Source organism: Myodes glareolus, chromosome 2, assembly GCF_982192425.1.
Source record: "Myodes glareolus chromosome 2, mMyoGla1.1, whole genome shotgun sequence".
NCBI classification, from domain to species: Eukaryota; Metazoa; Chordata; class Mammalia; order Rodentia; family Cricetidae; genus Myodes; species Myodes glareolus.
Genome location: NC_142027.1, coordinates 83587303 through 83659391, shown reverse-complemented (window position 1 = coordinate 83659391; position 72089 = coordinate 83587303). Strand labels below are relative to the sequence as shown.

The 72089-nt window shown below is 39.3% G+C and overlaps 1 protein-coding gene across 5 annotated transcripts; it reads right to left on the bottom strand.

Annotated features, from left to right (window-relative positions):
* Positions 1-18581: 18581 nt before the first annotated feature.
* LOC125399853 (cytochrome P450 3A11-like) lies at positions 18582-67361 on the bottom strand. 5 transcript variants are annotated; one of them, XR_015000516.2, is made up of 14 exons: positions 67180-67361; positions 65605-65698; positions 59520-59572; positions 55123-55222; positions 52459-52572; positions 52282-52370; positions 51832-51980; positions 44704-44831; positions 43742-43811; positions 41609-41769; positions 40567-40793; positions 38978-39140; positions 31648-31779; positions 18582-20217 (listed from the first exon to the last, which is right to left on the bottom strand). XR_015000516.2 is itself a non-coding variant. In XM_048433453.3 (13 exons), the coding sequence occupies exons 1-13, from the start codon at positions 67248-67250 to the stop codon at positions 31711-31713; spliced, it is 1488 nt and encodes a 495-aa protein (XP_048289410.3). In that variant the 5' UTR covers positions 67251-67361; the 3' UTR covers positions 31585-31710. The 5 variants fall into 5 exon arrangements, 3 of the variants coding, with proteins under 3 accessions (XP_048289410.3, XP_048289409.3, XP_048289411.3); XR_015000517.2 differs by lacking the exon at positions 18582-20217 and adding an exon at positions 25111-25299; XM_048433453.3 differs by lacking the exon at positions 18582-20217 and having other exon boundaries at positions 31585-31779.
* Positions 67362-72089: the final 4728 nt, after the last annotated feature.

Sequence of the window (72089 nt, the reverse complement as noted above, 5' to 3'; positions counted from 1 at the left end):
CTACCATGAGGAACATGCACACATGTGGTACATACCTTTGTATATAGATACAACCTCATATTCATTGAAAGCATTCAAAACAAAAAAATATTAGAAGCAGGTAGAAAGTCAGCTACTAGCAGTGCAATGATTCAGAATACAGAGGTATTAATGTCATGGATACTATTCTCCTGGGAAAAAGAATGAGATCCCCCACCAAGCTTCAAATTTCAAGATGTAGGTGAAGTTCAGCATAGAAACTTATCCTTGAAATGTACAAAAACCCTACATTCCAGGTTCATCAGACAATAAAAGAATGCATAAACACACACACATACACACACAAAACAAAGTATGTTGCTTTGCAGTTAATCCCTCTGTGCAGAAGCCAGGATTATTTGTATTTCTGAGTTGAGGACAGCATGGTCTAAGAAGCTAAATTCAGGACCCAGAACTACATAGAAAAATCTCGTCTTTTGAAAACAAAAGTAAAAACAAAAAAATTAAAATAGAAATCAGGATAGCAAAAGGCTGAAGAGTGAATAGCAATTGCTTCAACTACATGCTATGTCATTTAGCAATACCGTCTATAATGGTGGTAAAGTCACGACAGCAGGACACACATAACCAGAAATGGGTTGAGACTATAAACATGTAAATCCAATCCCTAGTATAAGAGTTTTATCCAAAAGCTTCCTCCTACTAAATGTTCCACAAATATAACAAAGAAGAGCACCCCAGAGAACAAGTGTTCAACCACTTCTTCTAAACTTGGAACTTTTCCTTCGATCAACTACATTCTGATTTTGATCCATACATATTCATAGTCATTCCATGATAAAAAAAAAAGTATTTAGTCTAACTTCCATGATGGTCATAGGCTGGAACAGTTCCTAAAATGTTTCAATGTGAAGTCTCTTATAACAATCATGGTATTGACCTGATTGGACATAACCCAGCCCAATGAAAACCACACCTAATAGTGCCATGCCCTAGGAGATTACTGGGTCTAACTACATTCAAACTACCAGAGTGGTTTATGTGAGTCTTAAGGTAGATAGATTCTCAATTATCTGAGGAACTGCCATATTGGTTCCCATAGTGACTATACAGGTTTGCATTCCCAACAGCAATGGAGGAATGTTCTACATACTCAACATCCTTGCCAGCATGAGTTGTGCCTTGTGTTATTTAACATAGCTATTCTGACAGGTATAAGGTGAATTCTAAAAGCCTTTTTGATATACATTTGATTGATGGCTAAGTATATTGAACATTGAGTTAAGTGTTTCTAAGACAGTTTAGATTCATCTATTTAGAACTCCTTGTTTAAATCTCTACCATATTTTTATTCAATTAATTTATTTCTTGATGTGTTGCTTCTTGAGGTCTTTTGCTTCTGAACAAGTAAACCCAAACTACATGGACAAACAAGATGTGTACTCATTGTAAGTGGATATTATCTGTTGAGTAAAGACTAATCACAGTACAATCCACAGACCCAGATAGGGTAAGTGAGAAAGATGACTGTAACAGGGGGTGCATGGATCCCAAACAGGAAGATTAAATGAGTAGATTTTGTAGTTTTATCCAAAGCAAGAACAGGAAGGATAATGGGAGTAAATGGAGTTGTAATTATCCATTACTTCAACTTCATAGGTTCTGAGGCCTCTTGAGACTACCATGAGTAACAGGCACACATGTAGTAATGCCTTTGTATATAGATATAAACTCATATTCATTAAAAACATTCAAAACAAAAAAATAGTGGCAGGTAGAAAGTCAGCCACCAGCAGTGCAATGATTCAGAAGGCAGAGATATATGAAGGGGGAAACACAGCAAGAAATTAGTAGAATAGGAAAGCGTTCAAGGGTTGATGTTGAAACAGAGCAGTAACAACTTTCTGCAATTTTAAGGGTGATTATAGTGAGGACTTCCTATAACTCAGAAATATGGAACCTGTACTGGCCATCTTCTGTAATCACATATGGCTCCCAGTGGTGGGACTAGGAAACCAAGTCATCCACAAAATCCAACTTGAGGCCCCAGGTGGCTAGGAAGAGCACCGAGATGAGCAGGACCCAAAAGTTGGATGGCTTAGAAAGCTAGGGTAGAACCAAATACAAGTAACAATAAATTAAAAAAGAAAGTCAGTGTAATGATACCTAACTCCATGACCAACAGCTCTCCAGATCTCCAATCCTGTTCAGCTTTGTTGAGAACAGCACACTTCTTTTTCTTGGGCTGGTTCCATTCTCCATGAGTTAATTTCCTTGGCAGGTTAACATCTTGGGTAATTAAAAGAATTCCAACCTTCCAATATTAAGATACACTCAAGATCTTCTGTACTCTTCCATAGGCTTTGAGTAAATACACTGACTCTGCCCTCTGCAGTGCACACACCTGGTCTTCTAGACTCCGGCTGGCTCAGTTCCACTGTCACTGCTGTTTTGGTGGTCATCTCACAGGGCTGGCCTCTCCAAAACACTGGGATCTTCTATTGCAACTGGGTTTCACTTTCACCAGTAGTTTCTCATAGAATCTCCTCAGGGTGCCACACCTCTTGGCATGACCCTTACAGTCCTGGGTATTCAACTGCCAATGACACTGTACGTTCAGTGATGTCTTTTCCTGGCCTCTTACAGTGTAAAGCCTGACGTCCATCAATACCTTCAAAACCAATACCGCCTGGGTGCGACACATTACAAACTCATACCAGCATGAGGTACCACCTTGGCTACCTCTGGAAGACAGCTTCTCTGTGCTCTTAGCAAACACTTCCCAGACATTTTCTATCACTGATACTGGTCTCTTAATCATCACTAAATTTTTAGCTCTAGCCATTCAGCATTAAGTATCAAGCAGTGCAATATTTCACTTAAATACGTCTGATAACTTGCTCATCACAGCTGATTCTTCAGCCCCAGCTAACCAGAAAAAGAGGATTCAATTCCTTTATTTTATCCTTAACTCTTAAGCCAGAACCATGTGGCCCAACCTGTCAGGCTTTGCTGCTTACTGGGGTTGGAACATGATACCCTGTTTAGTTATATCTTTACCAGCTTTCTGTCTTTCACTGTATAAGCATGGACATCTGGAAACATGATCTGTATACTAAACTGTGCTTGAAGTAACAGAAGTATGGATGCCTCTGTGTTCTGAGTGCTAGGATTAAAGTCAATGTGCCACTACTCCCTCAGGCAACCAATCCCTTTATTCCATTTTTAAAACCGTTGATGTCCTTGAACAGAGGAGTTAGATATATTCGACTTTTAGAGGCCCTTATCTCCTCAAGTATGTTTCCTTGCTCAGCAGATCTTTTATTGAGTATCTTCAGTAGAGTTACCAATAATATCACCTAGGCAGAGTCTATCTTAAGCTGTGTTGAGATTTCTTCTGCCATTGAAATTAATCAAAATCTCCTTACTTTAGCCTCAGGCAGATTCTTTGAACCAAGGTATTTTATTCACCAAAATATCACAATAATAATTTTGAAAGAACATAGTAAAATTCTTCTCTGAAACCTCTTGAGCTGGATCCTGATATTTCATATCATTATCAAGGTCAATCTCTCCCATGCTCCTCCTAGTATGATACTTTCTGTAGGCAGGGCTAATTGCATTCTGTCCTTTTCTTAAGGCAAAGAATCAAAGACCTTATTATTCTAAACAAAAGCATGGTTAGGATTAGAACAGCAATGCTCAAGTCCCTGGGACCAACTTCTGTTTTAGATTTTTTTTGTAAGGAGACACCATGACCAGAGAAACTCTTAAAACAAAAACATTTAATTGAGGTGGTTCACGTACAATTTCAGAGGTTGAGTTAATTATCGTCATGGCTGGGAGCATGTAAACTGTCAGCCAGATGTGATACTGGAGCTGAGAGTCCTTTGTTCTTGACTCAGAGGAAACAGGACATAGTCTGACACACTGGGGAAGTATCCTGAGAATAAGAGACCTAGAAAACCCACAGTGACATACTTCCTCCAACAAGACCATGCCAACTCCAGAACTGTCACAATTCCTACTACTTCCACTCCCTAGGAGATTATCGGGGCCAACTATATTCAAACTACCACAGTGGTATAGCTGAGTCTTGAGGTAGACAGATTCCCAATTATCTGAGAAATTGCCATATTGATTTCTATGCCGGCTATACAGGTTTGCATTTCTAGCAACAATGGGGGGTGTTCCCTTTTCTCCATATTGTTGCCAGCATGAGGTGTCACTTGTATTATTGATCTTAGCCAATCTGACAAGGATAAGATGAATCATTAAAGTACTTTTGATTTGTATTTCTTTGATAGTTAAGGATGTTGAACACTTATTTATGTGTTTTTAAGCCAGTTAAATTCATCTATTTCAAATTCTTTATTTTGATGTGTATTACATTTTTATTTTATTATTTATTTTGGTGATGTCTCATTTCCTCAGGTCTATTTTATTCTGAACAAGTAAATCTGGAACCACATAGACAAACATGATATGCACTTGCATATATGTGGGTATTTGCAGTTGAGTAAAGAATAATCACAGTACAATCCAGACTCAGAGAGGGTAAGTAACAAGAATGACTACAGCAGGGGATGCATGGAGCCTACATGAAAAGAGGAAGTAGACTAGATTTTACGGGTGAAAAGGGAATGGCAACAGTAACAATCATGGGATAAATGGAGGGATGGAGGGAGAATATACAGGGAGAGATGACTGGAATAGGAAAACTTTTAAGGTTGATGCGGAAACCTAATACAATAGAAACTTCTTGCAAGCTAAGATGGCAACCCTAATGAGAACTCCCAGTAACTAAGAATTTGAAGCATGAAGCTGTCATCTCCTCTAATGACATGTAGTTCCCTGTGGTGGGAAAATAAAGCCAGCCACAAAATATTTGACACAGAGTTGTGTGGTCTGGAAGATATACCAGGAAATTGGTGGTTTAAATTGGTGTAGTGGCAAGCCAATGACTGAACTAACTTAAAACCTAAGTGAAAAGAGGCAACCCATGTCCAGCACTGCCTGGATGGCAAGGAATTAAAGTTCAATGATTCAGAATTTAGAGTAGAACAAAATAAAAGTAACAAAAATGAAAATAAGAGTCAATATAAGGATTTCTATATCTATTCTGATAAAGTCATAGGTTGTTTCCTAGACCAACTGTAAACAAAGTCCTTCTTTTGAAAATTGATTATGGCAGATGCAAAGAACTTCAAACACTAGACGAAACACTTGGAAACAAGCAGAAATTTGGGTGAGGACTTTTTAGAAGCCAGAGGTGTGAAAGACAGTAAAAATTCCACAATTTACAGAATCAACTAAGCAGGATCATAAGGGCTCAGAGAGCCTGACAGAGCAACAATGGAGCTTGCAGTGTCTGAATTCTGTCCTCTCAATGTTTACTGCCGTTGCTTTGCTTGGTGCTTCTGTGAGGCTGCTAACTGTAAGAGTGTTTCTGACTCATTTGCTTGCTCTTGGTACTATTTTCCTTCTTCTGGGTTGTGTAATCATTCATGGATATGAAGGTTTGTGTCTAGTCTTATTGGATCTTGTCATGTTTGTTGCCATTGCTATGAGGCCTGCTCTTTCTGAAGGGAAACAAAGGAACAGCGGATCTGGGACAGAGGGAATGTTGGGGACTAGGGAGTTTAGACAGGGTTGAGGCTGTGATCAGATGTACTGTATGAGAGAAGAATAAATAAAGAGAATAAACAAAAAGCAATGAAAATGCTTTAAATCTAACTTCATAATTTTCACAATCTTTAACAGCCAAAATGTTCAAATATCCCTTCTCTTCTGATACTCAAGACATAACATTGTCTTGTGATATCTATTAAAATAAATAAACAAAGTAAACTTTTCAGAAATAAAGTGACACAGGATATATTCCATTTATAAAGAGAGGAATAGGTCTGTCTGTGTTTCAGTTTCCAGTTTGTGAAGACATCTCAAAATCATATACAGACCACACCAGGCAAAGAACAGGTAGGCCACCAGTTCATAAAACTTCTTAATTCCTTTAGTTTCCACAGTCACATTCCCCAAACGATTCTCCAGCCATCACCTCTGAGACATATCCCCACCCCTCAAGAGCAGGCCAGGGCAACAAGAAGAACAGGTAGTTGAACTCAGGCAAAGACTCCCTGATAAAGCAGAGTCCACACTAAACATTTGAAATCCAGGCAGCCTATCCATCCATTGATCACCTCCACTCTTTGAGTACTGCCCCCAAACATTATCCCCATCCTACCTGCCTTCTTGTTACTGTGTCCTAGCCCCCAAAAGAGGTGGAGATGTTCTGTATGAACAAGACACAGCAGCTGTGAGAAGTCCATGTAGGCCACTTTCACACTGACATGTCCACTCACAAAGTCCCTCACACCACGCAGTCCCTAATCCACCTCCCTTCTTCATGTTTTCTCAGCCACCAACTTGCACAAAGATTTCCTGAAAGAACAGAAACAAAATCTGTCAGTTGATTTCTAGCCCCGAACATGGTTATGAAGGACCTCTGTTGAACCATAGGCCACACAGACCAGAAGAACAGACAGCAAATAGGAACCACTGGAGAAAACACTTTCAAAAGAGACAAAATGAGAAATGGGAACCTAGACTCATAATTACCACAAACCCAAATACATATACAGTTTAAGAACACAAAGAACAGCCATGGCAATATGTCCCCACCTGATCCCAGCTATTCTACTACAACAAGCCCTCAATATTCTAATATAGCTGCAACACAAATAATACTGTCTGAGAGGTGTGCCTATTACTCTTTTGCTTGGTCTTGAGACCCTTTTTCTCCTATTACGTTACCTCTTAAAGCCTTGATATGAGAGCTTATGCCTAGTCTTATTTAAATTCATGTGTTGTAATGTAATGCCTGCACTATGAGAAGGTTCGTGAGTCAGAAAAAAGACTGGAGATGGAAAAACACACGGAGATATGGGTTACTCTTAAAACAAGAATGGTGGTTTTAGTGTGTTCCAGGGCAGCTTATATATGGTTTTCCTTAACTAATGGCCCAAGCTCCTGGGAGTTTTAGCTGCAAACCCACCAGAAACCACTCCCTTGTCATCAGGAACTCATGGAAGTCTCATGCTCAGAGCAACTGCAAGCACAGGAAAACAAGCTGTTCACTCAAGCAGGCAAAGGGTCATAGAAAATTCAAGGTCTGAGGGTCTTCAGTCCAAAACAATGTCACATTTGGTTGATATCCCTGGGAGATCTTCTCTTTTAAGAAGGAAAATGGAGGAGTAGGTATGGAGGAGAGGTGGTCGGGGGGTAGAAAAGAAGAGAAAATAGGGGAAATTGTAGTTGAGATATATTGTATGAGAGAAAAAGTTCAAAAAGAAAAGAAAAGAAAGAGGAATGTGAATGTTGGGGGGGAAGATTGGACCAAAGCAACATTAAAACTCAGCAGGATGAAAACAAAATCCTTCAGTTCCATCTCAGATTCAAGGGACTTCATTCTAAAACAACTTTGATAGCTCCATCACTGTAACTGTTCATTCTCATCACTCATTTGCTATTCCCACTCTCTGTATGCAGCTGTCTATGGCAAATGCCTCCTATCTTGGGTATGTCACTATCCTGTGTTCTCAAAAGAACAGATACTTCTTCTTCAGAGATTCATGCAATAAACTCTCAAAGGCTCCTCACTAGCTTTCTGACCCTGCCAAATGCAGGTAGGTACAGCAGTACTGAGCTGAACCCACAGAGGGAGAATCCATGACCTTTACATTTGACATCTTTACTGTTCCCAGAATCAGTACATGGGGTATCATGACAAGTTTGGCTTCTAAGTTGTGATGGAACCCAACAGAGTTGCATGGACCAGAGTCACAGTAGGTTTTGTATGAAGTTGATTTCTGGACCTAGGAATCACTTTGATTATTCCTTCCATCAATAGAAGGTTTAGCTAGATGGCATCTTACCCTTAGAGCACCTTACTAGGCTGCTTCTCTAGACCATGGGATTTTCTTTAATGGTGACAATCTACTTGAAAGTTTCTGCCACCTGAAACTACCCAGAGTTTTCTCATTACCAAAAAGAAATTTTCATTTCTTCCTGAACGACTTGTTTAGTTTCTTTATAGTAGACTGAATCAGTCAATTGTAAAAACTATCCAACAGAATCAATACTTTTAGAATTCAGCCTCGGGCTGGAGAGATGGCTCAGAGGTTAAGAGCACTGACTGCTTTTCCAGAGGTCCTGAGTTCAATTCCCAGCAACCACATGGTGGCTCAAAACCATTTGTAATGAGATCTGGTGCCCTCTTCTGGACTGCAGGCATATATGGAGGCTGAATACTGTGTTCATAATAAATAAATAAATCTTAAAAAAAGAAATCAGCCTCTACTTTTTAATTTTGGCTTACTCAATTTTCAGTTAGTGGAGAAAGTAAGAATTTTGGGGGAGAAAAATATAATCTAATTACCTATAGCTTAATTTTTCATGGAGTCTATTTCCAACTGAACTCCTATGAAGTCCACCTTCACTGCCTGCATTACTCTCAACATTCCCATCTTTTCAATCCCATAGGAATGACTAGTGAAGCTCTGTGTATACATTTCTCTTTTTTTTTTAAAGTAATTTTATTAAATTATAAAAGTTTCCATTTACACCCCTCTTCCCAACATCCTCCCACTCCCCTCCCCTCCCTCTCCTCCTCCCTCTTTGTCCCTAAGGGCAGTCAGGGTTTCCAGCCCTGTGGGAAGTTCAAGTTCCTCCCCCCTCCCTCCAGGTCCAGGAAGGTGAGTATCCAAACAGACTGGATCCCAAAAATCCAGTATATGCAGAGGAAACTAGTCCCAGTGTCATTGTCAATGGCTTCTCAGAAAGACTCCAGGCCAGCCACATTCAGAGAATCCGGCCACATTCAGAGAATCGGGTTGGATCACGTGCTCGTTCAGTCGCAATCCAACTGCCCTTGGTAAACTCTCATTAGATCCGACCCCTTGTATTAGTGGGTGATAGCATCCCCCGCAGTCCTTCGTCATTTTCTTAGTCCTTCTGCTCCTCATTTGGACCTTGGGGGGCTCAGTCCGGTGCTCCAATGTGGGTCTCCATCTGTATCGCCATCCATCGCCAGATGAAGGATCTATGGTGGTAAGCAAAATATTCATCAGTATGGTTATGGGCCAAGGCCGGTTCAGGCACCCTCTCCTCTGTCCAGAGAACAATCTGGGGATCTCTCCTTGGACCTGGGATCCCATATATAATCAAGTTTTCTGTAAACCCTAAAATGACTCCCTTAGTTGAAATATATTCTTTCCTGATCCCATATTCATCCTTCCTCCCTTCCCCCCATCCCGGTCAACCGAGCTTTCTCCATTCCTCCCCTATTCCCTTCTCTCTAACCCTCTCCCCTTCCAACAACCCTCCCACCCACCCTCCATGTATCCAAGGTTACCTGGGCCTCTTGTCTATTTCCTAACTCCTGGCGGATAGCTAAATAATCTTCATCAGGTTCACCTTCTTATTTAGCTTCTCTAGGATCACGAATAATAGGCTCAAAGACCTTTAATTATGGTTAGAATCCACTTATGAGTGAATACATACCGTGTTCCTCTTTTTGGGTCTGACTTACCTCACTCAGTAAAGCGTTTTCTATGTCCATCCATTTGCATGCAAAATTCAAGATGTCATTGTTTTTTACCGCTGAGTAAAACTCTAATGTGTATATGTTCCACACCTTTTTTAACCATTCTTCTATTCAGGGGCACCTAGGCTGCTTCCAGGTTCTGGCTATTACAAATAGTGCTGCTATGAACATAGTTGAACAAATGCTTTTGTAGTATGTTAGGGAATCTCTAGGGTATATTCGCAAGAGTGGAATGGCTGGGTCCTGAGGGAGGTTGACTCCCAATTTCCTGAGAAACCGCCACACTGATTTCCACAGTGGCTGCACAAGTTTGCATTAACACCAACAATGGATGAGTGTTCCCCTCACCCCACATCCTCTCCAGCATAGGCTATCATTGGTGTTTTTGACTTTAGCTATTCTGACAGGTGTAAGATGGTATCTCAAAGTTGTTTTGATTTGCATTTCCCTGATTGCTAAGGAGGTTGAGCATGACCTTAAGTGTCTTCTGGCCATTCGAAGTTCATCTGTTGTGAATTCTCTGTTCAGTTCAGTACCCCATTTTTTAATTGGGTTAATTAGAGTTTTAGTGCCTAGTTTCTTGAGTTCTTTGTATATTTTGGAGAACAGACCTTTGTCTGATGAGGGGTTGGTGAAGATCTTCTCCCAGTCAGAAGGCAGCCTTTTTGTCTTACTGACAGTGTCCTTTGCTTTACAGAAGCTTCTCAGTTTCAGTAGATACCATTTATTCATTGTTTCTCTTATTGTCTGTGCTGCTGGGGTCCTACTTAGGAAGAGGCCTCCTGTGCCTATATCTTGTAGACTACTTCCCACTTTCTCTTCTATCAGGTTCAAAGTGGACGGATTAATGTTGATGTCTTTAATCCATTTGGACCTGAGTTTTGTGCATGGTGATAGATATGGATCTACTTTCATCCTTCTACAGGTTGACATCCAGTTATGCCAGCACCATTTGTTAAAGATGCTTTCCTTCTTCCATTGTATACCTTTAACTCCCTTGTCAAAAATTAGGTGCTCATAGGTTTGTGGGTTAATATCCGGGTCTTCTATTCGATTCCAAAGGTCAATTTCTCTGTTCTTATGCCAATACCAAGCTGTTTTCAATACTGTAGCTCTGTAATAGAGTTTGAAGTCAGGGATGGTAATGCCTCCAGAAGTTCCTTTATTGTATAAGATTGTTTTGACTATCCTGGGTTTTTTGTTTTTACATATAAAATTGATTATTGTTGTCTCAAGGTCTGTGAAGAAGTTTGATGGGATTTTGATGGGGATTGCATTGAATCTATAGATTGCTTTTGGTAGAATTGCCATTTTTACTATGTTGATCCTCCCAATCCAAGAACAAGGGAGATCTTCCCATTTTCTGGTATCCTCCTCAGTTTCTTTCTTCAAAGACTTAAAGTTCTTGTCAAATAGGTCTTTCACTTCCTTGGTTAGAGTAACCCCAAGATATTTTATGCTATTTGTGGCTATCGTGAAAGGTGATGTTTCTCTGATTTCCCTCTCTGCTTCTTTATCCTTTGTTTATAGGAGGGTCACTGATTTTTTGGAGTTGATCTTGTATCCTGCCACGTTACTAAAGGTGTTTATCTGCTGTAGGAGTTCTTTGGTAGAGTTTTTGGGGTCACTTATGTACTCTATCATATCGTCAGCAAATAACGAAAGTTTAACTTCATCCTTTCCAATTAGAATCCCCTTGATCTCCTTATGTTGTCTTATTGCTATTGCTAGAACTTCAAGCACTATATTGAAGAGGTATGGAGAGAGTGGAAAGTCTTGTCGTGTTCCTGATTTTAGGGGAAAGGCTTTGAGTTTCTTTCCATTCAATTTGATGTTAGCTGTCGGCTTGCTGTATATTGCTTTTATTATATTTAGGTATGATCCTTGTATCCCCAGTCTCTCCAACACCTTTATCATAAATGGGTGTTGAATTTTGTCAAATGCTTTTTCAGCATCCAATGAAATGATCATATGGTTTTTTTCTTTCAGTTTATTTATATGATGGATTACATTGATAGATTTGCGTATGTTGAACCAGCCCTGCATCTCTTGGATGAAGCCTACTTGATCATAATGGATAATTTTTCTAATGTGTTCCTGGATTCGGTTTGCCAGGATTTTATGGAGAATTTTCGCATCTATGTTCATGAGTGAGATTGGCCTGTAATTCTCTTTCTTGGTTGTGTCTTTGTGTGGTTTTGGTATTAAGGTAACTGTAGCTTCATAAAAGGAGTTTGATAATGTCTCTTCTGTTTCTATATTATGGAATACATTAAGGAGTATAGGTATTAGTTCTTCCTGGAAGTACTGGGAGAATTCGGCATTGAAACCATCTGGTCCTAGGCTTTTTTTGGTAGGGAGATTTCTGATAACAGCTTCTAATTCTTCACAACTAACAGGTCTATTTAGATTGTTCACCTGTTCTTGGTTCAACTTTGATATATGGTACTTATCTAAAAAAATGTCCATTTCTTTTACATTTTCCAACTTTGTGGCATATAAACTTTCGTAGTAAGATCTAATGATTCTCTGAATTTCCTCTGTGTCTGTGGTTATATCCCCCTTTTCATTTCTGATCCTATTAATTTGCATGTGCTCTCTCTGCCGTTTGATTAGTTTGGATAGGGGTTTGTCAATCTTGTTGATTTTCTCCAAGAACCAGCTTTTTGATTCATTAATTCTTTGGATTGTTTTCTCTGTTTCTATTTTGTTGATTTCAGCCCTCAGTTTGATTATTTCCAGTCTTCTACTCCTCCTGGGTGAATCAGCTTCTTTTTTTTCTAGAGCTTTCAAGTGTGCTGTTAGGTCTCCAATGTGTTCTTTCTCCATTTTCTTTATTTGGGCACCTATTACTATGAACTTTCTTCTTAGCACTGCTTTCATAGTGTCCCATAGGTTTGAGTATGTTGTGTCTTTGTTTTCATTAAATTTAAGAAAGACTTTAATTTCTTTCTTAATTTCGTCCTTGACCCAGGGGTGATTTAGTAGTTGACTGTTCAACTTCCATGAGTTTGTTGACTTCCTGGGGATAGCATTGTTGTTGAATTCTAATTTTAATCCATGGTGATCTGACAAGACTCAGGTGGTTACTAATATTTTTTTGTAACTGTGGGAGTTTGCTTTGTTACCGAGTATGTGGTCAATCTTCGAAAAGGTTCCATGAACTGCAGAGAAGAAGGTATATTCTTTCCTATTTGGGTGGAGTGTTCTATAGATGTCTGTTAAGTCCATTTGATTCAATACCTCCAATAAATCTCTTAATTCTTTGTTTGGTTTCTGTCTGATTGACCTGTCCATTAGTGAGAGAGGAGTGTTGAAGTCTCCTACTATTAGTGTGTGTGGTTTGATGACTGCCTTGAGTTCTAGAAGAGTTCCTTTTACATATGTGGGTGCCTTTACATTAGGGGCATAGATATTCAGGATTGAGACTTCTTCCTGATGAGTTGTTCCTGTTATCAGTATGAAATGTTCATCTCTATCTCTTCTGATTGATTTTAGTTTGAAGTCGATTTTGTTAGATATTAGAATGGCCACACCCGCTTGTTTCTTAGGTCCATTTGCTTGGAAAACCTTTTCCCAACCCTTTACTCTGAGTAGGTGTCTGTCTTTGTGGTTGAGGTGTGTTTCTTGTAAACAGCAGAATGTTGTATCCTGTTTTCGTATCCAATCTCTAAGTCTGTGCCTCTTTATAGGTGAATTGATTCCATTGATATTAAGAGATATTAATGACCATTGGTTGTTGACTCCAGTCATTTTGGGGGGGGGGGTAATAGAGTGTATGTGTTTTCCTTCTTTGAATTGTGCTAGTGAAGGGTCGCTAGATGTTTGAATTATTATAGTCAGTGTTGGCAATGTTGGATTCCTTGGGATGTAATTTTCATTCTAATATTCTCTGTAAGGGTGGATTAGTAGTTACGTATTGTTTAAATTTGTTTTTATCCTGGAATATTTTGTTTTCTCCGTTGATAGCGAACAAAAGCTTGGCTGGGTAAAGTAGTCTGGGCTTGCATCCATGGTCCCTTAATTTCTGCAGTACCTCTATCCAGGACCTTCTGGCTTTCATGGTTTCTATAGAGAAGTCTGATGTAAGTCTGATAGGTTTACCTTTATATGTTACTTGACCTTTTTCCTTTGCAGCTCTTAATATCCTTTCTTTAATCTGAATGCTTTGTGTTTTGATTATTATATGGCGAGGGGATGTTTTTTTCTGGTTCAGTCTATTTGGTGTTCTGTATGCTTCTTGCACCTTCATAGGAATATCACTCTTTAGGATGGGAAAGTTTTCTTCTATAATTTTGTTGAATATATTTTCTGGACCTTTGATCTTCAATTCTTCTCCTTCTTCTACTCCTATTATTCTTAGATTTGGTTTTTTTATTATGTCCCATATTTCCTGAATGTTTTGTGATGAGAATTTGTTGGATTTGCTGTTTTCTTTCGTCAGGGCGTTTATTTTCTCTATGGTGTCTTCATAATCTGAGATTCGTTCTTCTATCTCTTGTATTCTATTGGTTAAGCTTGATTCTGTAGTCTCTGTTCATTTACCTAGATTTTCCATATCCAGCTGGCCCTCGGTTTGTGTTTTCTTCACTGCCTCCATTTCAGATTTCAATTCTTGAACTGATTCCATTACCTGTTTGATTGTTTTTTCTTGGTTTCCCAGTGTATCATTTACGAATTTACTCATTTCTTCAAACTTTTTGTTATATTTGTCTACTCATTTCTTCCATCTTTTTGTTATATTTCTCTTCTATTTCTTTAAGTGAGTTATTCATACCCAGTTTAAGAGACTCTATTGCTTTCATAATGACACTGTTTTCCACTTCTTCCGGAATAGGGCGTTCAAGTCCTTCTGTCGCAAGATTGCTGGGATCTGGTGTTTTCATGTTGTTTTTCAGATTGTTGGAGGAATTCTTGCCTTGGCGCCTGCCCATCTCTTCCTTCAGATGCTCTCCAATGGCTCTTCCCTCTGCTGGGTCTTCTTCTACTGGATTAGTGCCCCTTGCTATCCAGGAATCACTTTGCCTGCAGTCTTAGCTTGCTGCAGGCAGGCTATTAGAACAAAGGGACTCCGTCCCTTTGCACTCACCGCCTGACCCGTCCCGCGGTGCCCACCCCGGCTGAGATGGAGGAATTTAAGCCCCGAAAAAGGGAGAGGGGAGGGGAGGGGTTCCAGGCAGAAAGCTGGGATGGCGTAGCAGGAGAGAGAGATTAGCTGGGGGAAGCTGCCCCTTTGGAGTAGCCAGGGAGATAAGGATGGCGGGAATATTGTGTGTTCCCTAACCGGACTAGTGTGGCAGTCAGGAACACTTACCCCTCCATTGTATCTTCTGGTACAGGATCAGAGCCCCTCGCTGGTCAGAAGACTCCCTGCCTGCAGTCTTAGCTTGCTGCAGGCCGGCTATCAGAACAAAGGGACTCCCGTCCCTTTGCACTCACCGCCTGACCCCTGTGTATACATTTCTAGGAATTTTGCCATCTCAATCTTAATATCTTCAACAGTCCTCCAAAAGGCATCAATTTCAAGTTCTATTCAGTAACCACATTAGTCTGTTATACCACATTTTCTTATAAATTCCTTGTTATTTTCTGTGACTTAATTCTTATCAAAAGCATCTCCATGTTTACTTGACTGATACTGCCAGATGACAAACTCATCATCATGGGAGCTTAGGATAGAAATTCAACATAGCAACTGAAGTAAAAGAACATATATGGGGAAAGATTTATTAGTCTTTTTTCTCACTTGGTCACTTTCTCAAGTTCAGCTTTCCCTCTCATCCAGTCAATCTCCATTTGCTTATGAGTATTTCCAGGCTCAGAGAAGAGTCTTCCTACATCAATCATCAATCAACACAATTTGTCACAGCCATAGTACCTAGTGATTCTGAGTGGGCATGCCCTCAACTGATGTTACCTCAGAAAACTCTAAGCTACATCATGTTGACAGGTGAATCTAATTCAAAGAGACCATAATATATGAGAAAGTTGTAAAAACCAAAACCAGTGCATTAACCACAGTCACTTAAGGAGCAGAAAAAACATCATAAAGATAGCAACAATTGGAAAACAGATATCCATAGAAATCAGACAAGCCGCTAAATTCAGGAAAGGAAACTAAAACTCTCTCCTCCACAGACAAGACCCAAACCAACAAAACCTCAAGGAAATCAGATTAATATACTAAATTTTCTGAATACAAAAACTGATTTATGCTGAAGGGGATTTTGAGTACGGGGAATAATCCTGCACAGACTGTGGGCATGCAAACTTGTGCAACCATGTTGGAAATCTGTATTTCAGTTTTTCAGAAAACTGTAAATCATCCTACCTCAAAACCAGCAATGTCACATTTTGCCATATACCAAAGGATGTCAATGATACCCCAAGGGCATTTGCTCAACTATATTCATACTGGCATTATTTGTAATAACAAGAACCTGGAAAGAACCTAGAAGCTCCTCAACCAATGAATGGATAAAGAAAATGTGGTACATTTACACAATGGAGTACTACTCAGTGGTTAAAAAAGTGACATCTTGCAATGGAAATGGATGGAACTAGAAAATCTCATCTTGTTTGAGGGAACCCAGACTCAAAATCAAAAAAACAGTATTACTCACCCAAAAGTAGATACTACTTATAAAGCAAAGGAAAACCAGTCTCTAGTTCACAACCACAGAGGCTCTAGGTAACAAGGAGAACCTAACAGAAACATATATGGATCCAACTGGAAAGGGGAAATAGACAAGATCTCCTGAGTAAATAGGGACAATGGTCCTGTTAGGCAAGGTCATTACAGTTTACAGAGACCCTGTATTTTGTTTGAAGTAGTAAAACTGCAGCAATTGGGCTTCGTGATACAGTCAGTTCTTTATCCAGATTTTTCATTGCCTTTGTCTGTGACCCACAAGAAATGGTCACTAATGCCATTTAACAATCATCTAAAACTGATTACAAAACTCCGTTGGTAGTGCTCACTGGGGAGGATGTGGAACATCTGGGAGATGGGGCTATGATAGATAACATCTGTCCCTGGAGGCAGGCCTTGAATGGACATAATCTCTGCCCACTGTGCTTGCTCTCTGCTTCCAGCCTGTGCTAGAGATGGAACCTCTGTGTATCCTTGTCTTGTCACTTGTGCTGAGTCTCCCCACCATGATAGACCCTTATGCTTCTGGAATTGGAAGTCCAAAGACACTATTTTGTAAGAAGCTTCTGGTCATTACAAATAGTGCTGCTTTGAACATAGTTGAACAAATGTTTTTGTGGTATGATAGGGCCTCTCTTGGGTATATTCCCAAGAGTGGAATTGCTGGGTCTTGAGGGAGGTTGACTCCCAGTTTCCTGAGAAATCGCCACACTGATTTCTACAGTGGCTGCACAAGTTTGCATTCCCACCAACAATGGATGAGAGTTTCCCTCTCTCCACATCTTCTCCAGCATAGGCTATCATTGGTGTTTTTGACTTTAGCTAATCTGACCGGTGTAAAATGATATCTCATAGTTGTTTTTATTTGCATTTCCCTGATTGCTAAGGATGTAGACCATGACCTTAAGTGTCTTTTGGCCATTCGAAGTTCTTCTGTTGAGAATTCTCTGTTCAGATCAGCACCCCATTTTTAATTGGGTTAATTAGAGTTTTAGTGTCTAGTTTCTTGAGTTCTTTGTATATTTTGGAGATCAGGCCTTTGTCTGATGAGGGGTTGGTGAAGATCTTCTCCCAGTCAGAAGGTAGCCTTTTTGTCTTACTGACAGTATCGTTTGCTTTACAGAAGCTTCTCAGTTTCAGGAGGTCCCATTTATTCATTGTTTCTCTTATTGTCTGTGCTACCTGGGTTTTACCTAGGAAGTGGTCTCCTGTGCCTATGTCTTGTAGACTGCTTCCCACTTTCTCTTCTATCTGGTTTAAGTGGTCAGATTAATGTTGAGGTCTTTAATCCATTTGGACTTGATTTTTGTGCATGGTGATAGATATGGATCTACCTTCATTCTCCTACAGGTTGACATCCAGTTATGCCAGCAAATTTGTTAAAGATGCTTTCCTTCTTCCAATGCATACCTTTAGCCCCCTTGTCGAAAATCAAGTGTTCATAGGTTTGTGGGTTAATATCTGGGTCTTCTATTTGATTCCATAGGTCGACTTCTCTGTTCTTATGCCAGTACAAAGCTGTTTTCAATACTGTGGAAACAACCTAGGTACCCCTCAATAGAAGAATGGCTAAAGAAGGTGTGGAACATATACACATTAGAGTTTTACTCAGCTGTAAAAAACAATGACATCTTGAATTTTGCATGCAAATGGATGGAAATAGAAAACACTTTACTGAGTGAGGTAAGCCAGACCCAAAAAGAGGAATATGGTATGTATTCACTCATAAGTGGATTCTAGACATAATTAAAGGTCTTTGAGCCTATTATTCGTGATCCTAGAGAAGCTAAATAAGAAGGTGAACCTGAAGAAAATCAGGTAGTTATCCTACTGAAGACTGGAAATAGACAAGAGTGCCAGAACCTTCATCTGGCGATGGATGGCGATACAGACAGAGACCCACATTGGAGCACCAGACTGAGCCCCCCAAGGTACAAAGGAGGAGCAGAAGGAGAAAGACTATGAAAAAGGAAGTCAGGACCTCGAGGGGTGCGATCACCCACTGATACAAGGGGTCTGATCTAATGAGAGTTCCCCAAGGCCAGTTGAACTGGGACTGAACAAGCACGTGATCCAACCAGATTCTTTGAATGTGGCCGGATTCTCTGGATGTGGCTGGCCTGGAGTCTTTCTGAAAAGCCATTGACAATGACACTGGGACTTGTTTCCTCTGCATATACTGGATTTTTGGGATCCAGTCTGTTTGGATACTCACCTTCCTGGACCTGGAGGGAGGGGGGAGGAACTTGAACTTCCCACAGGGCAGGAAACCCTGACTGCTCTTAGGGATGGAGAGGGAGGAGGAGAGGGAGTAGGGGGAGTGGGAGGGTGTTGGGAGCAGGGGCAGAAATGAAAAATAATTTATTAAATTATTTATTAAATTTATTATAATTTAATAAACTTTGAAAAAAGAAGTTTCTGGTCATTATATATTATCACAGACATAAAAAGCAAAAACCCTAGTTACAGACAACCCCAAAGCTTAATTTGCTATGGTAACAGGTTGAGTATGGTAATTTCAAGGAAATTAATAATTTGCTCTCATGTATCAAGAAAAATAAATCCACCAGTTAAAAACATCAGACAAATGTATTTCCAGATATATCTGGGAATCATAGAAATCACACATTTAACATCATATTTGGAAAGAAATTATGTTTTTATTAATCATGTTTGTCCCAACTCCTTCTTACAATATTCAGTCAGGATAGAAATTTGGACTCAGCAAGCAAACAAACAACCTAACCAGGAACAGTAGACATGGAAAAATATTAAAGTGTATGACCTTGTGTTTGCATCTAGGAAAGCTACTGCATTCTGGACCTTGTAATCCTTTTCCAGATTCCAAGATATAGGACATATAGAAATGTTACAATATACATTACTTATATATTCCTATCTGTATTTCCAATTCCTTACATAAAGCACATATTATAAGACACCCTCTCAAAACATTTATATGCGAGGAAGGGGAGAAGAGGAGAGTTGGGGAAAGCTTGAGGGAATGCGATAGTTGAGATAGAGGAAGGACAGATATGAGAGCAAGGAAAGAGATATCTTGATTGAGGGAGCCATTTTGGGATTAGCAAGAAATCTGGCTCTAGAAAATTTTCCAAGAATCCCTATTACTAATTTTTATTGGAAGCCTTGAGTACCAACCCATGTACCCATCAGATTTCAGAACAGGGCATCTATGGCAAGCAAGGATATCAGGGTAAAACATTTAACTTAAGTATATTACTTCTGCATCCTCTTTATTTTTCATGCTAGAGGAAAAATGAAGTGAAGGGGGCATGGAACAGAGGAAGAATAAAGAGAAGAAAGAAGGAAAGTAAGGGGAAGTAGTGGAAGTAGTGGAGGTGAAGAAGAAGAGCAAGAGTAAGGGTAGATCTCCATGAGAATTCCAATTTTTTCAGACATGGTAGGAAAAGTCCATCAGCAAGGACAATAATAATATGCATATCAAAATCACAAAAATTGGCAGGTTGAATTTGACAAAGCAGTACTCCAGAACAGGAGACCTGACCTAAGAAAGAGTCAGCATTCAAAGGGAAGTATCTGACATTCCAAGCGCTTTGATAAAGTTATTAAACATCCCTGAATCCTTGATTCACCCATATTCCTAATCTCTGCTGTGATACACACCTCTGGGAACACCCAGATTTGTTTGTTAGCAAAGGTGGGGCATGTTGGCTTCCTGCTCATTGCCTGTCTTCTATAGAAATTTCCATGTGGTCTGTTAGCAGGTAATTTTGTAGGATTGACTCTAAGTAAATTTGAGTTTAAAACAAAGAGTGAATGCCATTGCTCCAAGGCCTCATTGTGTGGGGAAATGGAGCAAAGTCAGTCCACTGCCCCTGAAGAGGTTTCACTGCTGCGGTGTTCTGGGAATGAAGTCCTTTTCAAAGGGAAGATTTATGGCTTAACAATGTCTTTACAGATATGAGGGTGACATTTCCAAAAGGCAAGTGTTCCCACAGCTCTGCAAAATAGATTGTTCCATGTTGATGAGTACATACATATTCACTTCTCATGGATATGCCTATTGGTCTGTGAATTGACTGTACACACTTGTGGACTCCAATAAATTTTCACAGCTATGAAAGCAGAAAATCTCTTGTGTTTTTTTTCCTTCCTTCCCCTTTCTGCACTCCACCTTCAACAACTTCAGAGTAGGTAAATGGACTCAACTCTTCCACATATCTCTCTTCAATTATGAGTCCCCAGAAAAAGCCAGATGGATTAGATGACTCTCATTAACTGATCTATTTTTCCTTCTCAATGACCAGTCAAAGCCCATCCTGGAAGGAATTGCAAGAGTGTTTTCCCAGCACTGGGCAACAGAGTCAGAATTAGCTGTGTTCAAAGCAATTCTCAGGTACATAGTATGGGAGCAAGCCTGGGCTAGAAAATAAACTGATATAAAGAGAAATCAGTAAATCAATAACACTCGGGGAAAATCAGAATGTAATGTTTAAAAAAAGTGGGGAAGAGAACAAAAAAGACATTAGAACAGTAATGCATTTAAAGAAATGAAATTTGAAAGAGAATACAAATAATGGACTTTTTAAAAAGATGAAAATAGTATAATTTGTGATCCTAGAGAAGCTAAATAAGAAGGTGAACCTGAAGAAAATCATATAGTTATCCTCCTGGATATTAGAACTAGGCAAGACTGCCAGGCAAACTTGGGTGCGTGGGTGGTTCGGGGAAGGAAGTAGGGGAAGATTCTTAGGAAGAGGGGAGAGGGGGAGGATTGGGGATGGCTTGGGGGAATGGGAGGAGGGAGGGAGGAAGGATGGTTCTGGGAGCAGGGAAGTTTATATCTCAACTAAGGGAGCCATTTTAGGGTTTGCAAGAGACTTGAAAATAATATATTTTAAAATCAATAAGATAAACTTCAGGTATATTGACTTTGAAAAGGAGTAGGCCATTCACTCTTAGATGGCTTGCTACTGATAAAAGACAGAATGATATTGGTCACATGCTCATGTTTGCTGCTGAAATCTGGAACCTGATATACAGAGTTACAGTCAATGGCCTGTATCTCAATCCTTGGAGCTGTATTAACTAGGTCAAGCAGGATTGAACATATCTGCACAGGACAGTTACCTATTTTGCAATTCAATATTCACTGGCTCAAGCTAACCTTCCAATTATAAGCCCACAAATCAGGAGTGTCTTCATTCACATGGCATAAATTAGAACATCCCGAAATATTAAAAACAAATTACTGAGCTGGACAGTGATGGCACTTGCCTTTATTCTAGCACTCAGGAGGCAGAGGCAGGTGGATCTTTGTGAGGTCAAGGCCAACCCGGTCTACAAGAGCTAGTTCAAGGAGGGGCTCCAAAGCTACAGAGAAACCCTGTCTCAAAAAACAACAAAAAAAATTACTGGGCCACCTGTGTTAGTTATGAATTTTATGGATGTAAAGAGATACAATGAGCATCATAATCCTTATAAAAAAACACAATATTTAATTAGGGCGGCTCATTTAGACTTCTAGAAGTTCAGTCCATTGTCGTTAGGGTGGGGAGAATTATGTTGTGCAGGACAAATTTGGTGCTGGTTACATCTTGTTATATAGGCTGTAGGAAGTTGACTGAAATGCTTGGCAGTATCCAGAACATAGGAATTCTCAAACAGTGCCATGCTTCTTTCAACAAGACCATTCAGATTCCAACAAAGCCACACTTTGTAATAGCACCAATCCCTATGAGATTATAGAAGCCAATAACATTGAAACTACCACACTGCCACAATTAGGTCCTTTTTCAGACTGGTGAATCCAGCAGCTGATTTCCTCCAATTTCCCCTGCGGTACACTCAGTAAACTTTTCTTTCTACTCTGTTCTGAAGGCAGAAAACATGCTCCACATACAGATCCTTCTGTGAGTGCAATGAATTGTTGACCTCATGACTCAAGTGGATAATTTTAAAAGTCTGAGGCCACACAGTCATTTAAGAATTTTGAATCAAAGCTGGGTGGTGGTGGCACACGCCTTTAATCCCAGGACTGGGAGGCAGAGGCAGGCCGATCTCTGGTAGTTCAAGGCCATGCTAATCTACAAAAGTTAGTTCTGAAACAAGCACCAAAGTTACAGAGATACCTTATCTTAAAAAAAAAACAACTTTTAATTCAAGACAGCAAGATTATTGACCTGGAATGCGACAGAATGAAATCAAGGTCTCATAAACCAACTTTAGAGACCTTATCTCAGCAATATTTTCTACAATGCTAGAAGTACAGCTATTCTATAATATGCCTTTCCAGTGAGAAACCACTGTACACCCTTAAGAAATTAATAAAGAAAAATCTGCACAATGATAGCATGCATCTATCTCTGGTAAATGCTCAAAGAGGAGGGAATCTGTAATAAACATTGCATTCTACATACACTGACATCCTTATGTTTTTTTTAGCTTCAGACTCTAGCTTACATTTTATTGAAATTAAATAGAGATGGGAAACTGCAAGTATTGCCAGTTACGGAATTGGGAAACTTACACAGGTAAGATATTGCCATAATTATGTCAAAAGTATGCAACTGACCTGAAGCAGCAGGTCATACTTTACTAAAAGTGCCCTAAGTGAAGTACCAGAAGGTGAGAAAAACAGAAAAACTGGAACAAAGATATGATAAAAGCTGGGACAGAGAAGCCTTGCATAAACTATGTCTTATTCCAAGTAAACTTCTTAAGATGAATAGCTTCTTGTATACTATTTGTACGGGGAAATGGGAGGAAATAGAAGACTTCTAGGAAATCAGCAGAAATTGCCATAAAATGGTACAAACTCAGAAAAAGGTTAATCAAGTAAAGCAACACAGGACCAGGGTGGTGGAGGTGCACACCTTTAATCCCAGCACTAGGGAGGCTGAGGCCAGCCTGGTCTACAAGAGCTAGCTCCAGGACAGGCTCCAAAGCCACAGAGAAACACTGTCTCAAAAAAATGCAACACTGTCCCATCCCAGCTTTCACCAAGAAATCCCTTCCCTTATTCTTCCCTTCCTTGGGGCCATAAAATCCCCCAGCTAAGCCTGCTTGGGTGCTGAGACTGGGTGGTAAGTACAACCCAGGAGGAGAGAGCTCCTGTGTTTCAATAGCCTGCCAGCAGAAAGGTAGGCCTTTTATCAGTGAGATCCCTGGCCAACAAGGGAACCTGACCCTGTAGCAGAAGATCCATTAGAGAGCATTTGAAGTAAGAGATGGGCAGGTACCAAGGCAAGAATTCCTCCAACAATCTGAAAAACAACATGAAAATACCAGATCCCAATGACCCTACAACAGAAAGACTTGAACACACTAATCCAGAAGAAGTGGGAAAAAGTGCCAATATGAAAGAAAAAGAGTCCCTTAAACAAGATATGAATAACTCCCTTAAAGAAATGGATGAGAATTATAACAAAAATTTGAAGAAATGAGAAAAGAAATGGATGAGAAGTATAACAAAAAGTTTGAAGAAATGAGTAAATCCGTAAACGATACCCTGGGAAACCAAGAAAATACAATCAAACAGGTAATGGAAACAGTTCAAGAAATGAAAACCGAAATGGAGGCAATGGAGAAAACACAAACGGAGGGCCGGCTGAATATGGAAAATCTAGGTAAATGAACAGAGAACACAGAATCAAATATAACCAATAGAATATAAGAGATGAAGGATGAATCTCAGATTCTGAAGACACCATAGAGAAAATAAATGCTCTGATCAAAGAAAATAGCAAATCCAAAAAATTCTCATCACAAACATTCAAGAAATCTGGGACACAATAAAAAAAACCAAACCTAATAATAATAGGAGTAGAAGATGGAAAAGAATTGTGGATCAAAGGACCAGAAAATTTAGTCAACAAAATTATAGAAGAAAACTTTTCCAATCTAAAGAAAGATATTCCAATGAAGGTTCAGGAAGCATAAAGAACACTGAACAGACTAGATCAAAAAAAATACCCCCTCATCATATAATAAGCAAAACACAAAGCATTCAGATTAAAGAAAGAATATTAAGAGCTGCAAAGGAAAAGTTCAAGTAACTTATAAAGGTAAACCTATCAGACTTATACCAGACTTCTCTATGGAAACCATGAAATCCAAAAGTCCTGGATAGAGGTACTGCAGAAACTAAGAGACCATGGATGCAAGCCCAGACTACTATACCCAGCCAAGCTATCATTCACTACCAACAGAGAAAACAAAATATTCCAGGATAAAAACAAATTTAAACAATACGTAGCTTCAGATCCAGCCTTACAGAGAGTATTAGAAGGAAAATCACAACCCAAGGAATCCAACATTCCCAACACTGCCTACAATAACTGAGACATCTAGCAACCCTTCACAACCACAACTCAAAGAAGGGAAACACATACACTCTGTTACCTAAAAAAATGACCGGAGTCATCAATCACTGGTCATTAATATCACTTAATATCAATGGACTAAACTCACCTATAAAGAGGTACAGACTTAGAGATTGGATATGAAAACAGGATCCAACATTCTGCTGTTTACAAGAAACACACCTCAACCACAAAGACAGACACCTACTCAGAGTAAAGGGTTGGGAAAAGGTTTTCCAAGCAAATGGACCTAAGAAACAAGTGGGTGTGGTCATTCTAATATTTAACAAAATCTACTTCAAACTAAAATCAATCAGAAGAGATGGAGATGGACATTTCATACTCATAACAGGAACAACTCATCAGGAAGAAGTCTCAATCTTGAATATCTATGCCCCTAATATAAAGGCACCCACATATGTAAAAGAAACTCTTCTAGAGCTCAAGGCACACTTCAAACCACACACACTAATAGTAGGAGACTTCAACAATTCTCTCTCACCAATGTACAGGTAAATCAGACAGAAACCTAACAGAGAAATAAGAGATTTATTGGAGGTACTGATTCAAATGGACTTAACAGACATCTCTAGAACACTCCACCCAAATAGGAAAGAATATACCTTCTTCTTTGCAGCTCATGGAACATTCTTGAAAATTGACCACATACTTGATAACAAAGCAAACTTCCACAGATACAAAAAAATATTAGTAACCACCTGCGGAGAAGGAAATCAGAGAAACATCACCTTTCACGATAGCCACAAATAGCATAAAATATCTTGGGGTTACTCTAACCAAGGAAGTGAAAGACCTATTTGACAAGAACTTTAAGCCTTTGAAAAGAGAAATTGAGGAGGATACCAGAAAATGGAAAGACCTCCCCTGCTCTTGGATTGGGAGAATCAACATAGTAAAAATGGCAATTCTACCAAAAGCAATCTATAGATTCAATGCAATCCCCATCAAAATCCCATCAAACTTCTTCACAGAAGTTATTTTTGCCATATAAATCAAGTTTATATGGCAAAACAAAAAACCCAGGATAGCCAAAACAATCTTATACAATAAAGGAACTTCTGAAGGCATTACTATACCTGACTTCAAACTCTATTACAGAGCTACAGTATTGAAAACAGCTTGGTATTGGCATAAGAACAGAGATGTCGACCTATGGAATCGAATAGAAGACCCGGATACTAACCCTCAAACATATGAACACCTAATTTTCGACAAGGGAGCTAAAGGTATACAATGGAAGAAGGAAAGCGTCTTTAACAAATGGTGCTGGCATAACTGGATGTTAACCTGTAGAAGAATGAAAATAGATCCATATCTATCACCATGCACAAAACTCAAGTCCAAATGGATTAAAGACATCAACATCAATCTGTCCACTTTGAACCTGATAGAAGAGAAAGTGGGAAGTAGTCTACAAGATATAAGCACAGGAGGCCACTTCCTAAGTAGGACCCCAGTAGCACAGACAATAAGAGAAACAATGAATAAATGGGACCTGCTGAATCTGAGAAGCTTCTGTAAAGCAAAGGAAACTGTCAGTAAGACAAAAAGGCTACCTTCCGACTGGGAGAAGATCTTCACCAACCCCTCATCAGACAAAGGTCTGATCTCCAGAATATACAAAGAACTCAAGAAACTAGACACTAAAACTCTAATTAACCCAATTAAAAATGGGGTACTGAACTGAACAGAGAATTCACAGCAGATGAAGTTCGAATGGCCAGAAGACACTTAAGGTCACGCTCAACCTCCTTAGCGATCAGGAAAATGCAAATCAAAACCACTTTGAGATACCATCTTATACCTGTCAGAATAGCTAAAGTCAAAAACACCAATGATAGCCTATGCTGGAGAGGATGTGGAATGAGGGGAACACTCATCCATTGTTGGTGTTAATGCAAACTTGTGCAGCCACTGTGGAAATCAGTGTGGCGGTTTCTCAGGAAACTGGGAGTTAACCTCCCTCAGGACCCAGCAATTCCACTCTTGGGAATATACCCAAGAGATGCCCTATCATACTAAAAAAGTATTTCTTCAACTATGTTCATAGCTGCACTATTTGTAATAGCCAGAACCTGGAAACAACCTAGGTGCCCCTCAATAGAAGAATGGTTAAAGAAGGTGTGGAACATATATACATTAGAGTTTTACACAGCGGTAAAGAACAATGACATCTTGAATTTTGCATGCAAATGGATGGAAATATAAAACGCTTTACTGAGTGAGGTAACCCAGACCCAAAAAGAGGAATATGGTATGTACTCACTCATAAGTGGATTCTAGCCATAGTTAAAGGTCTTTGGGTCTATAATTTGTGATCCTAGAGAAGCTAGATAAGAAGGTGAACCTGAAGAAAATTTATATAATTATCCTCCTGGATAATAGAACTAGGCAAGATTGCCATGCAAAGTCGGGTGCATGGGGGGTGAGGGGGTGGAAGTAAGGGAAGATGGTTAGGGAGAGGGGAGAGGGCGAGAATTGGGGATGTCTTGGGGGAATGGGAGGGGGGCGGGAAGAAGGATGGTTATGGGAGCAGGGAAGTTTATATCTCAACTAAGAGAGCTATTTTAGGGTTTGCAAGAGACTTGATTCTTGAGGGGTTCCCAGTAAAAATTAAATAAAAATAAATAAATAAATAAATAAATAAATAAATAAATAAATAAATAAAAAGAAAAATAAAGAAAAAGAAAACGCTTTCCTAAGTCAGGTAAGCCGGACCCAAAAAGAGGAATAAGTTATGTATTCACTCATAAGTGGATTCTAGCCATAATTAAAGGTCTTTGAGCCTATTATTCGTGATCCTAGAGAAGCTAAATAAGAAGGTGAACCTGAAGAAAATTCAGGTAGTTTTCCTCCTGGAGATTGGAAATAGACAAGAGTTCCAGGTAACCAAGGGTGCATGGGGGGTTGGGAGGGTAGTTGAAAGGGGAGGAGGTTAGAGAGAAGGGAGCAGGGGAGGAATGGGAAATGCTCGGGGGACTGGGAGGGGGGGAGGGAGGAAGGATAGATATGGGTTCAGGGAAGAATATATCTCAACTATGGAAGTCAGTTTAGGGTTTACTAGAGACTTGACTGTAAATGGGATCCCAGGTCCAAGGAGAGATCCGCAGATTGTTCTCTGGACAGAGGAGAGGGTGCCTGAACTGGCCTTGGCCCATAACCATACTGATGAATATTTTCCTTATCACCATAGATCCTTCATCTGGCAATAGATGGAGATAGAGACAGGGACCCACGTTGGAACACTGGACTTAACTCCCTAGGTCCAACCGAGAAGCAGAAGGAAGAAGAACGTGAGCAGGGAGGGCAAGATCAGAGGGAACCTTCATCCGGCGATGGATGGTGATGCAGACGGAGACCCACATTGGAGCACCGGACTGAGCCCCCCAAGGTCCAAAGGAGGAGCAGAAGGAGGAAGAACATGAAAAAGGAAATCAGAACCGCAAGGGGAGCGATCACCCACTGATACAAGGCGAATGATCTAATGAGAGTTCACCAAGGCCAGTTGACTGGGACTGAAGGAGCGCTTGAACCAACCAGATTCTCTGGAGGAGGCTGGATTCTCTGAATGTGGCTGGCCCGAAGTCTTTCTAAAAAGCCATTGACAATGACTCTGGGACTTGTTTCCTCTGCATATTCAGGATTTTGGGGGATCCAGTCTGATTGGATACTCACCTTCCTGGTCCTGGAGGGAGCAGGGAGGAACTTGAACTACTCATAGGGCAGGAAACCCTGACTGCTCTTAGGGATAGAGAGGGAAGAGGAGAGGGAGTGGGGGGAGTGAGAGGGTGTTGGAAGGAGGGGCAAAAATGGAAACTTTTATATTTTAATAAACTTAAAAAAAAGGAAAAAAAAAGAAAAAATAACAACAACGACATCTTGAATTTTACATGCAAATGGATGGACATAGAAAACGCTTTACTGAGTGAGGTAACCTGGACCCAAAACGAGGAACATGGTATGTATTCACTCATAAGCGGATTCTAGCCATAATTAAAGGTCTTTGATCCTATTATTCACGATCCTAGAGAAGCTAAATAAGAAGGTGAACCTGAAGAAAATCATGTAGTTATCCTCCTGGATATTGGAAGTAGACTAGAGTGTCAGGCAACCTCGGGTGCATGGGGGTGTGAGGGGGTTGTTGGAAGGGGAGATTGTTAGAGAGAATGGAGTATTGGAGGAATGGGGAAAGCTCCGGGGATTGGGATGGGGGGAGGGAGGAAGGATGGATATGGGATCAGGGAAGTATATATCTCAACTAAGGGAGTCATTTTAGGATATACAAGAGACTTGATTATAAAGGGGATCCCAGGTCCAAGGCGATATCGCTAGATTGTTCTCTGGACAGAGGAGAGGGTGCCTGAACCGGCCTTGGCTCATAACCATACTGATGAATATTTTGGATATCACCATAGAACCTTCATCTGGCGATGGATGGAGATAGAGACAGAGACCCACATTGGAACACTGGACTTAACTCCCTAGGTCCAAATGAGAAGCAGAAGGAAAGAGAACGTGAGCAAAGAAGGCAAGACCAGAGGGAACTTTCACCCGTTGATGGATGGAGATTGAGACAGAGACCCACATTGGAGAACCGGACTGAGCCCCCAAGGTCTAAATGAGGAGCAGAAGGAGGGAGAACATGAACAAGAAAGGCAGGACCTTGAGGAGTGCGTTCACCCACTGATACAAGGGGACTGATCTAATGAGAGTTCAGCAAGGCCAGTTTGACTGGGACTGAACGAGCACGTGATCCAACCAGATTCTCTGAATGTGGCCGGATTCTCTGAATGTTGCTGGCCCTGGGTCTTTCTAAAAAGCCATTGACAATGACACTGGGACATGTTTCCTCTGCATATACTGGATTTTTGGGATCCAGTCTGTTTGGATGCTCACCTTCCTGGACCTGGAGGGAGGGGGGAGGAACTTGAACTTCCCACAGGGCAGGAAACCCTGACTGCTCTTAGGGATAAAGGAAGAGAGGGAGTGGGGGGGAGTGGGAGGGTGTTAGATACATTTGATTGGTACACCTTTTCACAATCTTTTACTCTGTGGTAGATTCTGTCTTTGGGGTTGTGGTGTATTTCTTGTAAACAACAGAATGCTGAATCCTGTTTTCATATATATTCTTTTACTTTTATCCTTTTATAGGTGAATTGAGTTCATTAATTTTAAGCAATATTAATGAACAGTGGTTGTTAACTCTGGTTATTTTTCAGTAGTAGTGTATGTGTCTTTCTCTTTTTTGGGTTATACTGGTGGGGGTTATCAGATGTCTGTGTTCTTGAGGGTGTACTTAGCTTCCTTGAGCTGTGATTTTCCTTCTAGTACTTTCTGTAAGGCTGGGTTTGTGGATACATATTGTTTAAATCTGTTTTTGTCATTGACCATTTTGTTTTCTCCTTCAATGGTTAAGGAAAACTTTGCTGAGTATAGTAGTCTGGGTTTGCATCTATGGTCTCTTAGTGTCTCCAACACACTTATCCAGGACCTTCTGGCTTTCATGGTTTCCATTTCAAATTCAGGTGTAATTTTGGTAGGTTTACCTTTGTATGTTACTTGACTGCTTTTCTTTGCAGAAGTGATTTAAATAATATAGTCACTGTGTGATTATTTCAGAGCAAAGATAGTTGGATAGCCAGGAAGGACAAGAGACCCTCCCCATTACAGAGACATCCTATTTAGGAATCATTGTTCCAAGGTTTGTATTATGTCTGGATCCAGACATTAAGTCTGATGGGTCTACATTTGCTGCAGGAGGAAGCTTCTCTAGATGATGGCTGAGCAAGACACTGATCTGCTTTGCTGGCCAGACACAAAGTAACCTAGAGTGTGAATTGATCCTTAAAGTACAAGATGAAGAGTCTAGGAAAATGATTTATAAGAGGGAGAAAAAAGTAGGATATGTCAGGAATTGTGATCAAAGAACATTATATATGTGCATGAAAATATTACTAGGTACAATGTATAATGAATACATGACAGTAAAACATGAATTGACCTAACCAGGTATGGTGGTACGTGCCTTAAATCACAAGAGTTGGGAGGCAGAAACAGGCATACCACTGTGATTTCAAGGCCATTCAAGTCTACTAAGTGAGTTCTGGGACAACCCAGGCTATTACACAGAGAAATACTGTCTCAAAACAACAACTAAAAACAAATTGCCCAAATTACTGAGAATATCTAGAAAAATGAAAGCCCAGCTTATTTGTAAAATGAGACAGAATCAAAATAAAACAGAATCTCTATAAGATGTCAGAGTGGAATAGAATATTTTGTGATGCATTCCTATTTCTCTAAATAGATGGTAGATAAAAATGATAGAGGAGGGATGGGAAGATTCTCCCACAAATCTGAGAATTATGAAACAATGATATTCTAGCCAATATGAACGTTCCTATTGCCCAAATCCTAGTTTATCTTGACCTTTTTGTTTGTTTGTTTGTTTCGAGAAATGACAGAATCCATGATTGTGATAATCCAAGAGGTGCTTAGAATTCCTTTTTGTGCCAGAAAGTACATACACCCTCAGAGACAAAGTTTGTAAGGTGGTGCATGCCTGAAATCCTGGTGATATGGAGACAAGAATAGGACCATCCCTGGAGCTTACTTATCTTGCCCCAAAAATGAGCTTCATGACACTGAGAGGCCTCCCATCTCAAAAGATAAAGTTGAAGTCCAACAAGATGACTCAGTGGGTAAAGGTGTCAGCTATCAAGACTTACAACCAGGGTTCAGTCCCCAGGACACACATGGTAGAAGGAGAGAACCAACTCCTTCAAGTTGTCTTATGACTTCTACACTGGCACCGTGGTGCATGATCATATGTGCCAACACACTGAAATGCAATTTAAAATGCTACTAATAAAGTGAAGAGCAATTGGGGAAGACACCATCACATCAACCTCTGGCCTACACACATGTGTACACACATGTGAACACATAAATATATATATACAAACATACAACACACACAATAATGATGACAGAATGAATGACTATATTTACAAGCAATAGAAAAAATCTACAAGAATTACTCTCACCTTTACTAATAAGATCGGTTTTCAACCAGCCCCAAACTCCGGTGACTATGATGGTAAAAGGGTTTAGTTTCTTGGTGTCTTCAGGAGCAGAGAGGACAATTGCACACATGCAGTCGCAAAATTTCTGGTTATCTGTACAAGATCCAAACAGTATCAATCAGTCCACTTTCCAGAGTGAATGTGCAGGGGCTCATCAATCCTAACCACATAACTGAGGAGGTCATGATATCTTATGGCTGCTAGAGAAGGAGACTAAATTTTTGCCAGGGGTGTAGTCCCAGATAGTTGCCTCTGCTCCAGTGGATGACCCCACACTATGAACATATGGGAAACACTAATTAGATTCAGTGGCTTATAAACAAAAAGAAGACATGACATTGGGAGGCAGATTTTGGGAGTGTATTCAAAAGAATTTGATCAGCGTATTAGGGGATGTACACAAACAAATTACATTATGTACATGTATGAATGTCTCAAAAAATTTTATACTTATAAAAAGTATTTTATTCCTGGTTCTTCTTGGTTCAGATTTCTATCTTACCTCTTAATATATATGAAAACATCATGTTACTAGTAGTGTTCAAAGTACTTGAAGGTGCTATATACAATACTGGAGGATAAAAGTAATTAACAGACTCATCCAGCTGTGAAACATGCAAGCTACAATAATGCTCTTCCTGAAAGATATGCCCACTGGTACAACTGTGGGAGAAATGTTATGGGAGTAATCACTCACTTTTTAATTTGGATTACAGGCCCATTCTATAAGATGGAATGCATACCCAACACTGAGATCAATGAGATCAAGAACCTGAGGCTAGATAAACCATGAGTCCTAGGAGAATACATACTACTACCAATCTATTAAATGAATATATCGATAAAAGAATTCTAATGGTGTAGTGGTATATACACTGAATAGTACATCACTCTACCCTCAACACAAGTGTCTTCTTGTAGTAGAATATATTTAACAACAAAAACTACAGCTCATCAATATGATAGGAAAGAGAGACTGTGGAATACTCAACTCTGACCAGAATGTCTATGTTATACCTCTCCCCTCAATGCTCAGGGATCCATGTGAAATACAAGGCAGAAAGTTTGTAAGAGCTAGAGGTAGTGGATGACTTCAAGGAAACAGCATTTTCCAGATACAGCATGGCAGATGCACATATGAGCTCTCAGACACTAATACATAATTCACATAAAGTGAACAAGCAAAATCCTAGCATACAGAAACTCAGCATCCTGCCCTAGCCAAGGAGATATTGTCAACTTCATACCCCTGAGAGAGGGAAAATCAATGGGGAGACACTGAGTATGTCAGCTGCAATCCAGGGCAGGCATCACACTCAGGAATACTATCCAACATGAACTGGACTCCATGGCTTGGTTTAGTTTGAAATAGTTGGAGAGAATATAAATTTGGGTGGGAAGGAAGATAGAGGAAGATCTGGTAGGAGAGTAGGAAATTAATTATTATAATCCAAATATGAAGTTCTCATCAAACATAAAAATGGATTTTAAATAAGTTGTTAGAGGAAGGATGCTGAGATATCCCTGGGAAGGAAAAATAGAAGAAATTTTGTGAGTGGACTGAGGGCAGGTGCTTATATTTGTGGAAACATGAGTGGTCAGGTTGCAGGGCAAAGAGAATGAGAGTACTAATAGATAACATTGGAAAGTGGGGGCATTTCAGAGTCTGGTAAAAGTCTGATGCAAGGTAATCTCCTAGAAATCTGTAACGATGACCGAAGTCAAGACCCCTAGCAATAGCTGATACTTAGCCTGAACTGGTCATCATCTATGACCAGCCTATTCCTATCCCAGTTGTCATCAGAGTGGCTTCATCCAACCACTGATGGAAACAGACCCAGACTCACAAACAAACATTAGGTGGAGTTCAGCGAATCCTCCATAAAAGGAAGTGAAAGAATTGTAGAAGCCAGAGGAGTCAAGAACACCACAATAAGACTCACAGAATCAGCTAATTTGGCCTCATAGGAACACACAGACTGAACTGACAACCAGGGAGCCCACATGGGACTGACCTAGGCAGTCTGCATGTATGTTAGAGCTGTGTAATTTGGTCCTCTTGTGGAACTCTTAACATCAGGAGCAGGGGCTGTCTCTGATTCTTCTACAGACTTTTGGAACTCTACTCCTCATTCAGCCCAGTCCTATAACATGGGAGGTGCTTAGTCTTACTACAACTTCATAGTCTTTGGTTTATTCACTTCTCATGGGAGACGTGACCTTTCCAAAACAGAAATGGAGGAAGAGTGCATGGGGAAATGGGAACAGGTCAGGGTGGTAGGGAAAAGGAATGGGAGGAGAGGATGGGAGAAAAAACTAGCTGGGATGCAAATAAACAGGCAAATGTATTTATTTTTTAAAAGAGATGTTTACATTTTCAGTGTAACGTTTATTGTAGAATATTGCAACTAAGCATCTGATCCAATTTTATACTAAGAAATGTCACAATGCTTCACATTTTCATAAAAACTCATTATTGATCAATTTACAGAGGCTAGGTTGCTCTTAAAAAAGGTCAAAAGAACTGATGGAGTGAACCAAATGTGAATTGAGGTGGTCCTATGAAGACAACAAAAGATAAATTTCTCATTCTATCACTGACTTAGTCATTTTGTTTATACTGAGTTTTGATACTTAAAAAGTTCAATGGGTGTCTGAAACCTCATAATGATCCCTCAAGGCCACTAAACTAAACCCTATCTTCTCAGGGGTTTTATTCATGAAGTAAACCAAAGTTTGCAACGTTCTTAGGCATCACATTCTTGAGGAACACATCAAGTCTTTGATGGAAAATCATGCTCCAGTTGTGATTGTATCACGTGGCACAACCTTTAGAACAATGGGTTTTTCTGGTAGAATCAGATATTCTCGGCTTAATTTCATAGGGATCTGCAATAGTGTAAAATAAATTTAAAAAATTAATGAGTAAACTAACAGCAATCCCAGAAGAAATGCTTAAAAATTTCAAGATGATAATTCTTTGCAGAAATATAAAAGCTACATTTAACATCAAATATTTTAACTTCCTTATTCTCCAATCTGCCCCAATGAGATGGTGAGAGTATATATGTAAACCATGCATTGGGTAAAATGTTGATTGAGAATCTACTGTATATAGGACCTGAGATGAAGTCATGTTGGTTTATGTTATTTCTGTTCTGTGTTGATTTAGAGTAAAACAGACAAGGTTAACATTTTTGAACCACATTCTTAGCTATTATGTGATAATATTTTTCTAAGTCCTGAGAAGTTATTTTTGATTTGTTGAAACTTGGTACTCTGAGCAGATACATTTCAAATATGTGAGCAGTCCTCACTTCCTATATATGTCACCCCTACAACTGAGTCTATTCAGGAAAAGACTTTGATAGGAGAGATACTTGTTTGCTTTTCTAACTTCTACTCTTGTCATGTGATGATGGGTTGGTTGAACTGAGTCCTTAAGTGTTTTAAATGCTGCTTTAGCCTCATGCTATTCCGAGATGGTGGGGGAATGCCTCAAACAGAGTATATTCTGATCCCAGGACAAGGAATGAGAGAAAAGTTCTCATGAAGATATAGAAGTGTCAAATTTAAAATGAATAGACCTCCTCGGTGAATTTTCCAATGTCAAGTGTGTTGTGGGCTCTCAAAACTAGTCTGTGCTTTGTCTGTCTAAATCCCTGTACATGCTTATAGTTTAAATGCTTTAGTGAGAAAGTAGAAAAATAAGTGAGGATGTATGGGAATAAAACTACATAACTGCCTTAAATCATAAATCACAAAAGCATTTTTATTGCTCTATTTATCCATGAATAAAATTAATTGACAAAGAGAAGACAAATCCTAATACACAAGTTCTGTAAATATTAGCTATCCCTTTGCATGAACAGGAACAAGTTTTTCAGAAAATTATAAACAATTTGTCCAAATGTTCAATTATATTCCTTTAAACTTTTAAGTAGTATTCATGTGTCTTGCATAAAAGTATTAAAAACAGATGTTTATAAAAATATACATACTAAGCAGGGTGGTGGTGGCACACACATTTAAGCATATCACTCAGGAGGCAGAGGCAAGCGGAACTCTATAAGTTCAAGGCCAGTCTGGTCTACAAGAGCTAGTTCCAGGACAGGCTCTAAAGCTACAGAGAAACCCTGTCTTGAAGAAAATAACAAAAAAATGTACACTAATGGTATCTGTTAATGATTTATTTGACTTAAAGTTTTCCTGAAAAAAATTATTATAATTGTTAACCATACTTTAAACCATTTACTGGAGATTTTCAATGCACAAACTCTCCTAAAAGAACAAATTGTAGTTTCTAGAAGAAATAAGATGAGGTGACTATTAGATCAGAGAAATTATATTCTTCAATACAGAGAGAAAAAAGAGCCACATTAAAACTGGTGGCTTTAATGATGAAGCATTAGTAGATGTTATAAAAAATGCCTTCAGGAACAAAAGTAGATCATATAATAAATGAGGAAAGAAACTTAAGAAGAAGAATATTCATTTGAGGAATGAACAAGAACTTAAGGTAGCAAAGCAGATAAAAATGAGAAAAGATACATGATCTATGGAAATATGGCAACTACCTGTTTTCTGGAGCAAGAACTCCAGAGAAGTGAGGCAGAACTGTTAAGATGTCCATTAAAGTTGGAGTTCAACATAACCAGCAACTTTGGAAAGATTCGTTTATTTTTATTTCATGTATGGGAATGTTTTGTTTGCACATAGGCATGTATACTACGTGTGTGCAGGATAAACAGAAGTTTAAGAAGCACACCCAAGCCCTTGTAACTGTGCTTGAAAACGGTTGTGAGGCACCATGTAGGGGAAGGGAACTGAAACCAGGTCCTATTCAAGAGCACCGAGTGTTCATAAATGCTGAGTCATCTTTTGAGCCCTGGCAATTATGCTTTAAAATAATGATTCTCAACTTGGTCTCACATGCTGAGTCAGCAATGAGCTTTTAAAGTCAAACTGTGGGTGAATTATTTTTGGATTTAAGAAATAGCCAGGCATCATTGTAGTATGAGGCCTGGCTTGTTGGGGTTTTTGTCCCTCCCAGTACCCCAACAGCCGGCAAGCAACAAAGAAAATCACACACAAGACTCCATAAGGTTATAAACTGATTGGCTCATTAGGTCAGGCTTCTTGTTAACTCTTATAACTTATATTAACCCATTATTCTCATCTATGTTAGCCATAATGGCTCCGTACCTTTTTCTGTTGGGCAAGTTACATGCTGCCTCTTTGGTGGTCTGTACAGGAATGGCTGAGAGAGAGCTTCTGCTTCCAGAATACTCCCAGTCTCTTTGCTCCACCCCTACTTCCTGTCTGGCTTTCCCGCCTATACTGCCTGCCTAGCCAATCATCGTTTTATTAAAATATGATTGACAGAATACAGATAATTCTCCCGCACCATTTCCCTCTCTTTTTTTTTAAACAAAGGAAAATACTCATAATCCATTTGTTGGGAATGTGGGCATAGTATTTTAGGCTACATTTTGTTGGTTGGGGGCGCTGATAGTCTTAAGGGGACCTAAAGAAAATTTAGAGTTATAATCAAGTCATAACTGGAGTATCCTGTGAGTTTTGATCATCTCAGGCAGCAGTCTTGAACCTGTTTTGGATGAAGAACTCAGACATCTGGGCCATCTGTTTCTGTCAGAGATTTTTTAGGTGGCCTCCCTTGGTCAAAGGTGATTATTCTTAACTCTGAATAAATCTAAAGTCTCTCATTTTTTGTGGAAACAAAAGCAAAATCTCTTTTTCAAAGTAACATACCTTTTGACTTCAGTTTTGAAGCCAAGGTATTTTCAAAATTCCTATCTTGGGTTAGTTTAGCAGCATTTATAAACAAAAGTCTTTTAGCAGTTGTTGCTCCTTCCTCAGCAATCAAACAATTTAAAGAGAGCATAATAGCATACAGTATGAAGATTCTCTGTGCATTTTTCATCTTTATGTGGCTTTATTTTAACCTCTATTTCTTTTATTTTTACTTTTACTTTTTGAGACAGGATCTTTGTATATCTTTGTCCTGGAATAACACTGTAGACCAGGCTGTCTTTGAACTCACAGAGATCCTCCTGTCTCTGCCTCCCCAGTGCTGGGATTAAAGGTGTATGCTACCACACCTTGAACTCACAGAGATCTGTCTCTGCCTCCCAGGCATTGGGATTAAAGGCGTGTACTACCACACCTTGAGGTCACAGAGGTCAATCTACCTCTACCCCTTGAAGTCACAGAGGCCAATATGCCTCTGGATCCCAGGCATTGGGATTAAAGGTGTGTACCACCACACCCACCTACTCTCTTTCAACAAAACCAGCAACTTTGGAAAGATTCGTTTATTTTTATTTCATGTATGGGAATGTTTAGTTTGCACATAGGCATGTATACTACGTGTGTGCAGGATCAACAGAAGTTAAAGAAGCACACCCAAGCCCTTGTAACTGTGCTTGAAAACGGTTGTGAGGCACCATGTAGGGGAAGGGAACTGAAACCAGGTCCTATTCAAGAGCACCGAGTGTTCATAAATGCTGAGTCATCTTTTGAGCCCTGGCAATTGTGCTTTAAAATAATGATTCTCAACTTGGTCTCACATGCTGAGTCAGCAATGAGCTTTTAAAGTCAAACTGTGGGTGAATTATTTTTGGATTTAAGAAATAGCCAGGCATCATGAGTTTCACTTTTGTCTTTGAGACCAGGTGTCATGTAACGCACACAGGCTTCAAATTCACTAAGTGGTCAAGAATTACTTGGACTTCTGATCTTCTTGCCTCTACCTCCTGAGTTCAAGGATTACAGGAATGCACCACCACAGCTACCTCATGCAGCACTGTGCATGGGAACCAGGGCTTTGTGAATGCTAGGGAAGAACTTTACCAACTGAGAAACATCTCAGACTCCATAAATGAGTTGTAAAGCTCCTCGGTGATTCTAATGAAGCCAGGAAATGACAAGACTGTAAGAGGAGAGCTTCTTTTAGCTATGAAGTAGAGACCACCGCCCAACAAACATGAAGTCATGATCACTGCACCTCTGGCTAGCACATGATATACACTAACTTCAGTTAACATGACTGGAACTTCAAACAGAATGCATATAATCTTTTCATATCAACCTGCTAACTCATCAGAATGCTACAGTTATACTCTATATTGACACAGAACCAAAGGCCCCTGGGTACAAATAATTCATTTCCTCATAAAACAAATTAGTAAAACTCAAAGAAGAGTATTACTTTTTCTCCACAGAACCTTCAATTGAAAACATTATTTTTTGAGGTAGTATTTTTCCTCACCTGTGTTTCCTTACAGGGCTGGAAGGAGAAGTTCTGCAGGACTTTTGTAAGAGCAAGTTTCATGTTCATGAGAGCAAACCTCGTGCCAATGCAGTTCCTGGGTCCATTTCCAAAGGGCAGGTATACATGAGGATTGATGCTGCCCTTGTTTTCCTTGCTGAACCTGGAGACACACAGTAATGACAAGTTAGCAAATGACAGAAGCATAACAGCTACATACAAGAATTTGCCTTTAGACAACTGAACAGTAACATACAGATGAGAATTGTACACAAAATGTCTTTTCCAAACCCCTTGTCCTATAGACTTTCCATATGGTAGAGAAAACAAATGCTGTCAGAGACAAAATGCATGCTATGTGCCCACTAGTGTAATAATGTTGTTATGGATTATAGGTAATTAACCACCACCTGATTGGATTGGAGTTCCAATTTATAGGGGGGAATTAATGCCTGATACTATAAATCTGTTCAAACTCTTCTGTGCAGGGTGGTCATAAGCTCGATGAGAGAATGTACTACTGTTGTTTTGCTAAGTGGATATGGTATCAAACTGTCTTCTGAATATTCATGTTTATACACAAAAATTAGTGCTGCTATTAGTCTTGGTCTGTGAAGCTTCTGATTGCAGTTGGAAACAGTTAGCACAGAGACTCATAACTGGTCAAAATGCTGACAAAGAGTGATGGAGTGCTCGGCACTTAATGGACATCTGTATCATCCCCTCCAAAGCTCATGGAACATCTCAGAAGCTCAAGGAACATCTTAGAAAACATCTCAGACGACAGAGCAGAATGACATAAGAGCCAGGGAATGAAAGGGGTGTTGTGAAACACTATCTTCGGGACCTGACACAGCCATTGAACTCATGAACTCCCAGCAGCTGTGGTTGCCTACACAAGTCTAGACCATCCTGATACATTCCATCAAGGATGAGGGAGGGAGTTCCAGAAATTTCACCTTAGTAAGCAATTTTGTACGATGAATAGTTGCCAGGAGAAGGGAATTTTCTCTTCAATGGTGTACTCTTGGTGATTTGTCCATACTCCAGTAAATAACTTCTATATCTATACTTATGCAATCAACTCTAACTAAACTCATGAGTCACTAGAAATAAAGAGCTCATGAAAATAGAAGGAAGCCTTGAATAGAACAAGTAGAAATTCAACAAGTGAGGGAGGGAGATAAAACAGAGTAATGTCAGATAGAAATGTCCAAAATACATAATATATGCATGTAATTGTTCATGAATTAAAAAAAGAGAAAAACAAAATACATCTTTAAATCTGAAAGTTCATTCAGCATAATGCTGGGTTCCATGCCTGAAAAGCACATGTCAGTCAGACTGATGGAAAATGGGTTCCTGTCTCACAATTCAGGTTATTTGCTACTTGAGGAACAAGGAAAAAACATTCTGTATTCAAATTCTCACATTTTTCTTGTCTCTCTTCCTCTCTCCTTTTTTCTCATTTTACTGCAAAATGCAAATGGGTGCAAAATCACATTTAGATCATCTTCCCATAACAGACACCATAGCATATACAGGCCATCATAGATCAGAGTTAGTTCCCATTCCTATGATCCTGGTACCTTTCAGGGCGCAATTCTGTAGGCTCTGGCCAGTACTGTGGGTCATGGTGAAGAGCATAAACTGGTATAACCACTACAGACCCTTTGGGAACAAGCACACCATCAATTTCCACATCCTGTTTACAGAATCTGTCAAGTCTCATGCCAACTGGGTATAATCTGAGGACTTCATTCAGCACCATGTCAAGGTACTCTATCTCCATCACTTTATCATAGTTGGGAGGTTCCTGTGAAGAAAGAAAAAGATTTGTGCTGAGATTTTACATTAACATTCAATAGGTCTGCATTGTATTTCTGTGTTCTCAGTAGTTCCAAAGCTGAGTTCAGCATTTAAAAAGGCCTAGGCACTTACAATCTATTTTAAATGGATTTTTAATTGTTTTATTTGATGTGAGGAGGTGTTTTGTGTACATGTGTGTAAATGAACCCTATGAATGTAGTGCCCACAAAAGTCCAAAGAGGGTATCAGATCTTTTGTGACTGGCATTACAGGCAGTTGAGAGCTGCCACGTAGGTGCTGGGAATCAAACCTGGATCTTCTTAAAGAGCAGTCATTGAAACACCTATCCAGTCTCTTACATAGTGATTAGAATAACTACCTATCACTTCAGGCTAGAAAGATGTCTCAATTATTAAAGTGTCTGTTATGCAAGCCCAAGGACCTGAGTTTTGACACGTGCCATGCATAAAGCCAGACACAGTGGCACATATCTATAATCCTGTGAGTGGGGGACGAGCAGAGTATGTACGTTGACAAGATAGCATAGAAAAATTGAAAAGCTCCAGGTTCAGTGAGAATGTGTGACAAAAAGCAGGTGAAGAAAGAGTGATTAAGAATAATACCAATTGTAGACATATGACCTCCATACACGTGAAAACACACACACACACACACATGCACACATACAAAGACACTCACTCTCACTGTTTCTCTCTCTCTCTCTCTCTCTCTTTCCCTCTCACACGCACATGCACACATGCTCCATTGCACGAGATGAGAAGTTGTCTTTTTTCTCTTCTACTCCAAGTATCATCCATTCACCTTATTGGGCAGAGCCATATCGATCTCTTCTTGCAGTTTCTTCTGGATATCAGGGTGAGTGGCCAGTGAATGCAGGGCAAAGGCAAGTGTGCTGCTGGTGGTTTCATAACTAGCAAAAATTAAAATAATTGACTGGGCCACGATCTCCATGTCAGTCAGAGCTGAAAGGAAGAAAATAGTTCAGGAAAGTCAGGTCAGGGTGGACAAACACAAAAGAGATAAGGAGAAAATAAATTGAGGCTCCTGTTTCCCTAAAGATAAATATGGAGAAGCCATTCATTCTGTCATTTTGGGACTGTTATCAATCTGACATCCATGTGACACAGTCAGAGAAGGGGAAGATTGCTTCAGCCAGATGTCCCATTGTTTATGCTCTGTTCCTCATCATAATTAGGTAACTACAAGACACATTATTTATCCTATATTTAAGATTTATTTTTATTTTTTATTTATGTGTATTTGTGAGTGTAGGGGTGTTACATGGAGAGAAGTGCTCTTGGAGTCCAGAAGCAGGCATCTGATTCACTGGAAATGGATTTTAGAAACTTGTGAGTTTTCAGGAATAGGTATTGGGAACTGAACTAAACTTAACTGAGCTTAAGTTTTTTATGTGTGTGTGCAGATACATGTATACAAGTTCCCACGGAGAGCAGAAGATGAATTGGAGCACACAGAGCTTGAGATACAGGCAGTTGTAAACCTTTTGCCATGAGTGATATGATTCTGTTCTTGGTAATTTCTTTCAACCAGTTAGTGTAAGTACTTGCTACTAAGTTAAAATTGGACTATAAGCCACAATAAGGGAGTATTTTTAAATTAACATCTTTTTTAGCTATAAAAAATGAAACATAATGGTCGAGGTGAAGGTGGAGAGCTAGCCTGGCAAGTATGAAGCCATGTGCTCCATCTCCAGCACTGTATAAACTAGGCATGGTAGTATAGAAGTTAAAAGGACATTCTCAAGCACACCATGACTGTGATGTCAGCCAGGGCTACATAAAACCTGGTCTCAAAAGGAAAAGGAGATACAGAAAAATTTGGAGTTAGCTGAACACATTAAAGGGTTTCAAGTGCACAGTCTGGAGAAAATTTAAACATGAAACCCACGATGACTTTAGAAAACAAACTTGGGATCCTAGAAGATCATATTGCTATATATAAGTGATTGTGTGCGCTAGAAATACGAAGATATGCAAGAACGGAAGATTCCCTTTATATTAGCTACTGATGCACACATGTAGAATTAAAAACGGAATTGGGATACCATCATTTTGCAACCATGACAGTAATAATGGTTTTAAATTAAAACGTAAACCTAGAAGGGAGGCTAGAGTGATGGTTCAGTGGGTAAGAGAACCTGCTGGACAAGCATGAGGACCTGAGTTTGAATCCTCAATGCTCATGTAAAAAGACAAGTGTGGTAACACACTCAAATCCATGGATCTCTGGGACCAGTTGACTGCCAGACTAGCTCCAGGTTTAATAAGAGACTCTGTCTGGAGGAAATAAGGCAGAGAGTGATTGAGCAAAACACTTGTTGCCTTCTTCTGATACCCATTCACACACTTATTGGTATGCACATGTGCACATACAAATACACACACATACATATCCCACCTGAAAAGGTTAAATTCTATAATTGCTTTTAAGTGTGTAAAATAATGAAGAGAAGCAATGGGTTTGTACAAAGAAGGTTTCCCCAGATATCACTTATCCAACACACAAAGAAAATTAAATCTTCACTATAGATTAGGATAAAGTACTTGTACACCAGTAACTCCCAGAAAGCATCAGCACTATTTGGGTACATGTCTCCTGACTGGATGTAGACTCGGTTATCTAGGCAGAGTTCCTAGTGAGTTCCTACTCTGTCTTACAGGGAAAGACAAAAACATCACCTGTGCAGACCTAAGTAACACAGAGAGACCAATGAAGACTCCCATCATGACTACCCTTCATGTTTGATATAAACTTGTGAGCATGTGCTTCTAGAAAATTCCATGTAGATAATAGCCACATCCTTTCAGTAACCTGAAAGAGGTATTCTTCTGATAAAAAAAAAACCTTCCCATACATTTTTGAGTGACCTGCTCCGTCCCTGAGAGTCTCCTAGACCAGGGAGTAATTGATTACCTTTATGAGACTCGTTGTCTTTGGAATTATTTTGTGTGTCAATCATCAGCTGAAAAACATCCACTCGGTGCTGGAAGCAAAAGAGAAGTTGCAAAAATAGAAGGTCAATGGTGATGTCAGAAGTCAGAGTTGAATCTGGAGTGGAGAAACTTAACTTCCTTCCTGTAAATGTAGCTCCTTTAAATTCACGAATGCAGCTGGGTTGCTTGAATCATCACAGAACAAAAGCACCAGTGGCTAAACAAGTAAGCAATCCAACTGATACATCAACCACTCTTATAATAAATTACAAAGAATACAATTTTAAACAATAACTTTTATTTTTTGAAATCAACGTTTTTTAAGGAAATGAAAATAGTATTCCCCTTTTAATTATTTTTGTCTATTCTTAGGGAATTTTATAGATCTATATAATAAAATATAGCCATATCTACCCCCATCATTTCTTCCATTCAGTTCCTATTATACCCTTATATTGTTTATCCATGCAAAATCATAAAATATTCTTTTTATAACCCAATGAGTCCAACTGGTGCTGTCAATATGTGATTAACTGTATGGGAAACCTACTACTAGTAACACCCACCCTCTGCAGTCATCAAAAGCCAATAGTTTCTCACATAGAGATGGGGCTTGAAAAGATCCTCTCTCATCTAAGGTGAAGATTTGACGATGTTGATCTTACACAGGTCTCATACTTTGACATATTTTTAATTTCAATCCTCAGGCAGGGCACTCTTGTTTTCATTCCTATTGCTAAAGGTTAATTTATAGATTATTCTCAATCAATTTTCAAAACTTCATTTTTCCTCCTCCAGAAACATAATTGCTCTTTTTATCTCTCTAAATTTGGTCTTCTCTGTCTACCTTTAGTGATAGATGAAGAAAAACACATAACTCATATGTTCACAGTTCAACCCATTATCAAAACCTGTACATCTCATGAGACAACCACGTTTTACCTTCTGGTTAGAAGCAAGGCGATTTTCTTTCATTCTTTCCACAAATTTTTTGAAAAATTCTATTGATTTTTTTGGAAACATGGAGACATTTAACATCTCATAGATTTGGATAAGGGATGGACAGAGAACTGGAAAGGAAAGATAAAGAATTAGTTTTAGTGGAAATGAAAGTTTCAGTTAGAGAAATCATGAAGCAACCCAAAGAATAAGTCACCAGTGTATCAAGCAACCACTCTCTCTGAGACCTTTCTCACACTGGGTCACTACCATAATGATCTTTCTGTACTCTGGAGTAGCCATAGGAAAAAATATAACTCTTGGTTTAAACTCTGCATCTGAAGATTCTGTGGATCCAAAATACAGACAGGGACCAGTGACATGGTTCAACAGCTAAAGAGTCATGCAAAAAAAAAAAAAAACCAGGCAACTTGAATTTGATCCCTGCATCCCATGATATGGAAGGAGAGAACCAACCAACTACTGTAAGTTGTCCTCTGATCTCTACATTTCACACAAACACCAAGGCAGTCATAAACACTCACACACAGAGATGGGGGGTTGCAGAATATTTGTTTACATTGCATGAAGCTATGTCATTATGATTGGATTAATAATAAACTAAATGGCATAGTTAGGCAGAAGTAAATAGGCATGATTTCTTGAGAAAGAGAAGAACTCTAAGAAAAAGTAAGGCAGAGAGATGCAAGGGAAATACTGAAGAAGGCAGATGTACAATATGGAAAAGAGGTAACAATGCCACAAGACAGAACACAGATTAAAAGAAACAGGCTAATTTAAGTTGTAAAAGATAGTTGGGGAAAATCTAAGCTAAAGCCAAATTTTCATAATTAATACTAAGTTTCCACGTCATTATTTGTGAGGTGGCAGGTCAAAGAAAAGTTTTACTACATACATGCAAATACACACACACTCACATACACACAAATGAGTAAATCAATTTAATGTTATCTAATAAATAAGTAATAAAGAAAGAGTAGCCCAGATATAATTTGTTTCTCGACTGACATGATATAGTTTTGTTTAAACTAGCATCAGAAAGAATCTAAGGAAAGTCAGAGGTATGTACAAATTAATCAATACACTCTTAATAACTAAGAATGCCAAAGAACTCCAGGAGGTGATTGGAAAATTTCTTGAGATACGGTTTCATTATAGAGTACATGCCTAGCATGCAAGAGATTCTAGGATCTCCTCCACATAGCAAAGGAACTGAAAATGTCTTGAAAGTTTATGAAATGAAGATACACCAAGATTAGCAGAGAAAAGGCAGAGAAGCTTACAGCCTTATAATTTTAAATCTCAAATTATCAAACATCACATTATAAAATAACATTTTAAATAATTAACTCCAGGGAAGGAGAGATGACTTATTGATAAAATACTTGCTGTGCAAGCACAAGACCTAAATTTGGTAACCAGAACTTCTTTAAAGCCAAGTTCAAAGAAAGATGACCCAAACTCTGAAAGAGAGAAAAATCACACAATCTCCCTCACTTCCAGTGTCTATCCTTTAATGAATAAATGTAAATATGTGAACAGGTATAAGTGGATATAGAATAATCCTCAAAAGAAGACCAGGAAAGAATAATATTAGATGTTGAAGAAAGGTGGAATGTAGACAAAAGGTCACATGATATGTGGATAGAAATGTAACTCACAGAGAAAGTATTAACACCCCAAATGAAACACCACTGCTAATTGTACCCAGAACACTCACAAAAAAATAGCAAAAGGACTGGAGAGATGACTCTACAGGTAACACAGATGCTCTACAAATAACTCAGGTTTGATTCCCAGAACTCAAATGGCTGCTCTCAACCGTGTGCAATTTCAGATACAGGGGATTCAATGCCCTTTTATGGCCTCAACAGGAACTTCATGCATGTGGTATATATTTATGCAAACAAAACACCATATACATAACATAAAAATATACAAATCTTTTTAAAATGTCAAAGTAATTCAACGATGTAAAAGACATCACCTAAAAGTAGACATTACCACACTTGCTTTTTTTTTTTAATTGAATTTGGACTGGGGCAAAGCTCATCAAAACCATAAGTTCAGCATAAAGAACATCTACTAAGGAGCAATGATCACAATCACTGAAGAGCCAAGTATTGGGTGGATCATGAAGAAACTGGGAACTCTCCTACATTTCTAGATGACATAAAAATTGCTGCTAACTGTGGAAAACATGTTCAGTAGTTTAATGTGACTCAGAAACAATGATTCTGGTGGTATACCCCAAAACATAAAAACCACAGAGCTACAATACTGAAAAAAGCCTGGTATTGGCTTAAAAAGAGACAGGAATACCAATGGAACCAAATAGAAGACCTGGATATTGATCCAGACATTTTTGAACAACTGATATTTGAGAAAGAAGCAAAAAATATCAAATGGAAAAAAGAAAACATATTTAACAAATGGTGCTGGCATAACTAGATATCAACATGTATAAGAATGAAAATAGACCCCTAATTAACACCATGCACAAAACTCAAGTCCAAATGATCAAAGACCTCAACATAAAGCCAGCCGCACTGAAGCCTATATGAGAGAAAGTGGGAAGTACACTTGAACGCATTGGCACAGGAGACCACTTCCTAAATATAACCTGAGCACAGACACTGAGAGAAACCATTAACAAATGGAAACTCTTGAAACTGAAAAGCTTCTGTAAAGCAAAGGATATGGCCAACAAGATAAAATGACAGCTTACAGAATGGGAAAAAATCTTAACTAACTCCACATAAGACAGAGGTCTGATCTCCAAAATATAAAAAGAACTCAAGAAATTGGTCATCAAAATAACAAATAATCCAATAAAAATGAAATATAGACCTAAACAGAGAACCCTCCACAGAGGATTCTAAAATGGCTGAAAGACACTGAAGGAAATATTCGACATAATTAGTAATCAGAGAAATGCAAATCAAAACAACTCTGAGATTCCATCTTACACCTGTAAGAATGGTCAAGATTAAAAACACTGATGACAACTTATGCTGGAGAGGTTGTGGGGTAAAGGAACACTTCTGCACTGCTGGTGGGAATGCAAGCTGGTACAACCCCTTTGGATGTCAGTGTGTCTATTTCTCAAAAATGTAGGAAACAACCTTCCTCAAGACCCAGCAAAACTACTTTGGGGTATATGTCAAAAGGATGCTTAAATGTACCACAAGGACATTTGTTCAACTATGTTCATAGCAGCTTCGTTTGTCATAGTTAGAACCTGGAAACAATCAAAATGTTTTTGACCGAAGAATGGAAAAAGAAAAATATGGTACATTCACACAATGGAGTACTACACAGCAGAAAAAAAAGACATCTTGAATTTTGCAGGCAAATGGATACTGCTAGAAAATAACATTTTGAGTGATGTAACACTGACCCAGAAATACAATTATCATAAGTACTCAATAATAGGTGTTTATTAAACATAAAGCAGGGAAAATCAGCCCACAAATCACAATCCCAGAGAACCTGGACAACAATGAGCACTCTAAGAGAGACATAAACAGATCTAATCTACATGGGTATGAAAAGACAAGATTTCCTGAGAAATTTGGAAGAATGAGGACCTTGGAAGAGGGTTGAATATGAGGGAGTAGGCAGGGAGGAAAGCAGAGAAAAATATAGAGCTCAATAAAATCAAAAAAGGGAAAAAACAAAAAAGAAACAAAAAAAGCATATTCACTTTTTTAGATAAATACAATTTACCAAAATTAAGTCAAGACCAGGTGAGCAGTTTAAACAGACCTATAAGTCACAAGGAAATAGAAGCTGTCATCAGAAACCTCCCTACCAAAAAGAGCCCAGGACCAGATGGTTTCAATGCAGAATTCTATCAGATCTTCCAAGTAGAATTAATATCCATACTCCTTAATGTGTTTCACAAATAGAAACAGAAGAGTCATTGCCTAACTCCTTTTATGAAGTTACAGTCACCCTGATACCCAAACCACACAAAGACTTAACCAAGAAAGAGAATTTCAGACCAATCTCACTCACAAACATTGATGCAAAAATGCTCAATAAAATATTCGCAAACAGAATCCAAGAACACATCCAAAAAATTATACATTATGATCAAGTAGGCTTCATCCCAGAGAGGCAGGGCTGGTTCAACATACGAAAATCTATCAACGTAATCCATCATATAAATATACGGAAGGAAAAAAACCAGATGATTATTTCATTAGATGCTGAAAAAGCATTTGACAAAATTGAACACCCCTTTATGATAAAGGTCTTGGAGAGATCAGGAATACAAGGTTCATTCCTAAATATGATAAAGGCAATATACAGCAATCTGATAGCTAATATTAAATTAAATGGAGAGAAACTCAAAGCCATTCCACTAAAATCTGGAACAAGACAAAGGCACAGGAGAGCACTTCCTAGGAAGAACTGTAGTAGCACAGACAATAAGAGCAACAATGAATAAGTGGGACCTCCTGAAACTGAGAAGCTTCTGTAAAGCATAGGACACTGTCATTAAGACCAAAAGGCAACCTATTGCTTGGGATAAGATCTTCACCAACCCCTCATCAGACAAAGATCTGATCTCCAAAATGTACAAAGAACTCAAGAAACTAGACACTAAAACTCTAATTGACCCAATTAAAAAATGGGTACTGAACTGAACAGAGAATTTTCAACAGATGAAATTCAAATGGCCAAAAGACACTTAAGATCATGCTCAACCTCCTTAGTGATCAAGGAAATGCAAATAAAGACAACTTTGAGAAACCGTGTTACACCTGTCAGAATGGTTAAACTCAAAAACACCAATGATAGCCTATGCTGGAGAGGATGTGGAGTGAGGGGAACACTCATCCAGTGTTGGTGGGAAGGCAAACTTGTGCAGTCACTGTGGAAATCAGTGTGGGGGTTTCTCGGGATACTGGGAGTCAACCTACCTCAGGACCCAGCAATTCCACTCTTGGGAATATACCCAAGAGATGCCCTATAATACTACAAAAACATTTGTTCAACTATGTTCATAGCTGCACTATTTGTAATAGCCAGTACCTGGAAACAACCTAGGTGCCCTTCAATAGAAGAATGGTTAAAGAAGGTGTGGAACATATACACATTAGAGTTTTACTCGGCGATAAAAAACAATGGCATCTTGAATTTTGCATGCAAATGAATGGAAATAGAAAATGCTTTACTGAGTGAGATATCCCAGATGCAAAAAGAGGAATATGGTATGTACTCACTCATAAATGGATTCTAGCCATAATTTAAGAACTTCGAGCCTATAATTCGTGATTCTAGAAAAGCTTAATAAGAAGGTGAACCTAAAGAAAATCATATAGTTATTCTCATGGATATTAGAAATAGACAAGATTTTCAGGCAAAACATGGGTGCACAGGGTTGGGGGGTGGGGGTGGATGTAAGTGGAGATGGGTAGAGACAGGGGAGAACGGGAGGATTGGGGAAAACTTGGGGGAATGGGATGGGTGGGATGGAGGAAGGGTGAATATGGGAGCAGGGAAGTAAATATCTTAATTAGGGGAGCCATTTTAGGGTTTGCTAGGGACTTATCTCTAGAGGGGTTTCCAGGTCCAAGGAGAGATCCCCAGATTGTTCCTTGGGCAGCAGAGGAGAGGGTGCCTGAACTGGTATTGTCCCATAGCCACACTGATGAACATTTTGCATATCACCATTGAACCTTCATCGGGCAATGGATGGAGATACAGAGACCCACCTTTGAGCACTGGACTTAGCTCCCAAGGTCCAAATGAGGAGCAGAAGGAGGGAGAACATGAAGGAAGTCAGGACACGAGGGGTGCGTCCACCCACTGAGCCATTGGGACTGATCTCATGGGAGCTCACCAAGGCCAGCTGGACTGGGAGTGTTGGAGCATGTGATCATAATGGACACTCTGAACGTGGCTGGCAATGAAGGCTGACTGAGAAGGCAAGGACAGTGGCTCTGGATTTTTATTCTATTACATGGACTGACCTTGTGGGAGCCTGGCTTGTTTGGATGCTCACCTTTATAGATCTGGATGGAGGGAGGAGGACCTTGGACTTCCCATGGGGCAGGGAACCCAGACTGCTCTTAGGACTAGAGAGGGAGGGACAGGTGCGGAGGGGGAGGTGGGGAGGAGGAGAGAAAAGGGAGGGGGGAGGAGGTGGAAATTATTAATAAATAAAAAAGAAAAAATATATTCAAACAGAAACTTGTAAGCAAATTGTCATAGCAGCAAATTTCATGGCAAACATGGAATACCAACATCACTTTCCATCACAACAGATATTAAATATTATTTATTAATAAACACAGGAGACAGTGACTCATGCTTAAATTTGTAGTGTGCAAAATGAGAGAGGCCAGTCACAGAAATGACAGTCTGTGATCACAGTGATGTTAAGTGCTGAGCCCTACATGGAGCATCTGTATCAACACTTCCTCCACTCCAGGCTCAAGGAACGTCACGAAAAAGGGTGTGAAAATAAAGTAAGGGCCAGAGAGGGGTGGTGTGAAATGCCATCTCAAAGCCATGGCATGGATGAATCTTGAACTGACTACTTGCATGAAATTGCGCAAATAATACATGTGAGTATCCTAGCAGGCAACACTGACTGGACTCACTGGGTGACCAAAAAAAATGGGAAATAAATTGGAAGAAAGATGTGTTTTGGTGTCTGTGGGAATAGAGAGGTGAAAATGAGGGGAGAATATAATGAAGATAGATTGTATATCTATGTTATATTGTCAAAGGAAAATAAATGAATTCTAAAACAAAGCCAGGAATGGTGGCACAACCCTCTAATCACAGCACTCAGGAGGCAGAGGCAGGGCATCCCTGTGCATTCAAGACCAGTCTAGTCTACACAACAACTTTCAGTCCAGCTACAGCAACATAGTGAGACCCTGTCTAAAAGAAAAATGAAGTTGTAAAACAAGAGTAATGGAATACATGTCTTTGAAAGCACTAAAAATATTGGATTGTGCCTTTAAGGGGGTGAATTCTATTCCAATAGAACTGTTAGCTGTAGAGAGTGTGGAAGAGAAAGGCAGAACTGACAATCATGGCCACACACAAGATCAGTGGGTCAAAAGACAGATGAAACATCATACATACGTATTGAAAAGAAAAACGGGTGAAAAAAATCTATTTTTAAGAAATCCTTGGCCTTTTCCACAAAAGGGTCCTTTGGATTGTTGAGGGAATCGACGTTCACACCAAATGCCACGCTTGTGATCACATCCATGCTGTAGGCCCCAAACACTCTGAGGAGAGAGAAAGACATGGGATTTAACACATGCAGCAAGAAGTATGAAATATTCACATTCTTGGTCAAGACAGGATGAACAACCTTACCTCAGTAGTGACCAAGCACCTTCTCCTCCTACCCACCCTCTACCCTTGTGAGCTGGGCACTCTCGTGTTTCTTTCTCAAATGTACATTTGTCATCTAGTGTTGAAAAAGGAACAAGAAGTAGCTGGACATGTGAGACACACAGAAGGATGACCCTTCTGTCCCCGCTGCCCTTCCTCTCCCTGAACTACAGTGGATGTACCACTACTCACTTTTTCATGTTGATAGGCTTGCCTTTCTCTGCCTCTCTTCTCAAGTATGTTACCAAAGTATCTCCATACTCTTCAATTATGGGGAACATCTAAGCACAAAACACAAGGCATGCATGGTTTGTTAGGTGTGGAGACTCAAGACACACACACATTTCAACTAACAGTCCATTTAGTCACCTCTTTGAGTTTTCCACTGCTGAAGGTGGGAGACAGCAAGGCTCGAATTCTCTTCCACTCCTCATCCTTAGCTAGGAAGATGGCATTACTCATCCTACCCAGTGGGCCCATATCCTGAGTCCAAAAAAAATACAAATATTTACTCTTTGTAAGAACAAAATTTTCCATGGTTGCAAAAGTGCTAAATGGATATTGCTGTATAACAACTAGTTACTGTTTGTTATGGATCAAGCCTTATGCTAGATGCAAAAATAGTCAGAATTTACTCACATCCTATAAGAAATCAGGTGATCACTGAGGTAACTTCCTGTTAATATTTCTAACCTTTATATTCCATGATCCTTCTAAACATAAATCTCTCTGTGGTTGGGAAATTGTTTCCAGAGGTGGGAGTAAAGATGGGAACAAGAATTTTAGTAGATTCTCCAGAGCTATGCAGATGGCAAATGGCTTGGTGATAGGATAGCAAGTTAACTCTGCATCAGACAAGTTCACCAGCACAGTATTTAAATGAGTTTTTTGATATGGCGTGTGTGTGTGTTTGTGTGTATGAGTGTGTGTGTGTGTGTCTGTGTCTATGTCTGTGTCTTTGTGTGTAGGTTAGAGTGCAGTGTGCATGCTCATTAGGAGACCAGAGGTCTGCCTTGTTTCTTTATAACTCTCTACTGTACTTTTTGAGTCAGAGTCTCTCAATGAATCTAGAACATTCTAGCTTGGCTAGAGTAGAAAGACAACAAGCCCTAGAGCCTAAATATTTCCAAACACAGTTCTGAAATGTATGTTCAGATTTTATTTGAGGCAAAGATCCAAACTTTCGTCTTTTACCCACTGAGCCATTCCCCTAGCCTGAGACACTTAAAGAATTTTATTTTTGTGTTTTCAAGGTGTATTTTAATATTTTATACATGTCTTTCTCTATGTGTGTGAACGAACGTATACACATGTGTGTGCAGTGTAGTCAGAGGCTGAAGAAGCAAGTTGAAGCTCCTACATCAGGAGTTACAAGTACTTCTGAGCCCCTTTATATGGATGTATTCAACCAAGTCCTCATCCTCTTTCAGAACTTTCAGCCATTAAGTCATCTCTCTAAACCCTGATTTGTTTAGTTTGTGGTTGTTTTTTTTTATTTAGAAATAATACTGTAGAAATTTCTTTTTGTAAGTCTTTATGAAGTGATAAAAGATTAAATATAATTCCACTTCCCTGGTGGAACTTCCACAATTATATTTATACAATGTGCAGTCTCCCAACTGTCCTTATATTAAAACACTCAGAACATTAGGAAGAAGTGAAAATGGCTTCCCTTGATGAAGGGCAGCTGAAAACTAGCCCTTCAGCCAACTTCACCAGATGATCAAAGGCTGAATGATGGTCTAAGAGATGGCTCAGTAGGTAGATGTGCTTGCTGCTAAGCCCAACAACCTGAGTTCAATCCCTAGGACCTAAGGCAATGAGAGAACCAATAGATTTCCCCAGACAGAACAGTGGATAGTCATGGTTTAAAAGAGAGAGAGAGAGAAAGAGACACACACAGAGAGAGAACATTGAGCTAAGTATCATATCTCACATTAAATTAACATAAATAAAGCTTTAGATTTGAGAGCTAATTTCAAAAGCATATAATTTGTACACAAGCAGATCCACACAGAAGGGCCAGGTGAATAATTGTCAGACTTGACCCTGACCACACCATCCAGTGAAAAGAGAAATGGATATACAAAGTGAAGAGAGAAAGGCAGGCTGTACATGGGAGCTAAGGGGCTACCAAGAGGAAATTACAGGTAAAGAAACAGCTCTCTTTTCTGAGTGTTTGTCATCACACAAACCTAGATCTGTGATAAACTGTACTGATATACAGAGACGTAAGAAAGAACCCATGAAACAGAAATATGAACACAATGTAGATGACAAGAGTGTCCATCTACAACTGGATCACAATAATTTAGTAAATTTACACTTCCTCATTAGTAAATTGACTACCTAGACCCTGCTTGCATATTATTAAGGAGGCCATTGTGAATATATATTTATTTCATTCATTCAGTTAAAGAAGTACCCAGGTCATGGTGTTGTACACCTTTATATCAGCACTCAGGAGACAGAAGAAGGCAGATCTCTGTGAGTTTGAGACCAGCCTTGTCTACAAAGTGAATTCCAGGATAGTCAAGTTTATATCAGAAACCCTGTCTTGAAAGAGACAAAAAAAGGTTCCACAAACCCAGTCTCATTAGACAGCGCTGGTACATGTCTTTAAATACAGTACTTGGAATGCAGAGGTAGGTAGAAGCAGGCAGAACACTGAGTTGGGGAAAACATTGATCATAGAATAGGTTTCAGGAAAGTTGGTGCTACACAGAGAAAAGCTGTCTCCAAAATCTCAATAAGTAAAATATAAAGGGGGTAGCTTGTGTGATGGCACAGTGGTTAAAGGTGCTTGCTGCACTTTTGGGGGAGCCAGGTTCAGTTCTCAGCACCTATGTCAGGCTGCTCACAAGTGCTTGAAACAGCAGATAAAAGGGATCAGCTCATATCTCATATACTCTTCTGGCCTCCACAGGAACCTACACACTTATGGCATTGAGCCATATAGACACACATACATACACATCAATAAACTCAGCAAAAAATGAATCTTTCATTCCTTTAATTAAAAAAGGAAATTACCCGTCGGTTTGTGAAGACAGAATAGCATTCCTTTACAAGAACTTTCTTGATCATGTTTGGGTCTGCAAAGATAAACAGGGGTGTTGGACCATCAAGCAACCTGTATGGAAAAAATAACTAATTAACCTATAGTGATATTTTATTTATGTTTTGTAGATAAGCTTGTCTGAAGACCAGAAGATAAAACTAATCTACTATAGGTGAGGCAGTGGTGTTACACACCTTTAATCTCAGGATGTGTGAGACAGAGGCAGATGGATCTCTGGTGAGTTCAAGGCCACACTGGGCTATACAAGATCAATGCAGAAACATATCCAGCTATGGGGTAATATGAGGGCCTGTTTGTTGGGGTTTCTGTCCTGCCCAGTCCAACAGACGGTAAGCCTCAAAGGAAATCATAAAGAGGTATACATAAATTATAAACTGATTGTCCCATTAGGTCAGGCTTCTTATTAACTCTTGTAACTTATATTAACCCATTATTCTTATCTACATTAGCCACATGGCTCAGTACTTTTTCAATGGGGTAGATCAGATCTTAATTCCTCAGTGTCGAAAAAGGACTGGGGAGGTAACTTCCCTTTTCCTAGAATTATCCTGTTCTCCTTGCCTCAGCTCTACTTCATGGCGGGTGGTCCTGCCTATACTTCCTGCCTGGCTACTGGTGAATTAGTGTTTATTTAAAACATAATTGATAGAATATAGAATTGCCTCATACCACAATGGTGGCTCACACCTTTAATTTCAGCCCTAGAGAAAAATATAAACTGGGATGAGACAAAAATTCCTTCTCTTTCAGTCTGAGAATTTCGTAGAGTTAAGAATTCTTTAGTGGCCTTGTTCCTTTGCTTTTCCTATCTTCAGATTAAGCCCAATATCTGTCTCTGGATTTTTATCATTCATGCCACATTTGTTATCCAATGTTTGGAATACAAAGTCAAACATAATAAAAATCCATTTGCCTGAGGATTTTTAGTCCTGTGGGATAATGCTCTGGTACAGTAAAAATTTGTTACTCATAGTGGTTTAATAAAATGCTGATTGACCAGTAGCAAATAGTCAGGAAGCAAAGCTGGGACAAACAGACTAGGAGAATTCTGGGAAGATGAAAGGCAGAGAATCAGTCACAAATCAGATGCAGAGGAAGCAAGATGAGAATGCTTTACAAAGAAAAGATACTAAGCAATGTGGCTAAATAAAGACAAGAATTAATAATAAGCCTAAGCTAATAGGTAAACAGTTCATAATTAATATTAGCCTCCATGTGTTTCTTTGGGACTGAACAGCTCCAGGATCAGGTGAGACAGAAACTTTCCTCTACATTAAACCAAGCCAGGTTCTGAGTGGTAGCCTCAAATCTAGACATTGATTCTCACTTTATATGACCCTCACTGGTTATAGCTATACACATTCTCAAAGGAGATCCCAGTCTAACATGAGGAGTCTGATCATTGATACAGTGGAAGCTTTGTAAAATAACAGGTATGTCATTCAAGACAAAATGAGTCACTTAAAAAAAATTTCTGAAAGACATCATAATTAGAAATCACAACTGAAATATTTAAGTCTACATGTGAATATATGACTGTTGCCTATACCATTTTCTATGATTTTACATATTTAAATATGGCAAGGGACTGGAGAGATGGAACCTCAATTAAGAGCACATATTGTTCTTGTAAAGGACCTGAGTTTGGCTGCTAGGACACATGTTGGTCATCTCACACCCACCTGTAACTCCAGCTCCAGGCTGATAATGCCTCTGGCCTTCATGATAATCAGCACTCATGTGCAGACACACACATGTGCACACACACATACACACACACACACACACACATATAAAATAAAAACAATAGAAATAGATGTTAAACAATAAAATATTCAACTAAAATTCATAATTAAATCCTTAAGATATAACATTAAAGCTAATATAACATATATTATGGTAGAAACTAATCCTTTACATTAAAACTTGAAATGAAAACAATCATTAAAAATAATAAAATATTTCCGTATCTGGGCTTGGTATACAGCTCAGTGGTAGAAAGATTGCCTAGAGTGAACCAGGCCCTGGTTTTGATACATTGAGCTTTTAAACAAATGAGATAACAGAATTTAAATGAGGCTCCTTTACCAACTTCTCAAAGACTTAGATAACAAAGAAGTGAGGGCAGAAAGACCATTAGAGCCAGGACGAGGAGAGGAGAGCTGCAATGCTGTCTTCCGTATTCTGGAATTCCCTGCAGATAGAACTACCTCTGCAACCCCTGTGGTTGTCAACATAACTACAGGAAGTTCAAGGTCTTGCACCTGTCTGAGGACTTGCACACAGCTAGCTCCTGTGGTGGGAAATGAAAATGGCCCAATCAACACCAGTACAATCCCTGGGATCTATAAGGCATAGTGAAAGAACTGAGTGCTACAAGTTGTCTTCTGATCTTTACATGTACTCCATGGGACATATGTACCTCTGTGATAAATGAAAAATTATAATAAAAAATCAAAAAGAAATAGTTGCTTTGGGAAGGCAAGAAGTCTATGTCACTGGTAGACCATTAGTAAATTCTTCACGGGCTTCTCAATAGCCTCTCAATCACTCATGTTTCTGTAAGTCTGTCCAGTTAAATTCATTGGTACACACACAAAACTAATAAAAATGTAAGAGAAATATTACATATAAAAACTATATTGGGTTCAGGTATGATACACACCCTTAATTCTAGCACTTGGAAAGCAGAAGGAGGTGGATCTCTGATTTCAAGACAAGCCTGGTCTACATAACGTGTGACAGAACAGTCAGGGCTGCATAAAGAGATTCACTTTTTAAAAAAGCAACAAATGAATAAACAAAAAAGATATTAGGCCAATAAAAAGTTTAAAAATTACTATCAAGTGTTGACAAGCAATAATATTGCAAGGAGATATTCACACCGGGCCATTGGACAGACAGGAAACCTAATATTGGCACTGAATGGCATGGTATTTATTGGGTGTGCATCTCCACAGATCTCTGTGTTACGGATGGATGAGAAGAGATGAAGAGGCAGAAAGAGCCAGAGGCTCCTCCCACTTGTTTCTGTCTGATAGCATACTGATGACACCTACTCCAAAGCTCTAACCAAACTCCAGCATCAGCAATAGGGAAGAGCTCCTGCTGCTGAATCAGCCACTTTACAGAACCATTAAGGTCATAGACCCAAGGATGAGCACTTTGTTTATTATATACATAGGATTTACAAAGTCAGTTCAATAAGACAGGACATAGTGATATACAATACTATCAAAATCCTGGCAGGCGGTAGTGATACACACACTTTTAATTCCAGAACTCAGGAGGCAGAGGCAGTTGGATCTCTGTGAGTTGGAGGCCACCCTGGCCTTATGGAGCTTGTTTCTGAATAGCCAGGGCTGATACACACAGAAACCCTGTCTTTGAAAAAACAAAATCTTGGAGAGGGCTGATAAGATGGTTCAGCAGGAAAAAAAAAGCACTTGTACCATGCTTGTTCACCTGAGTTCAATATGCTGGAAGCAGAAGACCAACTACCACAAATTTCCTCTGAACTACATGTGTACACCATGCTAAATGTCCCTGCCCTCAAGGAAAATAAAATATAACAAACAATAAGAAAAGATGTTTATTTGCAAGAGAATTTTTTAATGGTAAGCATAAAAATATAACAAGTGCTTAGCTATATACTGCCATACCTGCTGTCAAGGGACATGCTAAAGTCAACACTAAGTAAGTAGTAAGCACTTCTATGAGGAAATGAGTGAATGTGACAAAGAGAAGGTATCACACCCTTGTGTTACCAGGTTGGCCCCAAACTCATGATCTTCCTTTCTCTAACTCCTTCAGCAAGTCCTCCCAGCATGCTCCACCAATGCTGGTGATATCACACCTTTATCAGAACAGATTAGAGGGACATAAAACAGTGCATTTCATGTAATGAAAAGGAAATTTCAGAAGAGAAAAAAAAATAAGATGCTGACACTGGATAAAATACAAGGCTCTGCCAGGTGTTGTAGCCCATGTCTTTAATTCCAGCACTCAGAAGCAATGGCAGGTAGATATATGTTACTTTGAGGCCAATCTGGTCTACAAAATGACTTCCAGAACAGCCAGGACTGTTACAGAGAAACTCAGTCTCAATAAATAAATTAACACACACACACACACACACACAAAGTTCAGAGTCTCAAATCCTGTCCAAACTCCATAGAATATAATGTTCTCAAGATAATCAGACCTGTGAACCATGGCACTTATGACACACATTGTAACCTTTACAACAGAGAAGTCATTACTGTAATTCTCAGCTCGCATTGTCATTGAATAAGTAGAGTATATCCTCCTAAAAGAATGAACTCAGGTAACTATCTAGAATACTTACCCCCATATTTTCCCATACTTTTTATAACACTCAACATCGAATTTCCATATACCCTGAAAAGAAAAAGAGCATGAATTCCATTATTGTTCTGTATGTATCAACCTTTCTGTAACCAGGGAACCAAACCCTCAAATCCTATGAAACAAGATTTACCGTTTCTGAGAGAGAAAAGTTGTTCAGTTATATGTAGTGGCACCAGAAAAATGGCTCATCAGGAAAAAGCAGAATGATAGGGCAGGATACCTGACACCTTCTGTAGTCTATGTAAACACACTCATAGATATATACATGTGCACAGCACCAGAAACATACCACACACAAAATAATGATTTTGATTATGAATATAATAATAATAATAATAAATTGTTTTAAAGAATGTGATAGTTAAGTATAGAAAATTAAGGACGAAAACATGAGCAGACAACAGTACTGCCTTTGACACTCACTCTCTGGATGTGAACTTAGAAATGTCTGCTGAGGACTGATCATGGGTCAGGTTTGTCTCAAAAGATCCACCTAGACTTAAATGTTGCACATGACAGTCTCATCATTAATAATTTGATTAAACAATCCTTTTCACAGTGGTTTTGCCATTAATATCTTTCAATGAAAATACAAAGCACATTGTGTAGTCATGTGTGTAAGGTTACTGACAGCCACCATCCTGTCTCAGGTTTTCACACACTTGCTGCTCATACTCATGCACAGGCTGCTGTCTATAAAGGAAGAGAAAAAGATATAGGCCCATGTCAGTGATAGAGCACTTGTTGGCATGTCTAAAGCCCTGGATCCCATTCTCAGCACCACAAACCAAAACAGAATAGAAAACCTGTCATTGGGGCTGGATATGTGACTCTGCAGTTAAGAGCATTTGCTGATATTCCCAAGTGTCCAAGTTCTGTCCAGAGAACCCACAGAACTCACACCCAACACCTCACAATGATTTGTATCTCTGACACCAGTGAATCCTGCATCCTCTTTTGGCTGCTGTATGTACTGCACTTATGTGCATAAACCCACATGCAGATACTCATATATACAAATAGAGTCCTTCTAAAAGAAGCAATCACTTCCTAAAGGAAGATCCATAAAGAAACTATTATAATTCTCAAGACCCTCTCAACCAGCCGTAAAGAGTAAATGGTGAGGCTTCATATAGAAATAGCTTCAAGTTTCCATGATTGCAGAGAATCCAAGCACATGAAAATTTCCCCCAAAAAATGTGTATGTAGGTCTGTGTTATGCTGATGTTTCATAAATATTCAGCAAAGTAAAAATGTTGCTCATGATCTGGAAAATTTTAATCAATGCATCCAGGTAGATGTCCTAGAAGCTGGAAAAGCCCTCAATATTTATTTCAAATAAGTACAGAAGTGCCTTCCCAGAATCTTCATTAGGTAAGAAACAACTTCCTTTTGCTCACCAAGTTTGAGCATCATGTCCTGAATATCAAGAATAAATGGGCTGGAAATCTGTGCATTTCACCTAAGGCAAACTTAAGGCTCAATAAAGTGACATCAAGGCTGGTGAGATGGCTACAAATGAAAAAGCATTTGTTACCAACTCTGACAACCTGAGATTCATCCCTACGACTCATATGGTGGAAAAAGAAAACTGACCTCCATAAATTGTCCCTTGACCTACATACGCATGCTGTAATACATATACACTTATTCCCAAATTAATATATATTAGGGGAAGTTGACAATGGGAACTGTGAAGATGATCAGTGGGAGAAATATCATAAAAGTTAGAGATAGGATTCCCAGTCTCTGTGTAAATGCCAGGCAGGGGTTAAAGTCCTCCAGTATCCCCACTTGCAGGAGGCAGATTCAAAGGAGCCCAGGAGGAAGCCGGCCAGCTAAACTAATGATGTCAGAGAGAGCTGGGTTTCTAAGAGATCTTGCTTCAAAGTATAAAGTGAAGAACAATCAAGAAGATACCCAACACCAACCTCTGACCTCAATATGCACACACATATATCTATGCACATGCATCTACACACACCTGAGCACTATTTCATAGGCAAATGCAAACATATACACAATAAAAACATATACACAAACATTTGATAGTTTTAACTTAGCAATTAGTCTCCAAGGAACCATTGGACATTCTCTAGTATCATGATAACACACAGCATAAGGGCATAAAATCTGAGAGCTTGCTCCCAAGGAGAATTTAATAGAACAAAACCATTATTGACTACAGGAATCAATAGTCAACTGAGAGACTGAGTTAGAGTCAGAGACCACTGAGGGTCCAGAAGTGAATCTGAGACTTTCAAGGAAGTAGACTTAAGCCAGGACCCAGATGAGTCTGGGCATGAGTCTAGGACCTCCCAGGAACTAGGCCTGAGCCAGGATCTCTGCTAGTCTGGGCATGAGTGAACCTGGGACCTTTGAGGGAATAGGTAGAAAATAGAGATCTTATGGAGCTAGGTGTGAGTCTGGGTACTCTGAGGGAGTAGGCCTGAAAATTGGTCTATGACATCAAAGGTAATAGGCAGGAACCTGGAACGTCTGCAGGTCGAAGCATGAGTCTGGGATCGCTGAGGGAGTTAGCAGTTCCTCTGCAGATCTGGGAACACACATGCCTGGGACCTCTGAGGCAGTAGACAAGAGCCATAAACATTTCCAGGTCCTACTCCAAACCAGGGACTTCTGCAGGAGGAGTTGAGGACCAGGATTTATCAAAACATTGGAAAGCCAACTACCTAGGCCAAAGTAGGCCTGAGATAGTAAACTCCAAAGGGGCAGAGCAAAGCACAGAAGAGCTGAAACATCTCCAGGAACACAGAGTGACCAATGGGGTAACTAGAATTGTGACACTGACTCTACCACGGGGAACAACCATCTGAGCTTTGGATTCACTAACACCTAGAAGATTTTTCAACAAAATCTCAGACAAAACCAACCATACCTATTAGAGAAAAAGATGAATGGAAAAGGTAAGAACATATGCAACATTGAAAAGAACAACACAACAGCAGTAGAAATTGAAGACCCTGCAACAGGAAGACCTGAACAACCAAATATGTATGAAGCAGAAGAAAATGACCTAAAAAACGACTTCAAGAGAATGTCTGAAACTTTAATAAAGGAAATGAGACATTCTCTTAAAGAAATGGAGGGGAAAAAATGGAAGACATCAGCAAATCACTTAAAGAAAACCAAGAAAAAGAAATAAAACATATGAAAGAAATTATTCAGGACATGAATACTGAAATAAAGACAATAAAGAAATCACAAACCGAAGCAATTATAGAAACAAAAATCATGAGAAAACAATCAGGAACCACAAACACAAGCATGAACAGAGGAATACAAGAGATGAAAGAGAGAATCTCAAGTGCTGAAGATATAATACAGAAAATAGACTCATCAGGTAAAGAAAACATTAAATCTAACAAGAGCTTAACCCCAAATACCCAGGAAATATGGGACACCAGGAAAAGACCAAATCTGAAGATTTGGGTATAGAAGAAGGAGAAGAAGTTCAACTCCAAAGCACAGAAAATATATTTAACAAAATCATAGAAGAAAACACACCCTACCTAAGGAAAGATATGAAATTACAAAAAGCTAACAGAACACCAAATAGACTGGAACCAAATAAAACGTGCTCTCATCACATAATAATCAAAATACTAAGCATACAGAGTAAAGAAATAATATTAAGAGCTGTAAATGTAAAATGCTAAGTAACATATAAAGGTTGACCTATCAGAATTACAACTGACTTCTCATTGGAAAGAATGAAAGTCATGGTCAAGCATTATGTAGACATTAAGAGACCAGGGATGCCAGCCCAGACTACTATGCCCAGCAAAACTGTCAATCACCATAGAAGGACAAAACAAAATATTCAATGACAAACCAGATTTAACTAATACCTAATAACAAATCCAGTCCTATACAAAATGCTAGAAGGAAAATTCCATCCCAGGGAAGTTGGTTATACCAACAAAAACACAGACAATTGATGGTCTCATAGCAGCAAATCCCAAAGAAGGGAAAATGCACAAATTAACACCAACAATGAAAACTAAATAAACAGTAGGTAGCGATTACTGGTCATTAATAGCCCTTAATGTAAATGGTTTCAACTCACCTATAAAAAGGCACAGGTTAACAGACTGGATACAAAAACAGTATCCACCCTTCTTCTGCATAAAAGAAATACATCACAATTTCAAAGATACACATCATCTCGGAGTAAAGGGTTGGGAAAAAATATACAAATCAAATGGACATAAGAAATGAGTGGCTGTAGCTATCCTAATATTTAACAAAATAGACTTCAGGCTAAAATCAGTAAAAAGAGACAAAGAAGGTCACAGGAAAACGACATCAAGAGAAAATTTCAATATTGAACATCTATGCCCCAAATACGAGGGCACCCTTCATATATGAAAGAAATACTTCTAAAGCTTAAGTCATACATTAAACCCCACACACTAATAGTGAGAAACTTCAACACTCCTCTCTCACCACTGGACAGGTCAATCGGACAATAAAAAATGAACACAGAAATAAGAGAAATAACAAGTGTTATGACTCAAATGGATTTAACAGACATTTATAGAATATTCCATCCAAACAGAAAAGAATATACCTTCTTCTCAGAACCTCATGAAACCTTCTCAAACACAGACCACATACTCGGTAACAAAACAAGCCTCAACAAATGCAAAAAAAAAAATGGAATAACCCAATGTAAATTATTGGATCACCATGGTCTAAAAGTAGAAGTCAACAGCTGCTACATCCACGGCTGTCATGCCAGTGTAGCAGAAATGCTGCCTGGGTAGGCAGGTGTTGCCGAGGATTGGGATCTGTGCTTCTCGGAGCTGTGTGTTCCAGGCAGTCCCTTGGCAATCAGTTGTGGTGTAATGCCACCTGACTTGCCATTTGTACTGACTCGACTTCGCTGACCTTGGAGCCATAATGCGTGTCTTTTCCTTTGTCTATGTGTTCTTTATGATCCGTGCATATTGCTAACAGATCAGACTATTCCAGGCAGTTGCGGATACAAACAAGACTGCTGAGAACATTTTTGAATTCTGCCCCATCATTCATTAAAGCCTCAAAAGAAGTAGCCAGTTCTGGGAATTGGCAGGATCATCATTAGGATAATTCCTTGATGATGTGGAATAAAAGGAGTTAATTTTACTAGGAAAAACCTTAGAAGTCTTCTACAGAAAAACAGTAATAGACATTTACTGCAATTCAACAGGAGGCCTATGCAGCCTTCCTTATGGCCAGAAAACCTAGACTGATAACAACACCTGAGCATCAGGAAGGGAGGAGAGTTGAGATCAGGTCTTAGAAATTTCCTAGCAGAAAGTTTTCCCAGAAAGATAGTAGCCTTCTTCTTTCCCACCCAGGCGCACAACGTCACCTACTGATGCCTCAGACCAGCTGGCCACCTGGTGTAAGGTGATAAAGAAGACCTAACTCAAGAACAGTGGTCTCTCTAATAACAAGAAAAAAGGGCTGACTTAACGGAATATGAGGGAGCAAAAGTCCTTGTACCCATGCCAAAGCATCTTCAAAGATTCTCTTTGTAAAACTGTTTTGTGCTGATCTTTTCTATTTTATAGTCTGATGATGTATGCCTTTACCAAGTTCTTTGTTTGATTAAGATATAAAAACCTTACACTGAAAGAATAAACTTGCAGCAGTATGTCTCATTAAGAGTGACTATCCGTCAATTTCCTCACCGTATCCTGATTTCTACTGTGCCTTCGCCCTGATTCCCCACGGTCTGAGTGGCTCCCCTGAGCCGGTCCGTGGCAAACAGCAATACCAATTCCAGGAAACCCACAAACACATGGAAATTAAACAATGCTCTCTTGAATCATCAATGGGTCAAGTAAGAAATAAAGGGAGAAATAAAATACTTCCTAAAATTCAATGAAAATGATGACACAACATACCCAAATTTATGGGACACAATGAAAGCGGTGTTAAAAGGAAAGTTCATAGCACTAAATGCTTACATAAAGAAGGTGGAAAAATCCCATACTAGTGAATTAAAAGAACATTTGAAAACTTTAGAACAAAAAGGAATCAATACTCACCTTGTAGTAATTGAGCATGGTTCCTAAAAATGGCAGAGGTTTGGGCCCAGGAATTCCCTGTTTCTTAAAAATGTCATGGTTTTGGGTCCCCAATCTATAAGAGAAACAGAAAACCTTGTGATTACACATACAGAAGAGAGGAGATAAACATGACCAAAACATGAAACCAACCAACAACTTGGCTGACCCTCCATCTCTCAGAGAGGTTAAAGGAAAGGTGAGTGGCGCAGTGTGCATGGGAGCCCGTGGTTTGTACTTGTTTGTTTTGAGTTATTGTGGATCTAGATGTAACTTGAAGGTCAATCCAGGTCATGCCAAGTGTAAATCTTATCACCTCAGCAAGCTGACTCTATGTGGTGGTGTCCTGAGCAGAGCTGCATAATGTCAATATGAACTTGAAGAGTTTGTACCACTGGGGCTATACCTCAGTACTGGAGTGCTTGGCTAGCACATATAGGCACTCATTTGATGCTTATTTAGCCAAAAATAAAAATGTACAATGAACTCAGCTCAGCTTTCAGTTCATTTCTGTCCTCATAGCTGTCCACACAGTAAAGGCTCTTGTCTGCCAAGTTTTTTGTTATTCTGAGTTTGGCTAGCAAGACTCACATGATAGGAGAGAAATGACTCCCCCAAAGTTTTCTCCTGACTTACACACACACACACACACACACACACACACACACACACACACACACACACACACACACATGCAGGGTCCCTCTGTAGAGCCTGACGAAGAATTGACTTAGCAGGGAGTTGAGTCAAGCAGGAACTTGTTTATTTCCTTACAGCATGCAACTTATAGAGCAAAACCCCACTAATTCCAGGAGAATAGAAAGGGAATTAATCAATCACATCAGCAGTCACATCCTTATGAGCCATGGCTCCTATAGCCCCTAATGGAGATCACAAGGGCATAAGGCATTTTATGTCATCTTACCCCATATTTAACTACAATTACCCTCTTTGTAAATAAGTCAGGTCTCCTCCCAGCTTGCGCCCCTTCAACACCATCTTGGCTGGGAATATTTTTCATGGGCTCTCTAACATCACTGTTTTTTAATAGCTCTTACACTTTTGATGTAGATGTCACGCTCTTGGCGCAGCTGCCACATTTTTGGTGTAACCGTGTCTTTTTCTGTCACTGTTTTTGGTGCTAACTTGGCCTATCTGGCCTTCTACATGCCCGATTCACCCCCCACACACACACACACACACACTGTCTCATGTGCTGGCGCTAGCCCCAATAAATAAGAACATATTAATTCATAGTGTTTTTACAAGAGTTAACTTCAACTTCTGCTATCACTTTTTAAAATTGCATCCTAGTGCTTGTGGAAGACATAAGATCCTCCAAAACTGTAGTTTCAGATGATTGTAAGCCACATGTGGATGGCAGGATTCAAACATGTGTCCTCCAAAAGAGCAATCAGTACTCTTAACCACTGAGCCATCTCTTCTAGCTCCACTTCCTATGTCACTTTTGACCTTCCAGTCAATACCAGAATGCAGGTCTGAATATAACCCCAATCCCAAGGACACACTGGGAGAGGGATGTTGGTGGTTGCTCACCGGTATAGGAAAATAAAGCTGGTTACCAGGAGGACCCAGATTTCCAGTGAGAGAGCTGAAGTCAGGTCCATCACTGCTTGTCTGTCAGCAATGTTCCCCTCTGTGTTCTCCCTCCAGCAGTGCGTGCTGTCCTTTGCAGAGCTTCCCTTCTGCTCTGTTTTGCTAAAGAGTTCCCAGCCTGTGATATTTATACCCTTGTAGGATGGGTAGAGTCAGGGCTCCAGCCAGTAGATGGCTAACATCTGCATCATCTGGACTTTGATATTCTCTTAGCCTTGACAAACCATAAAGTTCATGTAGAGCATATTTTGATGTTCTGTGATTTAATATTTAGGGAAGAATTAGTAAACAATGTTGTAATTTCAGGAAGACCAAAGGTTCTTCATTTTATCAAAATTTCAAGCAAATTTATTGACATGAAATGCCCTTTCACCAAGGCTGACTCCATTCAAAAATACATGAAATAAAGCTGACATTTTGCAATCTGTGTGCAGATATTCACATGTCTTTGTCTTAACTTGAAAAATATTTTGTCATGTGTGTGTGCACATGTGTCTGTGTGTTTGTGTAAGTTATTAGGCCATAAAATTTATTAATTAAAAATAAGTGCAGAATGGTACTCTTGGTTGGGAATGTTTCTCAATTGAGAAAGTTCTTACCTAGTACTCACAAAGCCCTAAACTGGATCATCAACACCACAGAACAGGGCCTTGCACTTCGGAGGTAGAGACAGGAAGATCAGAAGTTCAAAACAAAGTTGTCTTCATAGCAAGTTTAAGATAGCTAGCGTGGGCTACAATATGACACCCTGTATTTTAAAAAATATACACAACTCTTCAATAAAGTAATCAGTAAATAGAGACAGAATTCATGGTCATGGTACTATTTTGAATTTTTTTATTAAATGTACTTTGTGAGTGTGTCTGGCATTTGAATACAAAGTATCATATACACTATATATTTATTTTTATACTTGTATATTTTAATACACAGTATTGTATCTACATGTTCTCTATATTATTTCATTTTATGGACATAAACAACACAAATGTTTCTGGTGATGTAAATCGGTGATAGAGCAGATGAGCAGCATTCATGATGTCCTAGATTCAATCCCTTTTAGTGGAGGATAAACCTCAAATCCAGCAAGTTGTGGCTGCATTGGTTATTTTTTGGATGGGTGAGATGACTCAGCTGGTAAAGGTGTTTGCTTCCAAAACTTGATGTCTTGAGTTTGACCTTGGGGTCCACATGGAAGGAGAGAACCAACTCTTGAAGGATGTCTTCTAACCTCCAAACCACGGGTGCCATAGCACAGTCAGATACACTCACAAAGTACATTTAATAAAAAAAAATTCAAAATAGTACCATGACCATGTATCCTATTATTTCCCCTATAGGAGGAAAACATGAATATGTGTTAGAGCATGTACCTGTACTACACAATGAGCAGGTAGTGTCTGTTGGCATAAATTCCAAGCACTCTGGCCATGTCCTGTTGTGAGCAGGGCAGGTAAATGCTAAGAGTCTAAGGCCAGACATCCTGGTGAATATGTTCTTTTCATACATTCAAATAAAAGAGGCTGAATGGAAGGAACATATGAGTGACCCTCTTTCCCCTCTTCTCTAGAGAGTGAGACTCTAAAAGAAATAACAGCATATCAGTCAGCATGCTGACAGGCAGCCATAATTGGCCTCAGTGAGTTTTCAACTATATTTGGACGTTTTGTCTCTGTCTCACCCTGTCCCACTGGACTGGTTTCTCTCCTGCCCACTAGTCCCCACAATCACTGATCTAGTAATCAATCATTCAGAATCTATTATTAATATAATTGCTTTGCCAGTGGCTTAGACTACTAGGGACTAGCTCTGACTTGTAAACTAACCCATTTCTAAGAGTCTGTATATCAATATACGGCCATGGTATTAACTTAGGTAGTCTGGCATTATGCTCTATGGGCAACTTGCTGGCATCTCTATCCACAGATTCTTCTTCTATCAGTATCTTTGCTTGGATTTCCTGCCTAGTTATGTTTCATCCTGCCACAGGCCAAAGCAATTTCTTTACTAAACAACTGAAGGAATATATATTCACACTATATAGAAGGACATCTTACATTAATTAAAAGCAACAGTAAAAATGAAAAAAGACGAAGGGAGAGATTTATTAAAAAACCTAGGAGGGAGGAGAAAGTAGGAGTTGGATGTGTACAATCAAGATACACAACATGCATGTATGAGATTCTCAAAAAATAAAAATAAAAGATATCCTATGATAAAAATTAACTGTTGGATATGGTGATATGACTAAGTAGTTCATAGTGCTTTCTGCTTTCCAGAAGTCCTGAGCTTGATTTGCATCCACACTGAGGAGCTTGTAACTGTCTGTAACTCTATCTTCAGGGGGGAGGGGAACAATACTGTCTTTTGGCCTCCAAAGGCACCAAGGTACAAGTGGCACATACATACCCCCCCCCCCCCCACACACACACACAGAGAGAGAGAGAGAGAGAGAGAGAGAGAGAGAGAGAGAATGAGAGACAGACAGACAAAAACAAACAGAGGCACAGAGACAGAGAAATTTTATTTTGAAAAAACTATTCAACTACAAATTGTAATAGGTACAATCCTAAGTGAATCACCCAAGTCTTCAAGTTCAAGAAGTATTCATGAGTATAGGATGAAGCACTAAGAAAGCACATGAGTATAGGATGAAGCACTAAGAAAGAAGAAGGACTTTAGAGATTTGCCTACCATTGTGGTTTTGAAGTCTAAAACTTACATTGTTTTCTCAGCTGGAGTAAAGACTTTGAAGGACCGTACAGCCACAGGTATATGAGTGCATGTGCACCCTATACCAACCCAGCTGACATCAGACAATGATAGTTAATGTCTACTGTGCTTTGGTCACTTTAGCCAATATCATCTACTCCTCAATACTGTAGAGACAGCTCTATCACAAGTGAAGAAACCAAATTCCAAATGATAATTGATTCATCCAAGTTACATAATAAATCCCTAACATAACATAATCAGGATCCAGAAATCATGTAGCTCTAAAACTCAAGGTCTCCATCATTTTTATTTTTATTTGCAATTAAAATAAAATTGCATTATCCCACTTCCTCTCCTACCTCCAATTTCTCTCATGTCTCCACCCAATCTCAGTATCATGGCCTCTTTTAAAATTATTATTGTTAAACATATATAAGCAAAAATATATAAATAAAACCTCTGAGTTCATTTAACGTGGTTTGTCTGTATGTTTTCAGGGCTGATCACTTGGCAATCTTGTCTACTTCCACTTGGTACTAGACAATCAATCAAGGAACTCATCCCTAGGAAGACTAATTCTCTGTCTCTCTCTCAGCAGTTATTTATTGGTGATAGCTATTCATCTAGGGGTGAGGTCTTGTGAGATTTTTCCCATCCATATTAGAGTGTCTATTGTTGATGCCACCCTTCAGACCTTGTTTAGGTAACCACATTGTTGCAATTTCATGAATGTGACTCCCTGCCATTTCTAGGAGACACCATCTCACAGCAGATTTCCTGGTCCTCTGACTCTTACAATATTACTGTCCTCTCTTACACTATGTCCTTGAGACCTAGGTGTGGGGGTTGTACTGTAGATGTCAGGGTCTTCAGTTTTCACAGGCTCAGCTTTGCCCAATGCTGTATATGACTAGTAAGGAAACAGCAGCTCATCCAGACCTTCCCAATGGGTAATACTCAGAGGTCTACCCTCTAACCAGGAACAATGTAAAGTGCTTCAGGAAGCCCACACTGAGGGCTAGTGGAAGGGGAGGCAGATATTCCCTGCTGCCCTTCTAGCCCTAAAAATAAGCCTTGCTATAGATTTTATACCAAAAAAAATCAAGGATGTCCATATGAATGGTTAATTTCCAATCCTTCCCAGAGACTCTTGTCACTGACCTGCACACAGCACCTCACTGCTTTTAAGTTCCTTCACACTCTCTCTGTGGTTCTCATGGCAAGTCCTTGAGTAACCAAGCTGTTCTAGTCCTCATGTTGGGACTGAAGCCATGGCTCAGTGATTAAGAGCACTGGCTGCTCTTGAAGATGGACCTGTGTTCAATTCCAAATACCTACAAGGTGGCTCACAATGGTCTATAACTCCAATTCTTGGGTTTTTGCCACCCTCTGGCTTTCAAGGGTACCAGGTATATATGTGATGCACAAGTATACTGGCAGACAAGGCACCCATACACATAAATTCTTGCTAAACTCTAACCCTTATGTTACATAAGTGGAGACCTACAGATAGGGAACTTACCCATGGTTAATGAATATTTTTTTGATAAATGGCAAAATAACCCACAGTTCCACATCAACCAAGAGACTTCATAACAAAGACACCATGGTCAGTACATTTGGTATTTGCTCCAATCACACACACAGAAAAGGGGATAACAAAGGTAAATGAATGTGTATACACACACACACACACACACACACACACACACACACACACACACACTCCTAAACAAAATAGTAGCAAAGCAAACCCAGTAAAAGTGGTCAAAAGATGACAATCTGTGATAAGCTGAACTCAACCCAAACTAAAATGTGCTTGTCCCAGAAAACATATTCATATTGTCATTGAAAGACAATGTTACAGGCAGTCAAGATATCACAGGGGGTAAAATTATCTATCTTCAAACCTCACAAACTGAGTTCAATTCCCTGCAGCCACGGGATGGAATGAGAGAATGGATTCCCTCAAGCTGTCTTTTTGTATCCACTGCCCATGCACACATATACTCATAAATAAGTAGACACATAAATAAGGAAGTACGAAGTAAATATATTTGTAAAGAATGCAGGGATCTGGAGAGATGATTCAGCCCATAGAGCTCTTGGTGATATAGAGAACTTGAATAGTGATT

What these genes read in the sequence shown, in the direction of transcription:
- LOC125399853 (XM_048433452.3), bottom strand. Translation starts at nt 67,250, where the DNA reads ATGGACCTGACTTCAGCTCTCTCACTGGAAATCTGGGTCCTCCTGGTA. An exon ending in GCCTTGCTTCTAACCAGAAG is followed by an intron (nt 43,812 to 44,703) that starts GTAAAACGTGGT and finishes TTTTGCTTCCAG; the next exon opens with CACCGAGTGGATGTTTTTCA. An exon ending in ATATGGCTCTGCCCAATAAG is followed by an intron (nt 40,794 to 41,608) that starts GTGAATGGATGA and finishes CTTTCTTCACAG; the next exon opens with GAACCTCCCAACTATGATAA.